The 70,002-nt window shown below is 52.3% G+C and overlaps 8 non-coding genes across 8 annotated transcripts; 5 read left to right on the forward strand and 3 right to left on the reverse strand.

Moving 5' to 3' along the window:
• The first annotated feature begins 6,067 nt into the window (after positions 1-6,067).
• TRNAS-UGA lies at positions 6,068-6,149 on the forward strand. Its single transcript has one exon. It is a non-coding gene; the product is annotated as a tRNA-Ser (tRNA).
• Positions 6,150-11,758: 5,609 nt separating this feature from the next.
• TRNAI-UAU lies at positions 11,759-11,852 on the forward strand. Its single transcript has 2 exons — positions 11,759-11,796; positions 11,817-11,852. It is a non-coding gene; the product is annotated as a tRNA-Ile (tRNA).
• A 1,697-nt stretch (positions 11,853-13,549) lies between these two features.
• Positions 13,550-13,631, reverse strand: TRNAF-AAA. Its single transcript has one exon. It is a non-coding gene; the product is annotated as a tRNA-Phe (tRNA).
• A 1,510-nt stretch (positions 13,632-15,141) lies between these two features.
• TRNAD-GUC lies at positions 15,142-15,213 on the forward strand. Its single transcript has one exon. It is a non-coding gene; the product is annotated as a tRNA-Asp (tRNA).
• An 8,093-nt stretch (positions 15,214-23,306) lies between these two features.
• On the forward strand, positions 23,307-23,378 carry TRNAD-GUC. The gene has a single exon. It is a non-coding gene; the product is annotated as a tRNA-Asp (tRNA).
• A 9,196-nt stretch (positions 23,379-32,574) lies between these two features.
• On the reverse strand, positions 32,575-32,648 carry TRNAI-AAU. Its single transcript has one exon. It is a non-coding gene; the product is annotated as a tRNA-Ile (tRNA).
• Positions 32,649-50,732: 18,084 nt separating this feature from the next.
• Positions 50,733-50,805, forward strand: TRNAG-UCC. Its single transcript has one exon. It is a non-coding gene; the product is annotated as a tRNA-Gly (tRNA).
• Positions 50,806-58,061: 7,256 nt separating this feature from the next.
• Positions 58,062-58,134, reverse strand: TRNAK-UUU. The gene has a single exon. It is a non-coding gene; the product is annotated as a tRNA-Lys (tRNA).
• Between the last annotated feature and the right edge of the window lie 11,868 nt (positions 58,135-70,002).

Consider the following 70,002-nt stretch of genomic DNA (forward strand, 5'->3'; position numbering starts at 1 on the left):
TTATCATGTGAGAGTTGGATTTATCCCAGGGATAGGCCAATAGGAGAAGGAGGAGCGCCTTCCTGAACAGCAAGGGGATCTGAGAAAAGGAAGGCAGCATGTTTCTGCCTGGTTTTGAAGCAGTGACCTTTTGCGTGTTAGACAAATGTGCTAACCACGACACTACAGAAACTCCATCTACTTGGTTGGTGCTTGCCCTGGCACACACCGATGGGGAAACAGAGCGAATGGTGTTAGCCCTTCGATAGGTCAGCTGGTAGAGCAGAGGACTGGAGCCAGTGCTCAGGAAGTCATCCTTACGCCCCCCTCTGAACCTTGCTTGAAAGAGAGCTTCTTTTTCTTCCCCTTGCTGACAAAGAGCAGGAGAAGAATGAAAGGTCAGGTGGGCCAACTCAGTGCAGAAGCCCATGCTGCCTTTTCCTGCTGCATAGCCTGAAATGAGGGACGTGTGGCAGTTAAAGGAACTGCCGCACTTTTAAAAAACAGCCCAGCCCTGCACAAAGGGGGAAAGAAGAGCCAGCCAAAGCTTGGGATTGAGCCACAGACCTTTAGTCTCACCCAGCTAAACTACTTGAATAGCTGCTAGGTTTCTTTTTAGCCTGTTGCTTTTCTGTTTGGGATGTCTTTGTCAGCAGCCCATTAAGGCAAGATTCACTTTTGCTTTTCTTAGCTGGCTAAAGCCCTTGCTTAATAAAACAGGAGATCATGGGTTCAACTCCCAGTGGTGCCTTGTTGAGATGCTTTTGGTGCACCTGGCATTGGCTACTGTCAGAAAACAAGATTCAGAGCTAGATGGACCTTTGGTCTGGCCCAGTGTGGTTTTTCTTGTGGTTTAAATTACACTCACAGGCACTGATAATAGAGTTACTGAAAGTTTGGGTGTTAGGGGCCGATAGGTCAGTGGTCCAGTCCCCTCGCAGATGACCCCCCTCCCTCTGGGACAGGGGCAGGTCTGGGCTCTCAAACCAAATGGCTCATTGCAGCTGCCAGAATCTGTGGGCAGCTCATTTAGTTTATGCCGAGGGTTGAGTCCTGCTTTGTGCCCAGTGTCTGAGAACAAAAATCCTAAACCACCCTTTGAAATAACAAATGCAGCAGGACGTGTAATTGTCCCTGCCCCAGAGCAGACAGACCAATGGAGAAATGCTATTGAGTCCAGGGTAATACTTCCCTGTGGTTTTACCATTTCCACTCGCTAAACTCCCAACCTTCTGGGCTCCTAGAGCAGGGGACTGAGCCTGAGCCCAGACACGGACACTGCAACTTTACTCCAGACAAAGCTGCATGACCCTGATTAATGTGACATAGGCCAGCCGAGGGTGTTTCATTGCACTGGAGACGTAGCCTAACGTTATGTCTATACTGTGATTAAAACACCCAGGGCACCTGCCTCAAAGCCCAGGTCAGCTGAGTCAGGGTAATGGGGCTTGGGCTGCAAGACTATAAAATTACAATGCAGACATATGGTCTTGAGCCCAACCTCTAAGACCCGCCCGAGGGGTGAGGGTTTCTGAACCCAGGCTTCAGCATGAACACAAATATCTGCACCACAGTTTTTAGCCCCTCAGCTTTAGCTCCATGAGCCCAAGTCAGATGACCCAGGCCAGCCCTGCTGCCATCTTTATCCCAGGAGAGATGGACTCTAAGGGTACGTCTCCACTGCAATGAAAGCCCAGGTGTGGCACGCTGTGCTCAAAGCAGCACCCTGGAAGGCCCATATTCACCACTCTCATATAACGATGACATGGTTTGTACAAAATCTGCCTGGTGAGGTGTCATTTCAAAAGGCTTGATCTGTTGAACATTAATATCTTGTTGGATTGTGTGTGCTCGCATTGGTTGGGAAGTTATGAAGTTTTGCTCTGTGTGCGTTACTGAGATATGTTATGAGGTTGGGAAATGCCCCCCACCAGCCTTTCAGGTGTGACAATGGAGGAGCCAGACTCGCTGCTGGCCCATTGAAGGTATCCACACTCCCAAGGACTAGCCCAGGAACCGTGTACAATGCAGGCTTCTCCGAGATAGCACAGAGACAATGGACACTGCTTGACTCACATCGTAGCAAAGGAGCTTCCTAGCAAGTTGGAAGAAACTATGAAAGAGGGGAAGAGACATCATGACTTTGCCTCTCTCCCCCACAACTCAGTAGCTGGAAACACATCTGGAGGACAAAGACTGAACTGAAATGACTCAGAAAACAGAAGAGAATAATAACAATAATACTTTCAAACCAAAGTCCCCAAACAGACTAGTATTGGTTTTCAGCAGAAAATTTTCAGTCTGGGGGATTTTGTTTTCTCAGTCAGACCTTGCCAAGGGAAGCAGGGAGAAAATGTTGGAGTTGCCTCCTTCAGAACAGCTTGGCCTAGACACTAGCTCTGGTTCACTGTTCTGGCCTTGCTCGGGTTGAGGGTATTTTAATAATTTGGGCAGGTCCCAGGGTGTTTGGGGGAGATGATGAGGATGTACCTTTTGAGATAAAAACTAAGAAATACAGGACTAGGGAATTTTTTTTTAAAGAAATATGGGATTTAGACATTTTATTTAAAGCAAGGGAGTTCTGAGTTTCTGAGACGGTTTTTGTTTGCAAGAAGCAACATTGTTTGATCTGTCATTGTACCAAAGGGGGAGATGGTTGTCTATAAAGGAGGAGTGAAAACTAAATGAATCTAATGATGATGGGATTCGACCCCATGTGCGCAGGAAACAATGGATTAATAGTTTGTCACCTTAACCACTCGGCCACCTCACCAGAACTATCAAGTAAAAGGCAGGAGGAGAAATCTAAGGCTGGCAGTGATAAGGCCAATTTGGAGTTTTTAAATACTAAGCGGAAGCAGGGGCTGAATGAGCTCCCCCCTCACATCTAGTGAGGAGCTGGGGGAAAGACTTCAGGAACAGACCGTGTTAGCACAGACACACCTACTCTGCCTAGCTATGCAGCATGATGGGGCCACTTTCCCAAAATGACCAGTTTTGGCTGGTGGCGGGTTACAAATCACTTTAGGATTGAGTGGAATGAAATGTTATTATCCTTCCTGCATGAGTGAAGGGCAGGAGAACATACCTAGTCGGTCCTGATGGAGGGGTAGGTGGGTGAGGAATAGCTTTTATTGGACTGCATAGATGTGATTGAGAACGTCATCCTAAACCAGTGGTTCCCAAACATTTCACACTGTGCCCTCTTAGCCAGTTAGGGGAGGGCAAAACCAGAACTTGAGGGATTCAGCCCTGGGTGGTGGGGCTCAGACTTTTGGCTTCAGCCCCAGGCCCCAACAAGTCTAACACCAGCCCTGGTGACCCCATTAAAACAGGGTTATGACCCACTTTGGGGTCCTGACTCACAGTTTGAGAACCACTGCTCTATGCTAAAGGGAGAGTTTTCCTGTGGGTGTAGTTAATCCACTTCCCAAGAGGTGGCAGCTATGTCAGTGGGAGAAGCTATATCGGTGGGTGTGCAAGCTGTGGTGTTTACTACATTTAAGAAGTTTAATCAAACCCCATTTTTAAAACCACCTGTGGTCTGGGAATGGCAAAGGACCTCGATGAAGCAGGATCTGTCCTTCAAAGTCCTGGAGCTCATGAGTCCATTCTCCTGCGGTCATGGGGGTAGAGCTTAGTGGTAGAGAGTTTGATTGCAGATTAAGTGATCCTTGATTCAAACCCCTGTGTTCTCTTATAACCGTCTTTCTTTTTTTAAAAAAAAAGAAAAACATTTTCATTTCCATTCTCCATTATGTTCAGGAGCTCCACTATACGGGGGTGCTTGATATGAATGTAAACACTCAACATTTCACTGTCCAAATGCATAAAAACCTAGCAAAGCTGTCCATCCGCTGAAATCAGTTCCAATCCTCTAAGTGTCTAGTTTATGTTTTCATCAATTAAATAAAGGTATCATATGAATGTACATTTGCAGATCCCTCTTCTCCAGGAGCTGTGTTGTGCAGAAGAACAAGAGCCACATCCAGCTGCAGTTCAGGAGTCTGATGACCAAAGAGCCAATGAATGTTCTGAGGGCTGGAGAAAAATGCCTTCTAGTGAGCTATTGAACGAGCTCAACCTGTTTAGCTTATCAAAAGAAGATTGAAAGGTGACTTCATTGAAGTGTTGAAGGGCCTTAATGGAGAGAAAAGATTCGGTATGAAAGGGCACTTGAATGTAGCAGAGAAAGGCATAACAAGACCCAGTGGCTGGAAGGTGAAAAAAGACAAATTCATATTACAAATAAGACTCAAATATTCAACAGCGAGGATGATTCACCACAGGAACAAGCTACCAAGGAAAGTGGTGGATTCACCATCTCCTGATGTCATTTAATGAAGACTAGATGCCTTTATGGAATGTGTTTGCCACAAAAGTAGCTACTGAGTCATACAGGAGGCCTGTGATATGCAGGGGGTCAGATTAGATGCTCTAATACTCTCTTCTGGCCATAAAGTCGACTAATTTCTGAAAAACTGAGTGTAGCATTGGGAGCAGCGTCTGATGTTTTCCTGTCTATCCGGCTTGCTTCCTAGAACGAACGCTCCTTGAGTGGGGTGAGCCACAGGGAGTAGCTCAAACCTCCAAAGTGCCTGGCCAGGAGCAGGACATTAGCATAGCAAGGGAGGGGTGTGGCAGTGACATCACAAAGGCTTTTTGCAGGACCTCAGACTATTGGTCAAAGGTGGTGGGGAGGTGGTGACCTCACAGAGAGATGCTGACATCAGGCAGGCAGGACAGGGGCGAGGGACCAGGGAAACCTCAGAGGCCCCTGTGGCTTTGCTTCAGCAAGTCTCCTTCTCCAGGTCTCTCTTTGAGGACTGAGAGAGTATTCGGGTTCACGTACGTGAGTGCCAGGAGGAACCTCTTTTGAGTTTTCTCCTTCCCTTTTCCTGATTTTACTAGAAAACAGCCGTCCCTGTTTAGAAGGTAAGAGCCTCCTCGAGGTTTGAAACCTGTTCAGTCTGATCCATCTGGTGACAGTTGAATTCTAGGCATGGAAAACACGAATTTAAGGAGCCAGAATTTTATTTCACACCTGGGATTTTTCGCTTAGAATCACTGGGGTCATTAGGGTTTGTTCTTTTTGTTTCACCTTTTCCTCCATCCATCTCTTCCTCCTTTCTCTTTTTCTCTTGCTTCTTTTGTCCTTTCTCCTGTTCCCCTCCCAACACCAGGAGCAGGATGTGTGTGTGTGTGTGTGTGTGTGTGTGTGTTGCGGGGGAGCGCTGTGCAGCTCCCACTCTGGGAGGTCCACCCAAAAATGTGGGGCTGAAATAGTGCTCGGGCAGTGATCCCCACCGGTGACCTGGTCCATCCTTTGGGCTCTCTGGTGAGAACCCTCAGCCTCCCGTCCTCAGTCTCTACCCTGATTGGCTGAGCAGGGGGTTATTGACAGGGAGGAGACTCAGGTCCTTGTTGTTCTCTTTTAAGACCAAGGAAATAAGTCATAACCTGTTATATGTTTGACAGATTTTCCTGCTTTGCTGCATTAATGGTCTCTGAGGAGTTCATGATTCTCTCTAACATTGCAGTTCTCCTCAAATACTTGCTGAATAATTACTGTGCACTGTTGTTGGTCTGGAGCTCATCCGAGAGCACTTTATTCAGGTCATTCAATGTGTGAAATTCAAGATCTGACAGTCAGTTTGAAAATCAGGGCTCTTGGGTCCTATTCCCAACTCTGCCACTAACTGGCTGTGTGACCTAAGACAAGTCAATTCTCCTTTCTCAGCCTTAGCTTCTCCCTCTTTCAAGTAGGGATAATAATGATCCGCTCCTACCTAGCTCACGGTGGGTGGAGGATGGGGATCCATTGGAGAGTGTCACTAGGCGTATCAGAGGGGCCGTGTTAGTCTGGATCTGTAAAAGCAGCAAAGAGTCCTCTGGCACCTTATAGACTAACAGACGTATTGGAGCATGAACTACTGCACGTGGCTAAGCAAAGAGAACAAACCCCCAATCCCCCCTGTGCTTTGGGAGCCAGGTTTGCGGTGGGAATTCTGTAGTTCAGATGACTTCACGCCTGGGCATTGTGATTCTTTACCAGTTTCTCTGGCATTGGAGCAGTTTTGTGCTCACAGCTGTGATGGCCGAGTGGTTAAGGCGTTGGACTTGAAATCCAATAGGGTTCCCCTGCGAAGGTTCAAATCCTGCTCACAGCGAGGCCTGTGTTTTAGCCAGTCTCTCACCCAGGCAACATCTCTGTACAACCCCCTGAGACACTCTCAATTCTCTCCCCACCCCAAGTAAATCCTGTTCTGCTCCTTTCATAGAGATCCCAGAGACACCCCCTCACACTGTGTCCCTGAAGGGTCAGGCAAACTCTCAGCCCCTGAAGCCTCTGCCACTCACCTGGTGCCCCAAAGATCAGCCATAGCCCTGGTTCTGCTCCTCTCTCTAGAGTGTGAAAGGAGCCAAGTCAGCGACTCCATGGGAGCTACGGGGCTGCAGAACCAACAGAGGAAAAATAGGTGCTCAGCACCCACTGGCAGCCAACTCCCCGCTCCCCCACTACAGGCCTTGCCGACAAGCTCCTCCTCTTCCCCTTCAGCACCTCCCACCTGCCAGTGATCAGCTGTTCAGTGGGGTGCAGGAGGCGCTGGGTGCAGAGGGGGAGGAGAAGGGACAGTAAGTGGTGGGGGAGGGAGAGGAATGGGGCAGGAAGGTGAAGGCCAGGAAGAGATTGGACAGGGGTGGGGGATTGGGGAAACGGGTGGAGTGGGTGCGGGGCCTGGTACAGAAAGAGGGGGGATTTGTCCTGGGCCCTGCACCCCTCTAGGGCCGGCCCTGAAGGGAAGCACCGACTCTCACAGTGACAATACAACTGACCAGCATTGCGGGGGAGGCTGAGGGAGAGCCGCACTCACCAGGTCTCTTCTCTCCCCCACGGTGAGCCAGACACTGCTCTCTCCTGGCTCTCACTCTAGCAGCTGGACGCCAAGGAGCCATTTCCCCACAGGAAGTGCATTGAGTGCCCCTGTGGTGCTGGGGGGGCTGGCGCTGCTGCTGCCTCTGGGGCTGGCAGGGGGGCCGATGTCTGCACAGACTCTCAGCTGCCAGGCAGGAGGGGACACTTGGGACCTTACCAGACTGGCTCAGTGAAGACGGGGGGTTGACAGAGCAATACAGACGCTCTCCAGAGCACGGAGCAGCAGCCGCCCATGCAGCCAGGCAATGAGCATTTCCCACAGCCTGGAGCCGAGGGGGAGGCGGCAGCTGCTGTTCCAGCTCCTCGGGGACAGGCCCTGTCAGCCAACAGCCACTTCTTACTCCCCACATCTAAGGGCGCCGGGTTCCTCCGGTGGGGGTGTGGAGCAGCCCTTCGTTTTCCTGTTCACACTCCTCTGCGGTGTGAAAATCGGGGAGGGGAGGCAGAAGCCCCACTTCCCTCCCGAAATGACGCCCAGTGGGGGAAGCCAGGACAACAGGGTGGGGCGGCAAGTGGTGGCCAGACTCTCACCGCCAGGGTCTAGTCTAGCTCAGGGTCCAGCTCAACTTCCTCCCCGCACCACTGGCCCCCGTCCCCTTCCACCACCAGGTCAACCCGGGCACTAGGGCAGGAACGGGGTGAGGCAGCAAGTCAAGCTGAGCAAGGCAGGCAAAAGCGAGTCTTGTCTTCATGGGCCGCTCCCAATGACGTCCTTTTTGTGTGCAACTGCTGCAAAAACATCCCGGGCAGAGAAGCAACATGCCAAAATATTACCACATGACTGCCAAAGTAGCTCAGTTGGGAGCGTGTTAGACTGAAAATCTAAAAGTTCTTGGTTCAATCCCAGGCTTTGGCAGGCCCTGTCATTTCTCTTTGTGCAGTGGTGGCTTGTTTTCTGGGAAGACAGGGGTGCCTGCACCCAAGGTGGCTCCCTGAGCTTGGGCTCTGCAATAGGAAAAGATACTGTGGGCTTCTGCCCCTAGTTGGCTGGCCTGACCTTTAACAATGAGGGATGGGAGCTGTCTCTCCTACATGAATTATTGGTGCACCCAATATGGCAGGAAGAGAGTGAGGCAGGGTGGCCCTCAGGAATGGTGCCAGAGGGGGTGCTGGGCAGTGACAGGCAGGGATTGGGGATGAAAACTCCTCTGTGCAGCTGAGCAAGGGCAGTGCCCTGGAAGGGGCATCTGTGAAAGTGGCTGTGTGGAAGGTGGCAGGGATTTGGAGGCCCAGGAGGAGATGCTTGATGTTCATTGCCTTGGAGCAGCTGGGCTTGGACATGGTGGGTGTTGAGGAAATGCACATTAATAACTCTAGGGTAGCTTGGTGGGCAGAGGCTGATGGGTGGAAGGGCCCATCTCTCTGGTCCTCCAGGCCAGTGAAGAATGATGGGTTTGGAGTCTTGTTCTTCACATTCACGGTGCGAGGACAGAAGGGGCTGGAGCTCCCACCAGGGAAGGCATTACTGGTGGCTTTGTGCTCCATGGCACTAGTTACTGCTGTGTTAGTGTGTATGGTCCCCACTTAAGGCATGAAAGGAAAGTTCTATGGAAGGAACTGGCTCCCTTCCTCTGGACTGCACCGTGTTTGGTGTAAGGGCGGGATTTCAATTGTTGCACCGGCCTGAGGACCGCTGGTCCTGTTTTCCCGACCGTCAGAGGAAACTCTTCTATGATGAGCACTACCTGGCGCAGGTCTGTAGTGAGGTCGGCTTAGAGGACGTGTTTCTCCATAGTGGAACCAGTGGCGGCTGGGCAGTAGCCTCCTATTCCTCTGACCCGAGCTCACACCAGCCGCAGAGGGGGTACACCTTTCTGCGGGGACAGGCCAGGAGTCGCACTGACCGGATTTCCGTGAAGGAGAGCACGTTGACAGCCCAGTGCAGGGTGGAGCCAATGGACTGTTCGGATCACACAGCTCTCACCGTGTGCTCAATGTGGGCAATTCCCTGACCCAGGGCAGAGGATATTGGAAGATGAACATCCAGAGCTAGCAAGATAAAGGAGCAGGGGGAGAGGCCTGGCGGTGTTGCAGAACAGGAAAGCATCAGAGGGTTCTATGGCAACCAGGGGGATTGATGGGAGTCGGTGAGGGAGGAGATGGCGGCTTTGTTCCGGTGGCTGGGGAAACACCACAACATTAAAGAAACCAACGGTGCCAAGTCCTGCAGCGTCGCCTGTGGGATTTCCACAAGAGCATCCAGGCAGGGGAGCCAGTCAGCGTGTGACTGTACGACCGGATCAAGCGACAGCTGCCCAAGTTCCAGGAGATGAGGCTGCAGCTGGCCGATATGAGCGGGAGCACCGAGTGAAGGGAGGAGCAGCCTCCCCTGACATTGTTGCAGCCTGCAGGGAATGGAGACAAAGCAGGGGGATGCAGGGACTCAGGGCAGGACCTGCGGATCCGGTAGTGCAGGACCACAATCGCTGGAGGAGGAGAGAGAGTCCTGCGAGAGGAAGCCGCTGGTGGGAAGCAATAAGTGCAGAGTGGAAGCCACCCAGCTGAGAGTCACAGGAGCCTAAAAAAAGGTAAATGGCAGCAGATCCCATGGTGTAATGGGCAGTGCTCAGGACTCTGAATCCTCGAACCTGAGTTCAAATCTCAGTGGGACCTCCTGGAGCTCTGTGATTTTGCTGCAAAGCCCTGGAGCTCAGTGTGTTTGGCTACCTTCTCTCAGGGTGAACTAGAGTGAGTTCTTTTTCCCTCCTGCTGGGTGACTGATCTCCACTGGAGATAGGTCTTTGGTCTGGCTGGTTCAATGGGCTGGCGGCTATAGGTTGGGGTCCTAGAACTTAACAGTCTGGCTAGAGATTCCTGTGGATTGATCATATGGTTGCTTCTCGCTGCTTCACCTGATGTCCACAACTTTGGTCCCTGCAGCTGCCACACTCTTCCTCTTGCCCACATGGCATTTAAAGGAAGGAGGGGCAGGGCCAGGCTTCATAGTCAGGGCTAGGCAGGAGGGCGGAAGAGTCCCAGGCTGGAGCCCAACACACCTCTCCTCCTCTGGGCACCTGGAGCAGAGGGGGCTGGTGCTGACAGCTCCAAGGGAAGGCTTAAAAGCCACAGAGCAACCAAGGGCAGGGCAAGAGGAGGGGAGAACCATGCCTATGCGTGGCCAGCAGACAGCCACAGAGACACCCGGCCAGCCTGCTCCCTGCAATGCCGAACCCCCACTGAAGGCCACCCACAGACCAGCACTCGTTCTGCGGCCAGCCAGCATCACAAGGTGGTTGGAAGGCAGGTGGGGCCTCTGACTGGTCCCACTCAAGGGGCTCCTTTTGGCGGTGGGGCAGGAGATATTTTCCCCAAGAGGCTTTTTCCCAGCTGCTGAGAAGCACAGAAGTACCCGGTGTTTGCTCTTGAGGTGAAAGGGGTTAATACGTTTAGGCGGCCTGGCTAGCTCAGCTGGCAGCACCTCTGGCTCTTACTCTGAAGGCTGAAGTTACAATTCCATGTTTGGGTGCTCGGGGCTCCTCTTCAACATTACAACACACAATCTGCTTAAGCCCCCACCCAGTAACCTGGGGAAACTAACCCTGGCCACTGGGTGCCTCTAAGAGGCGATACTTTCCCCACCCACAACCACGGAGTGTAGAAAAGAAACTAAAGGAGGAAAATCACCTTGTATTAACTTGGGAAAACACCACAATCAGGATTCATAACACAACACTATGAGCAAAACACCCCCCCACAGTGCGCTGGGCAGTGGCCTTTTGCCTCAGGCTCCTAAATCCAGACACCAGAAGCTCTGTGGATGTGCCCCTCCCTTCACTGCACCTCACCCACAGCTGCTGTCCTGGGTCAATGAAAACCCAGAGTTCACCTCTCACCTCCTGGGGGGAAAGCCCCTTTCTCCCTCTGCTGTCTGGCCACATTGCCGGCCACTTGCCGTTCCCCCCTGTCACCGCTCTGCTGGCCACCATCTATGCTCTGGGACGTCTTGTGGTCCCACCAGGAGTGGAACAGGCTCCCTAAAAGCAGGGCCGCCCAGAGGACTTTTGCCTGGGGCAAAGTAGGGGAGTGGACATAAAAAAGGAGCCACCCGCTGCGGCGCTTGTACTCACTGGGCGGCGTCCGAGTCTTCAGTGGCGGCGGGTCCTTCACCCGCTCTGCGTCTTCGGCAGCACTGAAGGAACCGCCGCTGAAGTGTCGCCGAAGACCCAGACCGCTGCCGGATGAATACAAATTAAAAAGGTGCCTCTAGCCAGGGAAGGGATTCTTGGCCAGGGCTGGCGGGGCCCCTGTGGGGCCCGGGGTTTGGGGCAAATTGCCCCACTTGCCCCCCCCCCCAGGGCAGCCCTGCCTAAAATTAGTGGCCACCCGAGCCCGAACAGTAGCCCCACCCCTTCCACTCGAGGCAACGCCCCTGCCCCCCCTTCTCCCCAAGGCCCCCCTCCTACGCTGCCTCTTCCCCCAAGACCCCTCCTCCCGCTCACTGCTCTCCATCCCCTCCCCACCCTCACTCGCCCTTACGGTCATTCCAAAGTGGCAAGGCAGAGCCCTCCCATTTTTTAAAGTCCTGGGGTGTTGTTCCCCCCTGTTCAGACACCCCTGGGGCCCTGCACTTCACTGTCCCAAAGCAGGACTAATGCTTAGAGCTGGTTATCAGTGATTTCAGCTCTGTTGGTCTGCAGCAAGACTCTCCATTGAGTCTTAACCAGCTCTGTTATTACACAGGGAAGAACAAAAGGGTCAAATGGTGCCTGGAACCCTTAAGAAGAATCCACCCCACCAAGTACAACACTTGTCGCTACCTGCTCTCAGCTCCACTGAGAATGTTTTGGGGTCACTCCTCGCCTGTATCAACCTAGGGGACTGAGAAAACAACAATTAACAGGTGCTCCAGTGGCGCAATTGGTTCGCGCACAGTACTTATAGAGCAGTGCTGAGAGGAGCTATGCTGAGGTTGTGAGTTCAAGCCTCACCTAGAGCAATGATTTTCATTAACCAAGTGGAGTCACCCCCTTATTTGGCCCTGTGGAATGTAGAATTCCAGCCCAGGGGACCATGAGGAGGGAATGCCCCTTTCACTTATTACCGCCTCTCCAGAGCACAGGTCAGAATCTACAATCCTTTCTCTCCCCCAGCCCCTGTGCCAGGATCCCTCAAGCAGAGCCTGGAGTCCTGCCCAGGACGTCTGTACTATTGACAAAGACTACGTGACAGGGACAAAACACTCAAATCCCGCCTGGTGCGGGGAGCCAGGTTTGCTCTTCAAATTCTGTCGTTGGTACATTTCCAGGCCTGGGAATGTCCCACAACAGCATTTAATGGGAAGCTGCCTGCAGAACAGTTACACTGCACAGAGCTCCTGTGGAGGAGGGGAGGGAATTAGTAACATTTGGAGGATTGTTTGGGAAATGAGCCTTTGCTGACAAGGTTTGTCTCTGTTCATATTTCGCCTTCAGGTGTTATGTTGAGGGATCTTTAGTATATTTTTGGGAGGTTAATAACTATCTCCTTAACTTTATTTACTCAACTTAAAAATTGGTGTCACTTGATTTTTGCATCTCCCTGTGACAATACAACTGACACGTGTGGCTTTCTACAGGGGGTCGTGATGTTAAAGTTGGGGAATTCAGTCTCTGTACTTGTAGGGGGGGGGGTTTCGAAGAAAAACTAAGTTCTCGCTTTTTGTTTGGGTGCAGCAAAATCAAATCATGAGAGACACTGTCCCAAAGCAGGACTAAAATTTGGGAATAGATTCACAGACTTAAGGTCAGAAGGGACCATTATGATCATCTAGTCTGACCTCCTGCAGAATGCAGGCCACAGAATCTCAGCCACCCACTCCTGTAACAAACCCCTGACCTATGTCTGAGTTATTGAAGTCCTCAAATTGTGGCTTAAAGACCTCAAGGTGCAGGGAATCCTCCAGCAAGGGACCCGTGCCCCACGCTGCAGAGGAAGGCGAATGTCCGAGAACAATTCTAAGGGGAAGGTGAATGCAGAGCAATGACACTGCAGGTGCCCAGACCTCCAATGGGGGCAGCATGGAAATTAATAATGGGAAGATCATTTGTGAAATTAGTCGTCACTGACAAGATTTGTCTCTGTTCCTATTTCACGCTGTGGTGTTAGTTAGAGGAATCAGGACAGATTTTTACTATATTAATTAAACACTTAATTTTATTTACCCAAGCCAAAAACTTAGTGTCACTTATTTTTTCTCTCTCCTAGCAAGAATGAATTGAATTTTGTGACTTTCTGGAAAGTGCAGCGAGACTAAATGTGGGGAATTCAGTCTCTGTGGTTGTGAGCTGATGTTTTCCTCTCACAGGTCAGTGCCTGCATTGAAATACCACGAGGGATCTAAGGGCTGGTGTACGCTGGGCACTGAACTGGCAGAGTGACGTCTCTCAGGGTGCGACACCCCCCCACACAACCCATAGAGTTAAGGTGACCTAAGCCCGGGTTAGATAATGCTAAAGGAAAGGAAGAATTGTTCTGCCAATGCAGCTATTACATGGATGGGAAAATCCCTCCAGTCAGTGTCTATTCCAAAGTGCTAAAGCAGTGCCACAGCAGCGTTTTAAGTGTCGACAGAGTGAAAATAGATCTGGCTCCAGTTTGCACTCTGGATGCTCAGGCACTACGTCTACAGTAATAATAACTACAGCACAGTGCTTGCATAGTTGGCAGGATTTGAACCTGCACGGGGAAACGCCAATGGATTTTTAGTCCATCACCTTAACCACTCGGACACAACTACTTGATATAACATTATATGATGATTCTGTTCTCACTGAATTGTCACTTCAAATTGTTTGCCCAGACCAGCTTCCCCAGCACACTCAGTGTAAGTGTGTCCTTGGGTGAACAGTAAGAATTCCTGCCCATTTCCCTTTCGGCTGGAGCAGGATGAGAGTGTGTCTGTGTGAATGACATTGCTGTAGATTGCTGTTCATTCCCCACGGTGACAATTCAGACAGTCCCTTTCCCATTCAAATCTCCAGCACATCGTTCCAATAGCAGGGGGCAGGATTTCTCTGGGGCACTGAGGGCTGGTGTGTGAATTCAGTCTTGCATTCCACCCTTGATGTTTCCTGGACTAAGAACAGCAGCAGAAAGAAAGAGCCGAGTCAATATCTCCCTGGCAGGGATGCAGGTGCCATGTCCCCTCTGTCTGACCGTCGCCATTGCAGGAGAGAAGGGTTCACTGGAATCGAATGCCCTGGCTCAGACCAGAGACACAGGGAGGTTTTGCTGTTCATGGATCTGTGCAAAGGAAATTGTGTCTCTGTGTGAAATTGAGGCAGGCAATGAAACACTCACCCCATAGCTTCGGGATGCATAGACAGCAATACTGGTGTGGAAGAAACGAACTCCACTCTCAGGTTTCAAGATCCTTAAGATCACTGACTTGACCATGCAAATGTCAGAGGGTATAGCTCAGTGGTAGAGTGTTTGACTGCAAATCAAGTAGTCCTTGGTTCAAACTCAAGTATCCCCTTGAAAACCTGGTCCTTCAACAAAAATAATTATATCCATTTCCATTATGTTCAGGAGCTCCACTGACTAGGGATGCCTGAAATGAATGGAAACACTCAACATTTTCCTGTGCAAATGCATAAAAATCTAGCAAACATGTCCCTCCACTGAAATCAGTTCCAATCCTCTAAGTGTCTAGTTTGTGTTTTCATCAATGAAACAAAGGCACATGAAGAGACATTTGAGTTTCTGCTTGGTAAAGGCAAGTCAGTGGGGTCGATCGGTCAGAAAAAGAGTACCAGGACTTCTTGCTGGGCGCCAGGGTCCAAAAGCAGCGCATTCCCTCCTGGAAAGGGCTGTGTTTGGAATGTCCGTCCAGTGCGCGTTGAAGGGAAGGATCCGCGTGCCTGGGAAGCTGCGTCCCTCCAGAGGCGCTTGAGAAGCCAAAGGGGCCGTGGGTGAGTTTGTGATGAGGTGAGTGTGAAGTGTGGAAGTGGGAGGGTGTCAAGAGGAGGTTTTGAGAGGAAAAAAGGTTCTGCTGAGCTGGTAGGTGAGGGCAAGGTCCCAGGCAGGTGTTGAGTGAGGAGCTGTGTAGTCCCGAAAAGGCGTCCTGCTGGGCAAGGGCAGGTGAGGAGGGCCAGGGCTTTTCCCAGGGCTGTTGCTGCGGCCAAAGCCTTTGGGAAGCAGAAGAGGGCCAGGGGTGTTGTTGCTTGCTGGGGCCCTTGCGATGGTGTAGGTGTATGCTGACCGTAGCTGGTTTGTGGGAGCTGGGGCCAATCACCGCGCCCATTTCCTCGTTAGTATAGTGGTGAGTATCCCCGCCTGTCACGCGGGAGACCGGGGTTCGATTCCCCGACGGGGAGAGTGACCCCTTTTGAAGGGGGGACAAAGAAATCCCAGCCTGCCCACCACATGCCGTGCATTCTCCTTCTACGGCCACTTCCCTTCGCACCCCGCACTGATGACTTTCACCTCCTGAGAGACAATTACCTCGCAAGGACACGCTCGCCCTAGCCAAAGCCTCCCCCGGGCCCAGCTTCGGGGCCTGCACGTGGGGGCACGTTTCAGAGCGGCAAAGGGAAATAGGCTGGCCAGGGTGTCAGAGTCCTACCCTCACTTGAAACTGGGGGGTTCCAAAGTGAGGACCCTAAAATCCTAGGGTGGGTCTCCCCTTTTGCTGCCACCACCGCGGTCAATTACGTGGGCCGGGACACCCCTGTTTTCCCCCCTGCCTCTTTCCAAAGGCGTTCCCTGGGGAAACACAGATCCACTCACAGGAGGGAAACCTCCCCCCTCCCTCTCTCCTAGCCACTGGAAAGAGATACCTGATTCAAACTGCTTGAATCAAACCCAGGGAGACTGATCTCTTCCCCCTGCCTTCTCTGCTCGGAGATAAGCTGGTCTCACTACCGAGAGAGAAACAGTTCCTTAGCTCCCTCCCCCTGTATCCACAGTAGAAGGGATTTAATCAAATCTTTATAGAAAGAATTTATTAAAAGAAAAACAAGAAAATACAGAATCTCTATGAGTCCAAGCTGGACACTCATAGGGTATAACCTTGCTAAGTTCTGGAGAGAATCCTCTCTCTTTCTCAGTATAACAAAACAGGCAGAATTAAGAATAATCAATAACAAACACACAGAATTGCAAACATAGGATTATTAGATGCATACACAAAGTATCTTTCTAATACTCACTATCTTGACTAGAAGAAATTAGCTCAGAAAGGTGGAACTTGTAGAGACTTGATTAAATCTTCTGGACCCTTGTAATTCCAGATGGCTAAGAACAATACACACACAGAGAGAGGGAAAAAGTTCCCTCCTAGGAATTTCAAACTCTCTTCCCTGATTGGTCCTCAGGTCAGGTGCCCACCAGGAACTATGTTTTAACCCTTTACTAACTATTCATGACACGCCCCCCAAATCGCCACAGTGGGATCCACTGGCGGCGATTTCCTCCTAGAACTGTAAAACAAACAGAGCAATAAAACACATGCACTATTACATAGACTAGAAAGCATGAAAACATGTCAATAACACTTTTTAGCCACTCGATTCTGGGAAACTTTCACGAGAGAGTGCATCAGCAACTTTGTTGGAAGCTCCTGAAATGTGTTGAATGTCAAAGTCAAAGTTTTGGAGCGCTAAGCTCCAGCGGAGAAGTTTCTTGTTGTTTCCCTTGTTGGTGTGAAGCCACTTTAGCGCAGCATGGTCAGTTTGTAGCTGGAAGCGCCGGCCCCAAATGTATGGGCGTAGCTTTTCCAGGGCATATACAATGGCGTAACATTCTTTTTCACTGATGGACCAGCGGCTTTCCCTCTCAGACAGTTTCTTGCTGAGAAACACGACAGGATGGAAGTTGTGATCCGGTCCTTCCTGCATTAGTACCGCTCCTACCCCGCGTTCAGATGCATCGGTGGTAACTAGGAAGGGTTTGTCAAAGTCCGGGGCCCTTAATACAGGGTCAGACATGAGCATCGCCTTAAGCTGGGTAAAGGCTTTCTGACACTCATCAGTCCACTTAACTGCATTTGGCTGGGTTTTCCTGGTCGAATCAGTCAGTGGGGCAGCGATCTGGCTGTAGTGTGGGACAAATCGCCTGTAATATCCGGCCAAACCTAAGAAGGATTGGACCTGTTTCTTTGACCTTGGGACAGGCCACTGTTGGATAGCTTCCACCTTGGCCTGTAGGGGGTTGATGGTTCCTTGACCCACCTGGTGTCCTAGGTAAGTCACTCTGTTTTGGCCTATTTGACACTTATTGGCCTTAACAGTCAGTCCTGCCTGCCTGATGCGCTCAAAAACCATTTTCAAATGTTCTAGGTGATCGGGCCATGAATCAGAAAAAATGGCCACATCATCGAGGTATGCAACTGCACAGTCTCCCAATCCCGCTAGTAGACCATCCACCAGCCTTTGGAAGGTGGCAGGTGCATTCCTCAGTCCGAACGGAAGCACATTAAATTCATACACCCCTGCATGGGTGATGAAGGCAGATTTTTCCTTGGCGGGTTCATCTAGTGGTACTTGCCAGTACCCCTTGGTTAAGTCAATGGTAGAGATGAACTGGGCACGTCCCAACTTTTCCAATAGCTCATCAGTGCGTGGCATTGGATAGTTGTCTGGACGAGTTACAGCATTTAGCTTACGGTAGTCCACGCAAAAGCGTATTTCCCCATCTGGTTTGGGAACCAGAACCACTGGAGATGCCCATGCACTGGTAGAAGGGCGGATGATACCCATCTCCAACATGTTGTCAATCTCCTTTTTAATAGCAACTTTGGCATGAGGTGACACCCGGTAGGGTGGGGTTCTAATCGGGTGAGCATTACCTGTGTCAATGGAGTGGCAGGTTTGCTCAGTCCGTCCTGGTTTGGCTGAGAACAAGGGGTCGAAGTCAGTGCACAGTCCCTTGATCTGTTGCCGCTGTAGACGGTGCAGGGTTGTGGAGAGGGTCACCTCTTCCACACCACCATTCTTTTTACCTTCGTAGTAGACACCGTCAGGCCACGCGGTGTCATCTCCTTCCTGGACTGTAAACTGACAGACCTGTAATTCTCTAGGGTAAAAGGGCTTCAGAGAGTTAATATGAAACACTTTAGGCTTTAAAGAGGAATTAGGAAATGCTATGAGGTAGTTAACAGCTCCCAGGCGCTCCTGGACCACGTATGGTCCTTCCCAGGACGCTTCCATCTTATGGGCCTGTTGCGCCTTCAAGACCATAACCTGGTCTCCAACCTTGAAGGAACGCTCTCTAGTGTGTCTATCATACCAGACCTTTTGCTCCGCTTGAGCATCCTTTAAGTTCTCTTGAGCAAGGGCCCAAGAGTCTCGGAGGGTGTTTTGAAGGTTGCTTACAAAGTCCAGAATGTTAGTTCCTGGAGGAGGTGTAAACCCCTCCCATTGCTGCTTAACCAGCTGTAATGGCCCCTTAACCTCATGGCCATACACCAGCTCGAAGGGTGAGAAACCTAAACTGGGATGTGGAACAGCCCTGTAGGCAAACAGCAACTGCTGTAACACTAGATCCCAATTATTGGAATGTTCATTTACGAATTTACGGATCATGGCCCCCAAAGTTCCATTAAACTGTTCCACTAGGCCATTAGTTTGGTGATGGTACGGGGTGGCCACCAAGTGATGCACCCCATGAGTTTCCCACAGGTCTTTCATGGTCCCTGATAGGAAATTTGATCCCGAATCTGTAAGAATGTCAGAGGGCCAACCTACCCTGGCAAAAATGTCAGTTAAGGCCTGGCACACAGTTTTAGCCCTGGTGTTGCCTAGAGCTACTGCTTCTGGCCATCTGGTAGCAAAGTCCACAAAAGTCAGTATGTACTGCTTTCCTCTGGGGGTCTTCTTTGGGAAAGGACCCATAATATCCACAGCTACTATCTGAAATGGGACCTCAATTATGGGAAGTGGTTGGAGAGGGGCCTTGACCTGGGCTTGGGGTTTTCCTACCGTTTGGCATACCTTACAAGACCGGACGTAAGTGGCTACCACCTTGCTCATCCCCTCCCAGTCAAAAGACCTTCCCAACCTGTCCTTGCTTCGCTTCACCCCAGAATGGCCACTAGGGTGATCATGGGCTAAGCTTAAGAGCTTTTCCCGGTACTTGGTCGGAACTAGCAACCGTTTTTGAGGATGCCAGCCCTCCTGGTGTCCACCAGAAAGAAATTCCTTGTATAACAGTCCTTGGTCCACAACGAACCGGGATCGGTTAGTAGAGCTGAGAGGCGGTGGGTTGCTGCGTGCCGCCGCCCATGCTTTCGTGAGGCTGTCATTGGCTTCCTGCTCGGTCTGGAACTGTTCTCTTGAGGCGGGAGACACCAGTTCCTCTGGAAGCGATGTAGGTGATGAGGTTGTTTCCGTTGACTGTGAACCGCTCTCCGCAGGTGCACAAGGTGATATTTCAGGCTCTGGCTGAGCCTCTTGGGTTGGGTTGTTTGCTTCCTCTGCCAGTTCCGTCTCGCTGGCGCCCTCTGGCGATGGTGTTGTAATCGCTGGCGCCGGTGCTGGCGCTGGTTGCTCTTCCAGTTCCGGTCCTGGGACTGGATGTGTTATGGCTGCTGTAGCTGTAGGTATGGGAGCCGGTTCCACCCTCTCTGGTAACACAGACGGGGTCTCGGTGGATGGCTCAGGAACAGGTATGGGTCCGGCAGCTCGTCTGGCTTGGCTGCGTGTAACCACTCCCTCTGTTTTTTGCTGTTCAGCGTGTCGGGCCAAGTTGTTCCCCAGTAGCATGGGAATCGCATGGTTGTCATAGACAGCAAAAGTCCACGTCCCTGACCAGCCCTTGCACTGGACAGGTAAACGCACTGTAGGTAACGTTACAGGTTTTGACATGAAGGGGCAAATTGTCACTTTGGTTTTCTGGTTGATGAATTTGGGGTCCACGAAGGATCGGTGGATAGCTGACACATGTGCTGCAGTGTCTCTCCATGCGATGATCTCCTTTCCGTCCACTCTCAAAGTTTCCCTATGTTCCAAGGGTATTTGAGATACATCTATGTCCGGCTTTCCTTGGTGTGAAGGTGCAAGGAGTTGCACTCGGTTTAGGTTCTTTGGACATCTGGCTTTGATATGCCCCAATTCATTGCATCGAAAACATCGCCCACTTGATGGGTCACCGGTTTGTGTTGGTCTACTGGAGACTGGTGTGGTAGAAGAAGAAGTAGGGTGTGACTGTCCTTGGGTTGTAGGTGTGGGCTTGATTGGCCCTCGATGGTAGGGTTTAGTCTCGGTGGGTACCTTGTGGGATTCGCTCCCCTTGGCAGCAGTTTTCTTGTTCGGTGAAACTGCCATCCATTTGGCTCCAATCTCCCCTGCCTCAGTGATATTTTTTGGATTTCCATCTCGTATGTAGCGTGTAATGTCCTCAGGAACACCATCCAAGAACTGCTCCATCATTATCAGGAGGTTTAGTTCGTCCATGGTTTTAACATTGGCTCCTGATAACCAGGAAGAATAATGCTTTTCAATGTAGGAGGCGTGTTTTGGAAATGACTCCTCTGGTTTCCATTTCTGCTCTCTGAAACGCTGACGGGCGTGATCAGGGGTAATGCCCATTCTGTACTTGGCCTTGATTAGAAACAGTTTATAGTCGTTCATGTTGTCCCTAGGCATTTCAGTTGCCACCTGTAATAAGTCTCCGCAGAGCTGTGACCTCAGCTCCACCATGTATTGGCCTTCAGGAACCTTGTACCCAAGGCAGACCCTTTCAAAGTTTTCTAAGAAGGCCTCAACATCTTCACCTGCCCTGTAGGCGGGAAATTTTCTCCGAGAAGGTTGATCAGTAGGTTGAAGAGGGGTTGGATTGGTTGGCTCCTGCTGCTTAGCCTTTGCCAATTCCAGGTCTTTGTCTTTTAACTCCATTTGTCTCTTGTAGTCAGCCTCTCTGGCTTGTAGTATCTCCATCTCCCTGTTGTGGTTAGCTTTCCTGGCTTGAAGTATCTCCAGCTCCCTCTGGTGGCTAGCTTCCTCCCTCCGGTGGGTAGCTTCCTCCCTCTCCTTTTGTGCCTCAATTAATTGTATTTGCAATCTAGCAAGGTCCATTTGTTCCTGTGTATCACTCATGTCTGTGCCCTCTGGTGCTGGCCACACCCCTATGCAGGCAGTGAACTGTTTGTGGTGCTTGACAGTCCCTACCCCTGCCTATGATAACTTGAGTAAAGAAAGGTAAATCAATCCTCTGTATAGCAAATTGTGGTTTGTGTAATGTTACTGTTTTGTACTGAGAAAGAGGGAAAGATTAAAAAAAAATTCTCTGTCTCCCTCTCCTTCTGAGCTGTGGTACTAATAAGTCCAGCTGACAGGCTGGTGCTATTTAGTACCTGCGAGAAAAGTCTAGTGCATCCTCTCAGGGGTTTGTATTCCCTGGCTCCAGAGGATTGCAAAAGACACAGGGAAAAAAAAACCTGGCTGGAGGGTTTATTTCCCCCCCCCAAAACCTGTTTTTCCTGCTGGATGGGAATGTACTTTGAGGAGCACTTCCCCCCACCTCAGGAATCCTGAGTGGTACCTCGTATCACAATGGACGAAGACACCGCTCCGCAGGTGGGCTTTGTAACAAGAAAGCCCTGTAATCCTGAAACTGCCTTAGAGTGCCTCTGGTAGAAAAGCCTTGCCTCTCCCTCTGGGTCCGAAACACCGCTGCCACCATGTCAGAGTCCTACCCTCACTTGAAACTGGGGGGTTCCAAAGTGAGGACCCGCATGTACTCCCCACCCTAAAATCCTAGGGTGGGTCTCCCCTTTTGCTGCCACCACCGCGGTCAATTACATGGGCCGGGACACCCCTGTTTTCCTCCCTGCCTCTTTCCAAAGGCGTTCCCTGGGGAAACACAGATCCACTCACAGGAGGGAAACCTCCCCCCTCCCTCTCTCCTAGCCACTGGAAAGAGATACCTGATTCAAACTGCTTGAATCAAACCCAGGGAGACTGATCTCTTCCCCCTGCCTTCTCTGCTCGGAGATAAGCTGGTCTCACTACCGAGAGAGAAACAGTTCCTTAGCTCCCTCCCCCTGTATCCACAGTAGAAGGGATTTAATCAAATCTTTATAGAAAGAATTTATTAAAAGAAAAACAAGAAAATACAGAATCTCTATGAGTCCAAGCTGGACACTCATAGGGTATAACCTTGCTAAGTTCTGGAGAGAATCCTCTCTCTTTCTCAGTATAACAAAACAGGCAGAATTAAGAATAATCAATAACAAACACACAGAATTGCAAACATAGGATTATTAGATGCATACACAAAGTATCTTTCTAATACTCACTATCTTGACTAGAAGAAATTAGCTCAGAAAGGTGGAACTTGTAGAGACTTGATTAAATCTTCTGGACCCTTGTAATTCCAGATGGCTAAGAACAATACACACACAGAGAGAGGGAAAAAGTTCCCTCCTAGGAATTTCAAACTCTCTTCCCTGATTGGTCCTCAGGTCAGGTGCCCACCAGGAACTATGTTTTAACCCTTTACTAACTATTCATGACACAGGGGCATGAGGACAATGGCCCAGACAAACGGGGCGGGACTTGGTCCAGGGGTGGAGGAAGACAGAAAAAGGGACAGGCGTGGGATTGGCTTCCTGTCTTTTTTCCTTTGCTCAGCATTTGACCTGTGACTGTAATGGGGAGACTTGAGAAATACCTGTGGCCGCCGGCGAGGTAGGTGGCCGCCCCGAGAGCGCAGAGCTGAGCATTTTGCGCTGGGCTGCTGCCTGCGCCCCCAGCGCCTGGCCGTGATCGTATAGTGGTTAGTACTCTGCGCCGTGGCCGCAGCAACCTCAGTTCAAATCCAGGTCACGGCATTGCTTTTTGGTGGGGAGGGGCTATCCTGCAGCACGCCTCGTGGATCAGTCTGATGGCGTCCGTTTGCAAAGAGAGCCATCAGCCAGTCCTCAGTTTCTGCTTGGTAAAGGCAAGTCAGTGGGGTCCATCGGTCAGAAAAAGAGTCCCAGGACTTCTTGCTGGGCCCCAGGGTCCAAAAGCGGCGCATTCCCTCCTGGAAAGGGCTGTGTTTGGAATGTCCGTCCAGTGCGCGTTGAAGGGAAGGATCTGCGTGCCTGGGAAGCTGCGTCCCTCCAGAGGCGCTTGAGAAGCCAAAGGGGCCGTGGGTGAGTTTGTGATGAGGTGAGTGTGAAGTGTGGAAGGGGGAGGGTGGCAAGAGGAGGTTTTGAGAGGAAAAAAGGTGCTGCTGAGCTGGTAGGGGAGGGCAAGGTCCCAGGCGGGTGTTGTGTGAGGAGCTGTGTAGTCCCGAAAAGGCGTCCTGCTGGGCAAGGGCAGGTGAGGAGGGCCAGGGCTTTTCCCAGGGCTGTTGCTGCGGCCAAAGCCTTTGGGAAGCAGATGAGGGCCAGGGGTGTTGTTGCCTGCTGGGGCCCATGCGACGGTGTAGGTGTACGCTGACCATAGATGGTTTGTGGGAGCTGGGGCCACTCACCATGCCCCCTTCCTCGTTAGTATAGCGGTGAGTATCCCCGCCTGTCACGCGGGAGACCGGGGTTCGATTCCCCGACGGGGAGGGTCATAAACCGATAGTTAAGGGTTAAGGTTTCTTTTACCTGTAAAGGGTTAACATTCAATACCTGTGACCACCTGACCAGAGGACCAATCAGGGAGAAGAGATTTTTCAAATCTCTGTGGAGGGAAGCCTTTGTGTTCTTTGTTAGAGAGTTCTCTCTTTGAATCTCAGAGAGGCAGTCATGTCTCCAAGTTCTCCTGGAGTAGTTTCTACTATCTAATAGTGAGTATTAATTAGAAAGGCGAATTAGTCTTATAATTTGATTTCTACATTTGCAATTGTGTGGTTGCTGAAGGAAATGCTTTATTCCTGTTTGCTGTTACTTTGCTTTTACTGAGAAGGAAAGGGGGAGGGGAAATTCTCTCCAGGTTTACAGGTTAAACTTTGTGTATTGTTCTGTCTTGGTTACAGAGACAGTTACTTTGCTTTTTATTCTTTAATAAATTCTTTTCTTTTCTATTAAGGATTTGGTTGGTCTTTCCTTGGGTGGATTCTCAGAGAAAGAGGAGGAGGGAGGTATCCCTCTGTAGTTAAATCCTGGTGTCTCTCCTAGGAAAAGGGAGGGGGGAGGAAGCAGGGGGGAATAGTTTATTTCTCCTGGGTGTAAGAACTCCATGGATTTGGGGCTCTTGTAATCTCTCCAGAGCAGGCTGGAGAGAGGTAAGGGGGGAGGGGAACTGGCTGTTTCTCTCTCTCTCTGGTGAGATTCAAGGTGTTTGGATCTGTGTTCCCCAGGGGAAGTTTTTGGGGAAGGATTGTGTCTCAATCCACATATCTGATTGAGTGGTGGCAGCTTTTACTAGATCTAAACTAGGATTTTTAGTTAAGAGGGAAACCATTGCAGGTCCCCATTTTGGAGCCCAACAGCTCTAAGTGGGGGTGAGACCTATGACATACTTTCACTGTTTCTTTCCTTTAACCCCTAGGAATGTACCTGTTGGACAATCAAAGGAGTTGCTCCATTCCTGTGGACCTCAAATCAGAATTCAACATATATATTTTATACTACTAACATTTTATCAAAGTATTCATTAAATGTTAACTTGCTAACTTGAGATCATGGGTGGAGACATTATGTAACCTGTTAACCATTGGCTACTGTGCTATCTTGTCTTGGTGCAAAACCTATCCCAGGGTGTGGAACTGCCATCCCCATCACTTTCCCCCACCTATGGAAAACCTATATATTCTATTGTAATCAATTGATTGGCAGTGTCTCTGAGCTTAATAAGCCAGGTGACACTCCACCAGCGCTGTGTGTAATAAACTCCTCTGCTTGACCTCTACACGGTCTAGATTTCTGTCCTTCACAGACACCTGCTGAATAAAGAGGAGATTCAGCATCCAGCACCCAGTGGTGCCTGGCTGAATACGTCTCCTCTCCCCGCAGCTTGGTGATCTTTTGAGAAAATGGAGAAGACTGCCTTTGCCTAGCTGTACATTGCTTGCAAAAGAAACCGGTCTTTTTGTTGACAATGTTGAAAGGAGCCATTAGACGAATGTGGAGACAAGAAAACATCCCCTAACTGAACTTGCATCTGTGGATGCTGAAGCCACAACACAGAGCGCTAAACGCTATATGACCACAGCTGGTGTCAGAAGAGTCTCTGCCAAAGCCTTTTTCCACCAGCAGGGGCCTCTCTGTGCACAGAACTCCTGGTAGCGTGATGGCAGCAGGCAGTGGAGAGCTCTATTTTGGCATCTCTTTGTCTCTTTTGTGGTGAACATCTGCAGTGACTGTTAAAAGGTCTCTGGATAGTGATCTTTGGGAAGAGCTGGCTGAAGAGCCTTCCTAGTAACCAGGAAATCCTGGCTTGGCCTTACAGTTCTTCCTTGCTGAACCTAATGTCTCTGTTGGCTCCTTTTTTGTATCTCTTTTCATAAAAAGAAAAGACCTGTCAGCAGAATCCTTCTAAGTGGTGGTTCAAGACAGAGAGAGCCTTCCTTGCGGCTGAGTCTTGGTGCCATGGGGCATGTCTCACCACTGCAGTGCCTCCTGTTGGCCATCCTGGCAATTATCTCTGGTCCCCCGGTGCGCCTTCATCTAGTGGCGTCTGGCTGCCATCTGTTCTATCATTAGGACCCATGTCGCTCTCAGGACTTCAATGTCCTATTATGGACAAAGCCCTCTGGCTGTGCCCCACTCAGTTCTCTCCCCACCTTCCAGGGGGCAACTGTCCTCTACCCAGATGCTTCCCTCAGTGGCCAGCTTCAGTCCAGGGTGTAGCCACCTGTGTCAGTGGTGACTGAGGCAAAAGGGGTGCACCTCCAACCCCCGCCATCTGTTTCCCTGGACCACTTCCCCACAGACCTAGCACCTTCCTCCGCCTTTGTATCAGGGCCTCAGTCTGGCAGCAGTCAGCCAGGAGGTCACTCATGCTCCCCATACCCACCCAGCACTACTCTGATCATGGTGCCCTCCCTTCTCCTTCCTTCAGGGAAGCCAATCCTCCCTCCTCAAACTCCAAGGAGTGACTGACTCTTGTTGTGCTGAGCAGCCCTTTATATATGGGCTGCTCCAGCAAGCCTTCTCCTGATTGGCTCTCCCAATAAGCCCTTTCCTGACTGGCTGGGTTCTGTGCAGCCTCTGCAAGGCTGCGTTAATCTTTCTCCTGCTTGTCTGGGGGCAGACACCCCACCACACTTGGAAAGCGGCAAATGAGAAGTCTAGAGCTGAAGGAAAGGTTACCATGACTCAGAACTGAGCTGAGGTTGCCGCGACTGAAACACAGATCACTAACCACTATATGATCACAGTGGCTGGTGGGAGAAGCACATGTTAGAAGCCCTCTGTCAACTCAGCTGTGGCTTTCTGTGCACGGAGAGCCAGGCACCTCAAGGTCTGCAAGTCTTGAGGGAAATGGGGAACGTCTGTACTTTGGAATGTGCAGGTGTTATCCTGGGCCATCAAATGGAACAGTTGTAAACACTTTTGTGAGGCAGGCAACATGGATTAGCTGGCTAAAGCACCTGTCTAGTAAACAGGAGATCCTGGGTTCAACTCCCAGTGGTGCCTTGTTGCATGGCTTTTGTCTCCTCTGCTCACATTTTCCAGTGTCTTTCTAGGAAACAGAAGAGACCTCCCTTGGTATGCAAGTAATTGCTTGCTAAGGAAAAGGCTTCTTTGGAGAGAAGCATTGGAAAGAATCAAATCACAAGCCTGGAGCTGATGAAAAGGCTGCTGTGACTGGCATTGGCATGGCGGTTGCTTCAACTGCAATTGCTGCAACACAAGAGCCTGCGCCACACGTCCTTGTGATTCGCTGGGGATGTCCACACACAGAGGCCATGTCACCTTCCTTTTGATTGTCAGGGATGAGAAATGGAGCAGCTGGGAGAAAAGTCCCAGAGAGCGGCACCGTGGCTAAGCTGGCCAAGGCACCTGCCAGGTAAAGTGGAGGTTAGGGATGCAGCACCCAGTGGTGCCTTGTCAAATGTGTCTGCTCCTCCCACCTTTTGGTCAGTCTTTCGAGGAAACAGAGAAGATGCCTCTGCCTTGCAGTGCAAATGCTTCCAAAAGAAACCGGTCGTTTTTTCTGACAAGTGTCGGCAGGAGGCACCTAAGAAAGGTGGGGACAAGGAAAAGGTCATTGTAATTCAACTTGCATCCATGGCTCTTGAGGCCACAATGCAGAGCACTGAGCACTGTACGACCACAGCTGGTGACAGAAGGGGCTTTTCCAAAGGCATTTTCCACTAGCAGGGTCCTCTCTGTGCGCAGAATTACTCATCGTTCGATGTCTGCAGACCCTGGAGATCACTATTTGGCATCTCGCTCTCTGTCTCTGTGAACATCCGCTGTGGCTGTTGAAAGTCTGTGATGGGATCTGTGGGATGCAACCTGAACAGTGGGATCCCTGAGCCCTGTGTCCCACCGCCTGGGCTCCCTCTCACACTGTGATGCTGTGACAGGCTGCGAATCTCTGGCACATATTGCACTTACACAGACATCCACAGGTAGGGGCACATCTAACTGAGTTACATGAATGCTTCTCCCAGCCACTCACAAAACTAACGATAGATAGAGAGCCTCCCACCAATTCCCCCAGCTCTGCAGCCTGGCACCCCTGGATCATACCGCAGGAAGGGCCAACCACAGCGGCTGCCTCCCCCACATGCGGGAAAATGGCTTGACCTGCTGGCCCCGCGGACTAAGTCACCAGGCCTCCAGCTTGCCCCATTCGACCCAAGGGGTTGGTCTTGTGGCCAGAATTATTTGCAGTTGTGATTTCCCCCAGCAGTGCCCCACAGGGGTCCAGGGTCAGCTCCAGCACCGGCCCCACAGGAAGGCTTAATTCTTGAGCTGCAGCACGTGCTGGGCAGGCTTAAGGCTGGGCTCCCCATGGCAAGAGAGAAGAAGAAGACAGCTCCTGGAGGGGCAGGCTGGGGCTTCCTGGATCCCATTTGCTCACAGCCAGCCCCCCGCCCCTATTCCCAAGTTGTCAGTGGTGCCCCCAGGTCGGCCAGAATGGAGCAGCGGTTTTCACTGCACCAAGTCCACTTATGGCTTACAGGCAACTCCAGACCCCCCACAGCCCACCATCTTGGCCAGAAAGGAGCCCACTCAGCCTCCCCATTGCTTCTTTTCCTTCCACCCAGGACCCCGCTTCTCCTGGCCTGCAAGTAGCCATCCCTGGGATGCCAACAGGCAGGCACCGGGGTCTATCTCCCAGAAGCCAACTGCACCTCCATGGGTTCAGCCCTCAGAAGGGCTGATGGGGGCTTCCTTGATCCCAGTTGCTCACAGCCAGCCCAACCCCTGCCTCTAAAGCCATCAATCTATAGGCCAACCTGCACGGGCAGAGGAGGCCAAGCCACAAGCCTCCAAAAGGTGACACGCTGCACTGCTCTAGGTTCTCCCGACTGATGCCAAGGTGCTTTCTCCACTGACGTCAGCACCCTCTGCCATGTGAGAGTTGGAGTTATCCCAGGGACAGGCCAATAGCAGAAGGAGAAGTGTCTTCCTGAACAGCAAGGGGATCTGAGAAAAGGAAGCCACCATGTTTCTGAACCAGAAATCTTTTGCATGTTAGACAAATGTGATAACCACTACACTACAGAAACTCTTTTTACTTGGCTGATGCTTGTCCTGACACACACGAATGGGGAAACAGAGCGAATGGTGGCAGCCCTTCAATAGGTCAGCTGGCAGAGCAGAGGACTGGAGCCGGTGCTCAGGAAGTCATCCTTACGTCCCCCTTCTGAACCTTGCTTGAAGGGGAGCTTCTTTTTCTTCCCCTTGCTGACAAAGAGCAAGAGAAGAATGAAAGGTCAGGTGGGCCAACTCGGTGCAGAAGCCCATGCTGCCTTTTCCTTCTGCATGGCCTGAAATGAGGGACGTGTGGCAGTTAAAGGAACTGCCACACTTTTAAAAAACAGCCCAGCCCTGCACAAAGGGGGAAAGAAGAGCCAGCCAAAGCTTGGGATTGAACCACAGATCTTTAATCTCACCCAGCTAAACTACTTCAACAGCTGCTAGGTTTCTTTTTAGCCTGTTGCTTTTCGGTCTGGGAGGCTTTTGTCAGCGGCCCATTAAGGCAAGATTCACTTTTTCTTTTCTTAGCTGGCTAAAGCCCCTGTTTAATAAACCAGGAGATCCTGGGTTCAACTCCCAGTGATGCCTTCTTGAGATGTTTTTGGGGCACCTGGCATTGGCTACTGTCAGAAAACAAGATTCAGAGTGAGATGGACCTTTGGTCTGGCCCAGTGTGGTTTTTCTTATGGTTTAAATTACACTCACAGGCACTGATAATAGAGTTACTGAACGTTTGGGAGTTAGGGGCTGATAGGTCAGTGGTCCAGCCCATCACAGATGACCCCCTCCCTCTGGGACAGGGGCAGGTCTGAGCTATCCCACCAAATGGCTCATTGCAGCTGCCAGAATCTGTGGGCAGCTCATTTAGTTTATGCCGAGGGTTGAGTCCTGCTTTGTGCCCAGTGTCTGAGAATGAAAATCCTAAACCGCCCTTTGAAATAACGAATGCAGCAGGACGTGTTATTGTCCCTGCCTCAGAGCAGACAGAACAAAGGACAAATGCCATTGAGTCCAGGGTAATACTTCCCTGCAGTTTTACCATTTCCACTCGCTAAAATCCCTCCCAACCTTCTGGGCTCCTAGAGCAGGGGACTGAGCCTGAGCCCAGACACGGACACTGCAACTTTACTCCAGACCAAGCCACATGGCCCTGATTAATCCAACACGGCCCAGCCGAAGGTGTTTCATTGCACTGGAGACGTAGCCTAATGTTATGTCTACACTGTGATTAACACACCCAGGGCACCTGTCACAAAGCCCTGGTCAGCTGACTCATGGTAATGGGGCTTGGGCTGCAAGAATATAAAATTACAGTGCAGACATATGGGCTTGAACCCAACCTCTGAGGCCCCATGAGGAGTGAGGGTTTCTGAACCCAGGCTTCAGTGTGAGCACAAATATCTGCACCACAGTTTTTAGCCCCTCAGCTTTAGCTCCATGAGCCCAAGTCAGATGACCCAGGCCAGCCCTGCTGCCATCTTTATTCCAGGAGAGATGGACTCTAAGGGTATGTCTCCATTGCAGTGTAAACCCAGGTGTGGTACTCTGTGCTCAAAGCAGCACCCTGGAAGCCCCATGTTCACCACTCTCATATAATGATATTACGGTTTGTACAAAGTCTGCCTGGTGAGGTATCATTTCAAAAGTCTTGATCTGTTGAACATCAATATCGGGTTGGATTGTGTGTGCTCACATTGGTTGGGAAGTTATGAAGTTTTGCTCTGTGTGCATTACTGAAATATGAGGTTTCGAAATGCCCACAACCAGCCTTTCAGGTGTGACAAGGGAGGAGCCAGACTCACTGCTGGCCCATTAAAGGGATCCACACTCCCAAGGACTATCCCAGGAACCGTGTACAATGCAGCTTCTCCGAGATAGCACAGCGACAATGGACACTGATTGACTCACATGGTAGCAAAAGAGCTTCCTAGCAAGTCAGAAGAAACTATGAAAGAGGGGAAGGGACATCATGACTTGGCCTCTCTCCCCCACAACTCAACATCTGGAAACACACCTGGAGGACAAAGACTGGACTGAACTGACTCAGAAATCAGAAGAGATTAATATTAATATATTCAAACCAAAGTCCCCAAACAGACTAGTATTGGTTTCTCAGCAGAAAATTTTCAGTTTGGGGAATTTTGTTTTCTCAGTCAGACCTTGCCAAGGGAAGCAGGGAGAAAATGTTGGAGTTGCCTCCTTCAGAATAGCTTGGCCTAGACACTAGCTCTGGTTCACTGCTCTGGCCTTGCTCGGTTTGAGGGTATTTTAATAATTTGGGGAGGTCCTGGGGTGTTTGGGGGAGATGATGAGGATGTTACCTTTTGAGATAAAAACTAAGAAATATGGGACTAGAGAATTTCTTTAAAAATCTGGGATTTAGACATTTTATTTAAAGCAAGGAGGGTCTGAGTTTCTGAGAAGGTTTTTGTTTGATCTGTCATTTTACCAAAGGGGTAGATGGTTGTCTATAAAGAAGGTCTGAAGACTAAACACATCCCCTGAGAAAGGGATTTGAACCCATGCATGCAAAGCACAAAAGCTTAATAGTCCATCACCTTAACCACGCAGCCACCTCAACTGAGCTAGCAAAAAAAGGGACAGGAGGAGAAATCTAAGGCCGGCAGTGATAGGGCCAATATGGAGTTGTTAAATACTAAGCATAAGCAGGGGCTGAATGAACTTCCCCACCCCCGCACATCTAGTGAGGAGCTGGGGGAAAGACTTCAGGAACAGACCGTGTTTGCACAGACACACCTACTCTGCCTAGGTATGCAGCATGATGGGGACGCTTCCCCAAAATGACCAGTTTTGGCTGGTGGTGGGTTACAAATCACTTTAGCATTGAGTGGAATGAAATGTTATTATCCTTCCTGCATGAGTGAAGGGCAGCAGAACATACCTAGTCCGTCCTGATGGAGGAGTAGGTGGGTGAGGAATAGCTTTTATTGCACCGCTGACAAAGCGGGGAAGGGCTGCATTGCCACGGGAAGCTTCTCAAGGTCTTCCCTTGGTGTGGGCTTGGATGCGAAAAGCACCTGGCCGTTCATCAGCTGTTGCAAGAAGTGTGCAGAGTAGGAGTAGCGATGGGGCTGTAGCTTTCCACAGCATCTCAATTTGGGCAGCTTTCCATTCCCCTTTTCTGTGTAATGTCCCTCCCACGGCTTTCACTTGCGGAGCTGTACGACTCTGGCAGGGTGGCCATTTAGAAATCTTTTCCTTGCTTTTCTTTTTCGCCTGGCCCCAGCGTTAGGACCGTTTGGGTGTTTCAGTGGGTGTGTTTTCCCATTGGGAGGCATTTGGAAGTTTGGAAGGGGAGCCGAAAGAGGAGTCTTTTTCACAAGCAAGTTGGCTTTCTGCACAGGTAGGGCCCTTGGCCGTAAAGCTTAGCTCCGTCAGTGCGTCTGCATGGGGTTCCTCCAGTGCCTCAGGAGCCCGTGCTAAACTCTCGGTGTGGGCGTTTGGCTTGCGCCAGTCAGAGTGCGGTGCCTGCGTCTTCCCAGGGCCGGCTCCCGTGAGGCGCGCATAACTTGGGAGGAAAGGGGTAGAAGAGGAAGCAAGTGAAGCTGACTTCGAGTGGTGGTGCCCCTGGGCGGAGTGGTCCTCCTGCTCCTTCCTGTCGGAGGGGTGGGCTCGAGTGTGGGCTTGGGGGGTCTGGCTGTGGGCGGTGGGAGGATGGTGTCCAGGGAAGTCAAAAAGGTCACCCTGCGCCGGCGGAGTGTGAAGCCTCTCCCCTAGGTTGGGGTGCCGAGGATTAAGCCTTCCTCTGTGGCTTGGGCTGGGGAGCGTCATCCGGCGTCGGGTCCATTTGGGTGTAGCTGGCGGCCGGCAAGAATTCGGGCCATCAGGTCAACCCTCTGTGGACAATGGGGGCGAGCCGGCAGGCCTGCGATTTTGGCTTCGCGGGCGGGCAGCTCAAGCCTGGCCTCCTATGAGCCTGGAAGGCAGCCGGCCAGGCTCACCCGTCTCCTCCCCGGGCCCAAGTTCCTTTCAGGCAGCAGGTGGAGCGAGGAGCCCAGGGAGGTGTCCAGAGCCTCGTCCTGCCCAGCGCCTGCGCCCAGCAGGGCTCTTGCTCGCTCCCGGCCCACCTGGTTTTGGCCTCTGCCACCCCTAGCAGTCAGCCAAAAGAGCAGAAGCCACCCTCTCCCTCCCACACTGGGAGTGGCCAGCATGGGGCTCGAACCCATGACCTTGGCTTTATTAGCACCACGCTCTAACCAGCTGAGCTAGCCAGCCTACCGGAAGCTGCAGGACCTTCTCTTGCCCTTCTTTTAGCAGCCATGGAAAGTCAGCCGGCTCAGCTCCTCCAGTGGCCTCCATATGATTGCTCTCTTTAAATATATCAGAGGGATAAATACCAGGGTGGGAGAGGAATTATTTCAGCTCAGTACTAATGTGGACACGAGAACAAATGGATATAAATTGGCAGTCGGGAAGTTTAGGCTTGAAATTAGATGAAGGTTTCTAACCATTAGGGGAGTGAAATTCTGGAACAGCCTACCGAGGGAAACAGTGGGGGCAAAGGACCTCTCTGGCTTTAAGATTAAGCTTGATAAGTTTATGGAGGGAATGGTTTGATAGGATAACGTGATTTAGTCAATAGGTCAATAACATACCACCACTGGTAATTAGTACCGAGGGTCAATGTTGGAATATTGAAAGTCTTTTTCCTGAGTGTTTGGCTCGAGAGTCTTGCCCGCATGCTCGGGGTTCAGCTGATCGCCATATTTGGGGTCGGGAAGGAATTTTCCTCCAGGGTAGATTGGCAGTGGCAATGGAGGTTTTTCGCCTTCCTCCGCAGCATGGGGCAGGGGTCGCTTGCTGGAGGATTATCTGCTACTTGAAGTCTTTAAATCAGGATTTGGGGACTTCAACATCTGAGTCAAGGGAGAGAATTATTTCAGGAGTGGGTGGGTCAGCTTTTGTAGCCTGCATCTTGCGGGAGGTCAGACTAGATGATCATAATGGTCCCTTCTGATCGTAAATTCTATGATTCTATGAATGGATGGAACAAGACACAGGTTGCTAAGGTAGGGGAATTAGCTCAAGTGGTAGAGTGCTCGCTTTGCATGCGAGAGGCAGTGGGATCGATGCCGCATTCTCCAGCGGCAAAGCAGCCGCGGGACCTTCTCTTGCCCTTCTTTTAGAAGCCATGGACAGTCAGCCGGCTCAGCTCCTCCAGTGGCCTCCATCCCTCTCCCCGCTTGGACTCCCAGAAAGCCAGCCCTTGCGGAGCACAAAGCTCTTCCACCCCGGCCCTTCTCCCCCTTGCGCTGACTGGGAGGCTGGAGACAGCTGGGGGAAGTTAGCTCAAATGGAAGAGCATGGGAGAAGTAGTCAGACCCATACACACATTCTCCAGCCTGCTCTGCTCTGCTGTGCTCTGCTGGGCTGGGCTCTAGTGGGGGACCTGCACCTTTCTTTCCGAGCTCTCACTGGAGCACAATCCCTTTCCTCCTCCCTCCCTGCTAGTCTACGCCAAGCTCATTGGCCGGGAGGGAGAGCCACTCAAATACAGAATTACTCACATCCCAGGGGTCCATGAAGGGAATGAGGAGATGGGCGGGGTGGCACGCGATACCAGCTCAGCTGAGACCGTGAGACCTCGCAGCCTCCTGATCTCAGGCAGCATGGCAGCCATGGAGCAGAGCAGAGCACGCAGACAGCTTGGAGACAGCCAAAGCGGGGAAGGGCTGCGTTGGTCTGGAAGAGGGAGTCGGTGGCTGTTTATCCTGGTGGAGGCAGGGTCGTTTTGCTGTATGCTGGGCCAGGGGCCAAGGAGTCTGCTAGAGTTGCTGAGCTGGGCCTGCTCCGGGCTTTGCTTGGGTTAGAGGAAAGTGGTGAAGATAGGAACGGCCCTCCTGGGTGAGACTGATGGTCCATCTAGGCCACTATCCCGTCTTCTGACAGTAACCGATGCCAGGCGCTTCAGAGGCAATGGCCAGAGCCGGCAATCGTCAAGTGATCTATCCCTGCGTTGTCTTCTGAAGTTTGGTGCTTGTTTCAGGGGCTAACTCTCAGCCCAGACACACTCCAGGGAGGGAGCGTTGGTGTTTGTGCCGAGGAGCGTGGCTGGGACTCGGACCCCCTTCCCCAGCTCTGGGTAGCGCCCCCCCTCCCCATTTCAGGCTGTGTTCTGCTTAAGGCCACAGAGCCCTTGCCTTTTTTTGCCCGGTGCCTGAGAGTCAGGCCAGCTGCAGGGAATTAGCTCAAGCGGCAGAGCGCTCGCTTTGCATGCGAGAGGTAGTGGGGGGCGATGCCCGCATTCTCCGAGCCTGTCAACTAAGGGCTCCTGATGAGCGTGGTGGAGGGGAGAGCCGGCCATCTGACTTTTGGCCTTGCTGCCCGTAGCGGTCAGGCCGAAAAATCAAAAGCCTCCCCAGGCCCACAGCCACCCAGGGGCTCCTCTGCACCATCTTGCCTGAGCGGGTGGAAGTGGAGCCTGGAACTGAGCTGATGCGCTGAGGGTTATTTGCACTGTGCGCTTCACATGGAGGTGAAAACACGGGGCACAGATCTTTGAGCACAACCCTTGTCCTGAGGAATGGGGGGAGGGCTGCATAAAGAGAGACCGGCTCCCCCTTGTGGGGCTGCAGTGGCTCTTCACAGGGTCAGTCCCACTGCCAATTGGTACCAGAGTTTTGAAAGCCTCCTTTCCTGGCCGGACTGCCCTCTCTCTAGGGGGAACTGGGGGCCCCAAACTTCCCAGATACCGTCATAGGGAGGCCAACCTGAGCACAGACACCTGCTCAGCACCCCGGGGTGCAGCCCTGAACTCGGGCAATCAGCTACGCTCAGCTGCCCACCCAACAAGCGTTACACGCAGGAGCCTTCGTGCCCCGCGTGTTCAGGTCCCTCCCAGCGCCAGCTTTAAACTCCGCTGCTCAGTTCTAAGCTTTGGCCACACGGGGGCAGCCTGGAGCTCAGCCAATGCCTCCCGGTGCTGGTTGCGTTTCCCGCTCCTCATGGCAGGTTCACACCCCGCAGGCAGCTCTCTGAATCGGAGCCAAACCGTTCCCCAAATCCGGCGCTTTAGCAGCAGCTTTGCTAGGAAAGCGCTAACGTCCCCAAGTAACGTAAGAGCCAGAGCGCTGTGTCCAGGATCTTCCCTTGGGCCCCTCACCGTGGTGTCTGACAGGCGCAAGGAGAAACCAGGGAAATGTTTTCATGGCGTTTAAGGGCAGAAGGGGCCATTAGCTCAGCTAGTCTGACCCCCGAATAACACAGAATTACACCATGACACGTATTGATCCCACAGACCTTAGATAGATCAAAGTGTTTCTGCCCTCAGAATGGAGGCTAAACTGGGTGCCAGAGGCAGCGAACAAGGGGCCGCAAGGCAATGGCAGGGAGCTGACGAGGTGAAATATGCCCAGATGATCCCAGCAGGTGACCCACCCCCATGCCACAGAGGTGGGAGTCCCTGTTCCTCCTGCTCTTAAGAATCTCTGGTGGTAAGTGGGTCCCCCCAGTTCCCCAGATAAGAATCCTCCATGTGGTTTCCCTGGCTTCACCTCCAGATAAGAACCTTGTGTGGAGGGATTGGGAGGAAGGTTGTCTGGCAGATCTGTAAAGGGGGACTGTGTCTCCCTGTCTGGCCCAGGCTCCTGGGAGGAAGTGATCTCAGTGTGTCTGGCTGTCTCCATTCCTCCCACCCATAAGAATCCCTGGTGTGTGGGTGCACCCTAGACCATTAAGGATCTCTGGTGGGTGGGTGTCTCTCTCCCCCTAGTCAGGATCTCTGGGGCATGGCTGTATAAAAAGAGACTTTGACTCACCCAGGCTGGGCTGCCATCATGGAACAGACCAGGTCCTTCTGTGGAGGGTTTGTGTTCCTCCAATGATGTGATCTCAGTGTGTGTGGGTGTCCTGTCCATTCAACCCTTAACAATCCCTGGTGCGTGGGTGCGCTGGGCCCCATTACAATCCCCTCTGTCTTACCCCCCATGAGGGATCCGGGGGATGTGGGTGTTCTCCATGCTACTGGGGGTGTCTGGTGCCCCTGTCCCTGCTGGTTAACAGTGGAGTGTGTGGGTTTCCCCCCGCCCGTTAAGGATCCGTGTTGTGCGGATGCCCCCGTTCTTCTCATTAAGAATGGTGCAACGGAGCATATGGGGGTGTCCCCCACCCCATGAACTAGCTCCCGTGTGTGGTTCCCCTGCCCCCATCCAGGCTCTGTGGTGTGTGGGTGTCTCTGTTCCCCTTTTCAAGATCCGTGTGCAGGGGGGCGTCCCTCCCCCCAAGTCAGAATCCCCAGCGTGTGGGTGCTCCCATCCCCCCTCCAGGCTCTGCGGGGGGGAGGGGGGGTCTTAAAAGAGACCGTGTCTCACTGTCTTGCCCAGGCTACACTGCAGGGGCTACTCACAGGCACAACCCCACTACTGATCGGCACAGGAGTTTTGACCTGCTCTGTTTCCGACCTGGGCTGGTTCACCCCTCCTTAGGCAACCTGGAGACCCTGAGCTTCCCAGGGATCACCCTATTGATGCCGAGCTTAGTGCGGACACTCAATCGGCACAACCCCCTGCAGCCCAGAACTCCTGAGCTCAAGCGATCCGCCGGCCTCAGCCTCCCCAGGAGCTGGGATCAAAGGCACCAGCCAGGGAGCCCGGCTTATTTTGCTGCCTGGCAGCTGGAGCTTTAAACTCTGCTTGTGAGCTCTGTGCCTGGGCCAGACGGGGACAGCCTGGAACTGGGAAATGCTCCTGGTTCCCCCGCCCCCGTCTCATGTCGAGCTGCAGGCGCTGCTGTCCTCCAAGGTAAGATCCCGGATGTTTCGGTGCCCCCCATCCCCCATCCAGGAGCCCAGGTGTCCGGGTACCTCTGCCCCCCATACAGAATCCTGGATGTGTGGGTGTCTGTCCCTCTGCAGAGGATCCCAGAGTGTGGATGCCCTTGTCCCTCTCTAGAAGATCCTGTGTGTGTGGGTGCCACTCTCCCCCCCCAGTAGATCTCTGGTGGGTGGGTCCCCAGGGTGTGAGTGCTCCCAGCCCCCGATACAGGCTCGGGGGGAGGTATAACTGGCTCCCCCTGTCCTGCCCAGGCGGTGCTACAGCAGCTGTTCACAGGGGCAGCAACCCCACTGTCACCCTGCAGCTTTAACCTGCTCCAGGGGTGACCTGCTTCACCCTCCTTTGGGAGCCTGGCGACCCCGAACTGCCCAGAATCACCTGATTGATGCCGAGCTTAGCACAGACACCGGCTCAGCATGGCAGGGTGCAGCCCTGACCCCTGACAACCAGCTTCCCTCCGCCTCCTGCTGCACAGCAAGGATCCCACGTGAGAGCCTTTGTGCCCCACGTGTCCAGCCAGGTCCCTCCCAGCTCCAGCTTTCAACTCTGCTTGTGAGCTCCCATCTCCGGCCACACGGGGGCAGCACTAACGGCCTCATCTAAATTTGACCCTTCAGACCGCAGATTATAACCCAGCGGGCAGATTATAGCCCAGGAAGCCAAATCCTTCCCCAAACTGACAGCTGAAGCAGAAGATCCCCTTGGAAAGATCAGGAATTTTGCCTTTAAAAACAAGGAAAATGTGCATTGGTCTCTTCTGTCTACAGCGAGAGATTGAAGAAACTCAATTGATTTCATTGACTGGAGGTTAAGAGGGGATTTAGTCACTGATTTTAAATACACAGTTTTAAAAATTCCCAGAGGGGGGAATATCTGATTTTAAAGGTTTCTTTAATTCACCAGACAAAGGTTGAACACGACGCCATTGGTTTGCTGTCAATGTCACAAAATGACAACTGGAAATGACCATTTTTTAACCGTGAGGCTAATTATCTAGTGGAACAAGCTCCGCAAGGGACGTGGTTAATTCCCCATCACTGCCTGGTGTAAATCAAGACCGCAGCTCTTGCTGCAAGACACCTGGTGTGTGGGTGTCCCTGTTCCCCCTTCAGAACCTCTGGTACATGGTGTTTCCCGCCTCCCAGTTCAAGATCCCCATCATGTGGGTGCTCCCATCCAGGATCTCTGGTGGGTGTCTCTGTCCCCCACCCCATGAACTAGCTCCCGTGTGTGGTTTCCCTGCCTGCCCCCAGCCGGGAACTGTGGGTGTCTCTGTTCCCCTTTTCAAGATCCATGTTGCTTGGGTGCGTCCCTCCCCCCAAGTCAGAATCCCCAGCGTGCGGGTGCTCCCATCCCCCTCTGCAGGCTCTGCGGGGGGTGTCTGTATAAAAAGAGACCATGTCTCACTGTCTTGCCCAGGCTACGCTACAGGGGCTATTCACAGGCACGATCTCACTACTGATCGGCCCAGGAGTTTTGACCTGCTCTGTTTCTGACCGGGCCTGGTTCACCTTTCCTTAGGCAACCTGGGGACCCCAAGCTTCCCCGGGATCACCATATTGATGCTGAACTTAGTGCGGACACCTGATCGGCACAACCCCCTGCCGCCCAGAACTCCTGAGCTCAAGCGATCCGCCGGCCTCAGCCTCCCCAGGAGCTGGGATCACAGGCACCAGCCATGGGGCCCAGCTTGTTTTGTGGCCTGGCAGCTGGAGCTTTAAACTCTGCTTGTGAGCTCTGTGCCTTGGCCAGACGGGGACAGCCTGGGACTGGGAAATGCTCCTGCTCCCCCCGCCAACGTCTCATGTCAGGGTGCAGGCACCGCTGTCCTCCCAGGTAAGATCCCGGATGTTTTGGTGCCCCCTTCCCCCACCCAGGTGTCCGGGAACCTCTGCCCCCCATACAGAATCCTGGATGTGTGGGTGTCCGTCCCTCTGCAGAGGATCCCGGAGTGTGGATGCCCTTGTAACCCCCTACAAGATCCTGAGTGTGTGGGTGCCACTCTCCCCCCCCTAGAAGATCTCGGGTGCATGGGTTGGTGCCCCTGTTGGCCCTTACAGCATCCCTGGTGCACGGGGGCCTCCCTCCGTCCCAACTCAGGGGCCCCAGGGTGTGAGCGCTCCCATCCCCCGATACAGACTGGGGGGGGGGGTATAACTGGCTCTCCCTGTCCTGCCCAGTCGGTGCTACAGCAGCTGTTCGCAGGGGCAGCAACCCCACTGTCACCCTGCAGCTTTAACCTGCTCCAGGGGTGACCCATGCGGGTCGGGAGTGAGGGGCACTGGCAGCGCAGTAACTGGGGAGCTCAGCGGGAAATCCAGGGGGCTGCGGGTCGGGAGTGAGGGGCACCAGCAGAGCTCTGGGTGTGGAGATCAGGATTGGGATAGGAGGGGCTGCGGGTCGGGAGTGAGGGGCAGCAGCAGAACTGTGAGTCTGGAGGTCATGACTGGGATAGTAGGGGCTGCGGGTCGGGAGTGAGGGGCACCACTAGAGCTGGGGGGAACCCAGGGGGCTGCGGGACGGGAGTGAGGGGCACCGGTAGAGCTGAAGGAAGCCCAGGGGTCTGTGGGTCAGGAGTGAGGGGCACCAGCAGAGCTGTGAGTCTGGAGGTCAGGACTGGGATAGTAGGGGCTGCGGGTCGGGAGTGAGGGGCACCGGCAGCACAGTGACTGGGGAGCTCTGCGGGAAGCCCAGTCGCTGCAAGTCGGGAGTGAGGGGCACCGGCAGAGCTGGAGGGAGACCAGGGGGCTGCGGGTCAGAAGTGAGGGGCACCGTCAGAGCTGGTGGATGCCTAAGGGGCTGCGGGTCGGGAGTGAGGGGCACCAGCAGAGCTGTGAGGCTGGAGGTCAGGACTGGGATAGTAGGGGCTGCGGGTCGGGAGTGAGGGGCACCGGCAGCGCAGTAACTGGGTAGCTCAGCGGGGAATCCAGGGGCATGCGGGTCGGGAGGGAGGGGCACCAGCAGAGCTGTGGGTGTAGAGATCAGGATTGGGATAGGAGGGGCTGTGGGTCGGAAGTGAGGGGCACCAGCAGAGCTGTGAGTCTGGAGGTCAGGACTGGGATAGTAGGGGCTGCGGGTCGGGAGTGAGGGGCACCAGCAGAGCTGTGGGTGTGGAGATCAGGATTGGGATAGGAGGGGCTGCGGGTCGGGAGTGAGGGGCACTGGCAGCACAGTGACTGGGGAGCTCCACGGGAAGCCCAGTCGCTGCAGGTCGGGAGTGAGGGGCATCAGCAGAGCTGTGGGTCTGGAGATCAGGATTGGGATAGGAGGGGCTGTGGGTCGGGAGTGAGGGGCAGCAGCAGAACTGTGAGTCTGGAGGTCAGGACTGGGATAGTAGGGGCTGCGGGTCGGGAGTGAGGGGCACCGGCAGAGCTGTGAGTCTGGAGGTCAGGACTGGGATAACAGGGGCTGCAGGTCGGGAGTGAGGGGCACCGGCAGAGCTGGTGGGGGAATAGAGGGCTGCGGGTCGGAAGTGAGGGGCACCAGCAGAGCTGTGAGTCTGGAGGTCAGGACTGGGATAGCAGGGGCTGCGTGTCGGGAGTGAGGGGCACCGGCAGAGCTGGAGGGAGACCAGGGGGCTGTGGGTCAGGAGTGAGGGGCACTGTCAGAGCTGGTGGACGCCTAAGGGGCTGCGGGTCGGGAGTGAGGGGCACCAGCAGAGCTGTGGGTCTGGAGATCAGGATTGGGATAGGAGGAGCTGCGGGTCGGGAGTGAGGGGCAGCAGCAGAGCTGTGAGTCTGGAGGTCAGGACTGGGATAGCAGGGGCTGCGGGTCAGGAGTGAGGGGCACCGTCAGAACTGGTGGACGCCTAAGGGCCTGCGGGTCGGGAGTGAGGAGCACCAGCAGAGCTGTGGGTGTGGAGATCAGGATTGGGATAGGAGGGGCTGCGGGTCGGGAGTGAGGGGCACCGGTAGCACAGTGACTGGGGAGCTCCGCGGGAAGCCCAGTCGCTGCAGGTCGGGAGTGAGGGGCACCAGCAGAACTGTGGGTCTGGAGATCAGGATTGGGATAGCAGGGGCTGCGGGTCGGGAGTGAGGGGCACCGTCAGTGCTGGGGGGAACCAAGGGGCTGCGGGTCGGGAGTGAGGGGCACGGGCAGAGCTGTGGGTCTGGAGGTCAGCACTGGGATACTATCCAGCCTAATGGTAAGTGATGCCCAGCTGAGCCCATGGCCAGTACGTCCTGCTCCACCCACGACCGGGCTGGGAGCCAGGACTCCTGGTTCTTCTCCCCAGCTGTGGCAGGGCAGTGCAGGCTAGTGGTTAGAGTGGGGGTTGGGAGCCAGGGTATCCGGGTCCCACCGCTGGCTCTGGGAAGGGAGTGGGGGCCAGTCTTGTGCACCCCCTGGCTTGAAGTGGTTTCCATCCTGTGCAGGGTTTACAGTTTTGTTCACTGGCTCTCAGCACCTCCCACTATACAAATTGTCCCAGTGCCGCTGGGTCTAGTGGTTAGAGCCGGGGAGGCCGGGAGCCAGGCAGGGGCGGTGGGTATAAGGGGCCCGGGGAGGCACCTGGCCTGTGCTCCACCCAGAGGCCCTGCTCCCACTCGTCCTCTCCCCCGCAAGGCCCCATCCTCACTTCACCCTTTCCCAAGCTCCATCCGGCCACATGGGGCCGTGGGGGGAGAGGCCGGGGCTGCAAACGGCAGAGAGGCAGGTGGGGGGGGCCTTGGGGTGGGGGCGAAGAGGCACAAGTGGCAGGGCCTCGGGGGAAGAGACGTGAGAGGTGGGCGGGGGGGGGGTCAGGGGAGTGGAACAAAGGGGTCCTGAGGGGGGCGTGTGGGCGGGGCTGAAGGGGCGTGTGGGCGGGGCTGAAGGGGCGTGTGGGCGGGGTGGAGGGGGCGTGTGGGCGGGGCTGGAGGGGGCGTGTGGGCGGGGTGGAGGGGGCGTGTGGGCGGGGCTGAAGGGGCGTTTGGGCGGGGCTGAAGGGGCGTGTGGGCGGGGCTGAAGGGGGAGTGTGGGCGGGGTGGAGGGGGCGTGTGGGCGGGGCTGAAGGGGCAGTGTGGGCGGGGTGGAGGGGGCATGTGGGCGGGGCGGAAGGGGCGTGTGGGCGGGGCTGGAGGGGCAGTGTGGGCGGGGTGGAGGGGGCGTGTGGGCGGGGCTGAAGGGGCGTGTGGGCGGGGCTGAAGGGGCGTGTGGGCGGGGCTGAAGGGGCGTGTGGGCGGGGCTGAAGGGGGAGTGTGGGCGGGGCTGAAGGAGGAGTGTGGGCGGGGCTGGAGGGGCAGTGTGGGCGGGGCTGGAGGGGCAGTGTGGGCGGGGCTGGAGGGGCAGTGTGGGCGGGGCTTCGGCAGGAGGAGGCTGAGTGGCAGCAGGCCTGGGGGCAGGGCCGCAGTCCGGGCCCGCCCAGCCTCCCCAAGTGGAGGAGTCCCAAGCTGCCCATGGAGCCAGGACTCCTGGGTTCTGTTCCTGGCTCTCCCACAGACTCCCAATCGGAGCTGGCGCAGCCCATCTCGTCCTCCCTGGTGCCTCAGTTTCCCCCGTGTGAGGCGGGTCCCAGTGTGAACGGCTGCAGCGCCGTGGAGAATCTCCTCCCTTCTCCTGGCGGCTCCTTGGTAGCCCTGGGGAAGCAGCCAAGTGCTCCCGCCCCTGGCTCCCGTCTGGGCAGCCCGGGGTGGGGGTGGGATCTGGGCAATGGGAAGCAGGAATCCCCCCTTCCCCCACCCCACCCCGGGGACATGGGGGGAGGCTGGTGCTGCGGGGGCAGGGAGTCCTGCAGCCCTCGCAGGGGAGAAGGGGCAGGTTCCCGGCTTGGCTGCTGATGGGGGCGGGGTGGGGGGCACTGCTGGACTGGGGGCTCCCCCCTGCGGGGTGGAGATGGAGCACGGCCTGCTGGGAGCGGACATCTCCTCTGGATGTGGGAGGGTGACACTGGCCAAATTGTGGGAGCCCCTGTCCCCCCCCCCAGACAAGGGAGGGGCCTCTCAGCCTTGCCGGCTCGTCTCTCTTTCACCAGGATCGGCCCAGCACCTGGCCTGGCCCAGACCCCCCTTCGTCAGCGCCAGCAGCTGCCCATTGTGGGGAGTGGAGCGGCCGGGGGGTGGGGGCCTCTCAAGCCCCCCCCGGGGAGCAGGGCCGGGGCACTGGGGGGCAGAGGCTGCGATGGGGGGAGGTGGGGTTGGAGAGATGTCGGGGGGTGAAGCTGGGACTCAGGGGGGGAATGGTGCAGGCTGCAGGGAGGAAGTGGGGGGGCCACCGGAGGGGAGCTGGGGGGCTGGGAAGCTGCGGGGGGGACACAGCCGGGGGGGGGTAGTGGTGACACCGCAGGGGGGGCTGCTCAAGAGGCAGTGGGCTGGGGGGCAGGGCGGGAGCTCGCACAGGGGTGGGGGGGTCAGGCTATTGCGGGTCTCCCTGTGAATGGCACCAGACTGCAGGGAACCCCACGGCCGGCAGCCCCCCTGCTGGGGGGTCTGGTCAGTGCAGACCCCCCCCTGCACCCTGCTGGGGGGTCTGGTCAGTGCAGCCCCCCCCCCCTGCACACTGCTGGGGGCTCTGGTCACTGCAGCCCCCCCCCGATGCACACTGCTGGGGGGTCTAGTCACTGCAGCCCCCCCCCCGCTGCACCCTGCTGGGGGCTCTGGTCACTGCAGCCCCCAACCTCACATTGGTCAGGGCTCTGCCTCCTCTTCCTATTGGCTGTCTCAGGAGAGGCGGAGTTTCCGAGAGGGCGTCACGTGGCCTTGAGGCATTCGCGAGGCGGCTCCTGAGCAGCCCCAACACCCCCCCGAGCTCCCCCTCCCCCACTGCCCCGCCCCCAAACACCCCCCCGAGCTCCCCCTCCCCCAGTGCCGCCACTCCCCCTCTCTGCCCCGCCCCCAAACCCCCCCGAGCGCCCCCTCCCCCAGTGCCGCCCCACCCCCTCCCTGCCCCGCCCCCAACCCCCCCCGAGCTCCCCCTCCCCCAGTGCCGCCCCTCCCCCTCCTCAGCCCCCGCCCCCATCACACCCCCGAGCTCCCCCTCCCCCAGTGCCGCCCATCCCCCTCTCTGCCCCCACCCCAAACACCCCCCGAGCTCCCCCTCCCCCAGTGCCGCCCCTCACCCTCTCGGACGCCGCCCCAAACACAGCCCCGAGCTCCCCCTCCCCCAGTGCCGCCCCTCCCCCTCTTCTGCCCCCGCCCCCAACACCCCCCGAGCTCCCCCTCCCCCAGTGCCGCCCATCCCCCTCTTCTGCCCCCACCCACAACACCCCCCCGTGGTCCCCCTCCCCCAGCGCCGCCCATCCCCCTCTTCTACCCCCGCCCCAACACCCCCCCGAGCTCCCCCTCCCCCAGTGCCGCCCATCCCCCTCTCTACCCACGCCCCCAAACACCCCCCCCGAGCTCCCAATCCCCCAGTGCCGCCCATCCCCCTCTTCTGCCCCCGCCCCAAACACACCCCGACACTGCTCCTGGTGTTGGGAGGGGAACAGGAGAAAGGACAAAAGAAGCAAGAGACGAAGAGAAAGGAGGGAGGGATGGATGGAGGAAAAGGTGAAACAAAAAGAACAAACCCTAATGTCCCCAGTGATTCTATGGGACAAAATCCCAGGTGCGGAATAAAATTCTACCTCCTTAAGCTTGTGTTTTCCATGCCTAGAATTCAACTGTCACCAGATGGATCAGACTGAACAGGTTTCAAACCTGAAGGAGGCTCTTACCTTCTAAACAGGGACGGCTGTTTTCTAGTAAAATCAGGAAAAGGGAAGGAGAAAACTCGAATGAGGTTCCTCCTGGCGCTCACGTACATGAACCCGAATACTCTCTCAGTCCTCAAAGAGAGACCTGGAGAAGGAGACTTGCTGAAGCAAAGCCACAGGGGTCTCTGAGGTTTCCCTGGCCCCTCGCCCCTGTCCTGCCTGGCTGATGTCAGCATCTCTCTGTGAGGTCACCACCTCCCCACCACCTTTGACCAATAGTCTGAGGTCCTGCAAAAGGCCTTTGTGATGTCACTGCCACACCCCTCCCTTGCTGTGCTAATGTCCTGCCCCTGGCCAGGCACTTTGGAGGTTAGAGCTACTCCCTGTGGATCACCCCACTCAAGGAGCGTTCGTTCTAGGCAGCAAGCCGGCTAGACAGGAAAATATCAGATGCTGCTCCCAATGCTACACTCAGTTTTTCAGAAATTAGTCGACTTTATGACCAGAAGAGACCATTAGAGCATCTAAACTGACCCCCGTGCATATCACAGGCCTCCTGTATGACACAAGAGCTACTTTTGGGGCAAACACATTCCAGAAAGGCATCTAGTCTTCATGAAATGACATCAGGAGATGGTGAATCCACCACTTTCCTTGGTAGATTGTTCCTGTGGTGAATCATCCTCGCTGTTGAATATTTGTGCCTTAGTTGTAATATGAATGTGTCTCTTTTCACCTTCCAGACACTGGGTCTTGTTATGCCTTTCTCTCCTAGATTCAAGAGCCCTTTAATACGCAATCTATTCTCTCCATGAAGGCCCTTCAACACTTCAGTGAAGTCACCTTTCAATCTTCTTTTGATAAGCGAAACAGGTTGAGCTCACTAGAAGGCATTTTTCTCCATCCCTCAGAACATTTATTGGCTCTTTGGTCATCAGACTCCTGAACTGTAGCTGGATGTGGCTCTTGTTCTTCTGCACAACATAGCTCCTGGAGAAGAGGGATCTTCAAATGTACATTCCTATGATACCTTTGTTTAATTGATGAAAACATAAACTAGACAGTTAGAGGATTGGAACTGATTTCAGCTGATGGACAGCTTTGCTAGGTTTTTGTGCATTTGGACAGTGAAATGTTGAGTGTTTACATTCATATCAAGCACCCCCATATAGCGGAGCTCCTGAACATAATGGAGAATGAAAATGAAAATGTTTTCCTTTTTAAAAAAAAAAGAAAGAAGGTTATAAGAGAACACTGGGGCTTGAATCAAGGATCACTTGATCTACCATCAAGCACTGTACCACTAAGCTATACCCCCATGACCATGGACTCATGATCTCCAAGACTTTGAAGGACAGACCCTGCTTCCTCGAGATCCTTTGCCATTCCCAGACCAGAAGTGGTTTTAAAAATGGGGTTTGATTAAACTTCTTAAATGTGGCAAACACCACAGCTTGCACACCCACCGATATGGCTTCTCCCACTGACATAGCTGCCACCTCTTGGGGAAGTGGATTAACTGCACCCACAGGAAAACTCTCTCCCCTCAGCATAGAGCAGTGGTTCTCAAGCTGTGCGTCAGGACCCCAAAGTGGGTCATAACCCTGTTTAATGGGGTCGTCAGGGCTGGCATTAGACTTGTTGGGGCCTGGGGCTGAAGCCAAAAGTCTGAGCCCCACCACCCAGGGCTGAATCCCTCAAGCTCTGGTTTTGCCCTCCCCCAACTGGATAAGAGGGCACAGTGTGAAATGTTTGGGGACCACTGTTTTAGGATGACGTTCTCAATCACTTCTATGAAGTCCAATGAAAGCTATTCCTCACCCACCTACCCCTCCATCAGGACGGACTAGGTATGTTCTGCTGCCCTTCACTCATGCAGGAAGGATAACAACATTTCATTCCACTCAATCCTAAAGTGATTTGTAACCCACCACCAGCCAAAACGGGTCATTTTGGGAAAGTGGCCCCATCATGCTGCATAGCTAGGCAGAGTAGGTGTGTCTGTGGAAACACAGTCTGTTCCTGAAGTCTTTCCCCCAGCTCCTCACTAGATGTGAGGGGGGAGTTCATTCAGCCCCTGCTTCCGCTTAGTGTTTAAAAACTCCTTATTGTCCCTATCTCTGCTGACATTAGATTTCTCCTCCTGTCTTTTCCTTGATAGTTCTGATGAGGTGGCTGAGTGGTTAAGGTGATGGACTGCTAGTCCATTGTGCTCTGCATGCATGGGTACAAATCGCATCCTCATCGGATGCATTTAGTCATTACTCCTCCTTTGTAGACAACCATGTCCCCGTTTGGTATGATGTTGCTTCTTGCAAACAAAAACCTTCTCAGAAACTCAGAACTCTCTTGCTTTAAATGAAATGTCTAAATCCCAGATTTCTTAAAAAAAGAAAAATTCTCTAGTCCTGTATTTCTTAATTTATATCTCAAAAGGTAACATCCTCGTCATCTCCTCCAATCACCCTGGGACCTGCCCAAATTATTAAAATACCCTCAACCCGAGCAAGGCCAGAGCAGTGAACCAGAGCTAGTGTCTAGGCCAAGCTGTTCTGAAGGAGGAAACTCCAACATTTTCTCCCTGCTTCCCTTGGCAAGGTCTGACTGGGAAAAAAAAATTCCCCAAACTGAAAAACCAGTACTAATCTGTTTGGGGACTTTGGTTTGAAAGTATTATTGTTATTATTCTCTTCTGAATCAGTTCAGTTGAGTCTTTGTCCTCCAGGTGTGTTTCCAGCTAAAACCACATTGAGGGTACTGGATCACTGACCTATCAGCTCTTAACACCCAAACTTTCAGTAACTCTATTATCAGTGCCTGCGAGTGTAATTTAAACCATAGGTTCATCTAGCTCTGAATCTTGTCTTCTGACAGTAGCCAATACCAGGTGCTCCAAAAGCCAGTCTTTAAGGTACCACCGGGAGTTGAACCCAGGATCTCTTGTTTACAAAACAGGTGCTTTAACCAGCCAAGCCATGGTACCTGCTGTTACTTAAAGCAGCGTGTTTGCTCACACCTCACTCTCTGCCAATCCCCACTGGGCCCTGACAAGTATTGCTCGTGTTTGGCTTCTGTAAAGCAGAGGAGCAGGTGAAGTTTTGCTCCCAAGGTGTGTGTGTGATTCTTTGGACAGGTCTACACTATGAAATTAGGTTGGTGTAATTACATTACTTAGGCTGGCAATGCAGTTCTATCAACCTAATCCCGGTGTAGATAGCAGCTCAGCTGTCAGAACTTTCTGGAGCTATGAAAGGAGAGCGGTCCGGCCTCTGTAGCAGGAATGCAGGGCAGGCGAGTTCATGGTGGGATACTGGTGGAGACCAGTTATGGTGATATAATGACCAGCAGCATTTACACTGACAATTTGGCACAAAGCTCTAGGCCTCTTGTCGAGGTGGTTTTATTTTGTTGCCAGACGTGGCATTGCAGTGTGTGCACCAGCCAAAAGCTGCTGACCGAGGGAGCATTGTGTGTTTTTCACACACCTGAGCAATATAATGATGCTGAAATAACTTTGTAGTGCAGACCTGGCCAAAGATTCACACACACACACACAGAGAGCTTGCAAGGAAAACCTCACCTGCTCCTCTGCTTTGCAGAATCCAACACAAGCAAAGCTTTTCAGGCCCCAGTGGGGATGGCAGGGAGTCAGGTGTGGGCAGAGAGTGTCCCTGAGCCACAAGCAGGCACTATGGCTTAGCTGGCTAAAGCACCTGCCTTATAAACAAGAGATCCTGGGTTCAACTCCAAGTGGTGCCTTGTTGAGTACCTCTTGGAGCACCTGGTATTGGCAGCTGTCAGAGAACTAAATGGGCCATTGGTCCAGCCCAGTATGGCTGTTTCAATTACACTCACAGGCACTGATAATGGAATTACTGAGAGTTAAGAGCTGATAGGTCAGTGTTCCAGCCTGTCACAGATGACCCCCCTCCCTCTGGGACAGGGGCAGGTCTGGGCTCTCACACTAAATGCTCATTGTGGCTGCCAGAACCTGTGGGCAGCTCATTTAGTTTGCACTGAGGGTTGAGTCCTGCTTCATGCACCATGTGTGAGAATGAAAATCCTAAACTGCCCATTGAAATAACAGATGCAGCAGGATGTGTTATTGTCCCTGCCCCAAAGCAGACAGACCAATGGAGAAATGCCATTGAGTCCAGGGTAATACTCCACTGCCAGTTTATCTTTTTTGCTTGCTAAACTCCCTTCCAACCTTGAGGGCTCCCAGAGCCCAATATTGAGCTTGAGCTGAGATGTCTACAGTGCAAATTTACCACCCCATGGCCCTAGCCTGGGAGCCTGCACTGGCACAGAAAAGCCATGAGTGTTTCATTGCAGTATGGACATAGCCCCAACCCACTCAGCTTTGGAACCCCTGTCCCCTGCCTAGCAAGTGCTATTGAACTGAGGATGAGTCCCTCAATCAGGGTCTGCCAAGCACAGTTGTGCTGCCCTTGGTTCACACAACAAGGATAACAACCCTTTATTTCTCCTGCCCCTATAACATGGAGACTGGGAATCCAAAACCAGCCAAAAGTGATCATTTCGGCAAGCAACCCAAAGTATTTCCAACATACTGTAAAATCCGCATGCAGACTCATACACGAAACCTTGCAAGAAAATCTTCCTGAGGGGGTCTGAAGCACCTGCTGCTGGAGGGAAGGAGGGAGCCGTGGGTTGGGATTGAGGAGCAGCGTGAGGAGGGGGGGCCTGTGGATTGGGATTGAGGGGCACCGGGAATACGAGGGGGCTGTGGGTTGGGACAGAGGAGAAGGGTGAAGAGGAGCAGGCTCTGGTTGGGAGTGAGGAGCAGTGAGCATAGGAGGGACTGAGGGTTGGGACTGAGGGGCACTGGGAAAAGAGGGGACATGGGTTTAGGCTGAAGAGCATCCTCATTTGGGGATCCAGCAGGACAGGGGAAGGCAGCAGGTGATTCTAATTCCTTAGGGATATTCTGTGTGTTTGTGTGTCTGTGTGTGTGTGCAAGGGAGGAACATGCTCTATGCCCAGAGGCCTTTATTCCTCCAGGCTGCAAGGACAGAGGGGCTGTCAGGAAGTTGCCCCTTCAAACCCACACACAAAAAGGCCCTTCTGAGGAAAGGGAAAATCCTGAAGAGAAAAAGTAACATCAAAGAGGACATGGGAAAGACAGTGTAAGATCTTGGTGAGTAGTTTATCACCTGACCAGGGACTTGAACCCTGGACCTTCAGATTAAAAGTCTGATGCTCTGCCAACTGAAAGCAGCAAAGAGTCCTGTGGCACCTTATAAACTAACAGATGTTTTGAAGTATGAGCTTTCATGGGTGAATACCCACTTCAGATAGCCAGGCTCATGAAGAAAAAGAGCAAGTTGGTGCAGAGGAGAAACTAGTAAAGAAAACAAGAGCGGGAAACAATATGGGAAACCTGCTGCTCTCTCTGGCCCGGTCAACACTGTGAGTTTATATCGAATTTAGCAGCGTTAAAGGGCATTAATCCTGCACCCGTCCACACAACGAAGCCGTTTATATCGATATAAAGGGCTCTTAATACCAATATCTGTACTCCTCCCCGACGAGGGGAGTAGCGCTGAAATCGGTATTGCCATGTCGGATTAGGGTTAGTGTGGCCGCAATTCGATGGTATTGGCCTCCAGGCGCCGTCCCACAGTGCACCATTGTGACTGCTCTGGACAGCAATCTGAACTCGGATGCTCTGTAAAATCGGAATAATCCCGTAGTGTAGACATACCCTGTGATTAACAACATTGGTGGCTAATTGAAAGGCTGATGGTTGAAACCCAAGTGAAGATGGAGGTGGTTTTTTTTAGTCATGAGGGTTTTTTTTAGTGATGAGAATCCAGTACATTTTAACAGGCAGAAAAAGCTCTTCAACGCTGGTCTAACCTCATTAGGCAAGCATAAGTGACACTTTTGCCAGATGCATTGGTGGTATAGTGGTGAGCATAGCTACCTTCCAAGCTAGTTGACCTGGGTTCAATTCCCAGCTAATGCAATGATGTGATGTTCTCTCTGCTGGGAAGTGATTTAATTTCAGTCACATCGTATCAGTTTATCAATGGAATGAGAGAATCCATGTGCTGCAGGTCATTCAACGCACAATGGAGGAAGAAAGGGGCAGGACTATACAATGAGCTGTTGGAGTTATCCTGGTATTACAATGTTTGGTTTATTTTTTAAAAAACTTCCTTTACGTCCATCTCCCTTTTAGACTCAGAGGCTTTAAGGTTAGAAGGGACCAGTGTGATCATCTAGTCCGACCTGCTGCACCTTGCAGGCCAAAAGACACCACCCACCCACGCCTGTAATAGACCCGGGAGGGGAGGCAGCTCTGTGCTCTGCCCCTACCCCAGGCAGCACATGGAGGCCCTCTGCTCCCCTCCCGCCATGGGTGTGCAGAAATATGCCAGCAGCACTGAGATGGCTCCCTGCCCACTCTGCCTCCGTCCCTCCGTGCCACTCTCAGAAATGGCCGGCATGTCCCAGCATCCCCTGGGGTGGGCGGAGTGTCTCCATTCACTGCCCCTGCCCCAAGTACCAACTCCGCAGCTCCCATTGGCCAGGAACTGTAGCCAATGGGAGCTCTGGGGGCAGCGCCTGCAGGCAGCGGCGCACGGAGACTCCCTGTGTACGGGTCAATTTGGGAGCTGCAGTGCCCGAGGTAAGTGCCACCCCTCCTGCACCCCAACCCCCTCCCCCAGCGCAGAGCCCGCACCCCACACCCAAATTTCCTCCCAGAGCTTTGCTTGTCTTCCTTTCACCCAGAACCGTCTTTCTTCTCCTGGGCTGCAAGTAGCCACTCCTGGGAAGCCAAGAGGCAGGCACAAGATTCTGCCTCCCAGCAGCCAAGCGCACCTCCCCAGGCTTTGCAGAACGACTGGTGGTGCTCTACTAACCCCACTTAGCCGCACTAAGGCGCTGAGCTTCTGCCCTGCCTTCCTCAGCTCGACTTTCCTCTTTTTTCCCATTCCTGCCTCACTCCCTCCTTTGGCAAGTCACACAAAGGAAGCCAGCAGCAAAAGCCGGCCGCCATAGGCCAACCTCCAAGGGCAGAGGAGACCAAGCCACAAGGCTTCAAAAGGTGACAGGCCAAGATCCTCTAGCTGTCCCCTGCTGATGCTAAGGCTTTTTCTCAGCTCATTTCACCACCCTCTGTCCTGCAGGGGTTGAGTTTATCGCAGGTGTTACCCAAAATTGGGCCAACTAGTAAGTGTAAGGAGGACAAATGACCCACCAGAGTTTGGCAGAAAGCAGCACATTTGTTATACTGACAGCTAAGCTCAAAATAAGCGGGGGCAGGGGGTGTCACACTCGCACTCGCATACTCACACTCCCAGGACGGGCACAGCACTGGAGATGTTAGGATTCTGCAAGGTAAGTGTCCCACAGCGCAGCTATGGATGGTGCGATGAAGGTAAGTCTCCCTGAGGCACAATGAAATACAATGCTGTGAACCACTGGCCAGCCGGTCCGGGCAAAGGGCATTCACTGGAGGTACAAGCTTGTGAGTGCTCTCCTGAGAACAGGGTCCCTTCCCCTTTTAAGGGCCTGCACCTCATGGCCTGCGACCAGAGATGACTTGGTTGCATCTGGTTGGTCACACTCCACCTTGGGCAGTTTCCATGCTCTGGGTGTGCGAGTGCTGCATAATTAGAGTCCCAGACACCTTGTCTACCTGGAAGCTCTTCTGCTCTTCAACCAGCCCATTCATCCCACGAGCATTCCAGGGGGGAGCGGGAGGGGAAAAGCCACTTCACAGGGATTCAGAGAGGGAGAGGAGACAAAAGTGGGAGCAGGGGAAGTATAACAGACCTTTTGAGCATAGACATCACTGCTGCTCCTACAACAGCAGGGACAGGCCAGTAGGAGCTGGGAAAGTTAAACCATCATGTTTCTGCCTGGTTTCAAACTAGGGACCTTTTGCATGTTAGGCAAACATGATAACCACTACACTACAGAAATTCTGTTGTGGGGCTCTGCCCCTCCCTTCATAAGAACATAAGAATGGCCATACTGGGTCAGACCAAAGGTCCATCCAACCCCGCATCCTATCTGCCAACAGTGGCCAATGCCAGGTGCCCCAGAGGGACCGAACCTAACAGGTAATGACCAAATGATCTCTCTCCTGTCATCCATCTCCACCCTCTGACAAACAGAGGCTAGGGACACCATTCCTTACCCAGCCTGGCTAATAGCCATTCATGGACTTAACCTCCATTAATTTATCTGCAAAAAGAACAGGAGTACTTGCGGCACCTTAGGGACTAACAAATTTATTTGAGCATAAGCTTTCGTGGGCTAAAACCCACTTCATCGGATGCATGCAGTGGAAAATACAGCAGGAAGATACATATATATATATATATATATATATACACATACACACACACACAGAGAACACGAAAAAATGGGTGTTGCCATACACACTATAATGAGAGTGGGCAGTTAAGGTGAGCTATTATCAACAGGAGAAAAAAACCTTTTGTAGTGATAATCGGGACGGCCATTTCCAACAGTTGACAGGAAGGTGTGAGTAACAGTAGGGGGACAAATAAACACGGAGAAATAGTTTGACTTTGTGTAATGACCCATCCACTCCCAGTCTTTATTCAGGCCTAATTTAATGGTGTCCAGTTTGCAAATTAATTCCAATTCAGCATCTCTCGTGGGAGTCTGTTATTGAAGGTTTTTTGTTGTAATATTGCGAATTTAGGTCTGTTATCAAGTGACCAGGGAGATTGAAGTGTTCTCCAACTGGTTTTTGAATGTTATAATTCTTGATGTCTGATTTGTGTCCATTTATTCTTTTATGTAGAGACTGTCTGGTTTGGCCAATGTACATGGCAGAGGGGCATTGCTGGCACATGATGGCATATATCACATTGGTAGATGTGCAGGTGAACGAGCCTCTGATAGTGTGGCTGATGTGATTAGGTCCTATGATGGTGTCCCCTGAATAGATATGTGGACAGAGTTGGCAACGGGCTTTGTTGCAAGGATAGGTTCCTGGGTTAGTGTTTTTGTTGTGTGGTTGCTGGTAAGTATTTGCTTCAGGTTGGGGGCTGTCTGTAAGCAAGGACTGGCCTGTCTCCCAAGATCTGGGAGAGTGAGGGATTGTCCTTCAGGATAGGTAGTAGATCCTTGATGATGCGCTGGAGAGGTTTTCGTTGGGTGCTGAAGGTGACGGCTAGTGGGTTCTGTTACTTTCTTTGTTGGGCCTGTCCTGTAGTAGGTGACTTCTGGGTACTCTTCTGGCTCTGTCAATCTGTTTCTTCACTTCAGCAGGTGGGTATTGTAGTTAAGAACACTTGATAGAGATCTTGTAGGTGTTTGTCTCTGTTTGAGGGGTTGGAGTAAATGCGGTTGTATCTTAGAGCTTGGCTGTAGGCAATGGATCGTGTGGAGTGGTCTGGATGGAAGCTGGAGGCATGTAGGTAAGTATAGCGGTCAGTAGGTTTCCAGTATAGGGTGGTGTTTATGTGACCATCGCTTACTAGCACTGTAGTGTCCAGGAAGTGGATCTCTGGTGTGGACTGGTCCAGGCTGAGGTTGATGGTGGGATGGAAATTGTTGAAATCATAGTGGAATTCCTCAAGGGCTTCTTTTCCATGGGTCCAGATGATGAAGATGTCATCAGTGTAGGGCAAGTAGAGTAGGGGCGTTAGGGGACGAGAGCTGAGGAAGCGTTGTTCTAAGTCAGCCATAAAAAGGTTTGGCATACTGTGGGGCCATGTGAGTACCCATAGCAGTGCCGCTGACTTGAAAGTATACATTGTCCCCAAATGTGAAATAGTTGTGGGTGAGGACAAAGTCACAAAGGTCAGCCACCAAGTTTGCCGTGACATTATTGGGGATACTGTTCCTGACGGCTTGTAGTCCATCTTTGTGTGGAATGTTGGTGTAGAGGGCTTCTCCCTCCATAGGGGCCAGGATGGTGTTTTCTGGAAGATCACCAATGGATTGTAGTTTCCTCAGGAAGTCAGTGGTGTCTCAAAGATAGCTGGGAGTGCTGGTAGAGTAGGGCCTGAGGAGGGAGTCTTCATAGCCAAACAATCCTGCTGTCAGTGTGCCAATGCCTGAGATGATGGGGCATCCAGGATTTCCAGGTTTATGGATTTTGGGTAGCAGATAGAATAACCCTGGTCGAGGTTCTAGGGGTGTGTCTGTGCAGATTTGTTCCTGTGCTTTTTCAGGGAGTTTCTTGAGCAGATGGTGTCATTTCTTTTGGTAACTCTCAGTGGGATCAGAGGGTAATGGCTTGTAGAATGTGGTGTTTGAGAGGTGCCTAGGAACCTCTCGCTCATATTCCGACCTATTCATGATGACGACAGCACCTCCTTTGTCAGCCTTTTTTATTATGATGTCAGAGCTGTTTCTCAAATACATTTGTTAGTCTGTTAGGTGCCACAAGTACTCCTCATTCTTTTTGCTTATAAAGACTAACATGGCTTCCATTCTGAAACTTACTAATTTATCTAGTTCTCTTTTAAACCCCCTTATAGCACCAGCCTTCACAACCCCATCAGGCAAGGAGTTCCACATGTTGACTGTGTCTGTGTGAAGAAGAATTTCCTTGTATTTGTTTTAAACCTGCTGCCTATTAATTTCATTTGGTGGCCCCTAGATCTTATATTATGGGATCAAGTAAATAACTTTTCCTTATTCATTTTCTCCACACCACTCATGATTTTATAGACCTCTATCATATCCCCCCTTAGTCTTCTCTTTGCCAAGCTGAAAAGGTCTAGTCTCATTAATCTCTCCTCATATGGGACCCGTTCCAAACCCCTAACCATTTTAGTTGCCCTTCTCTGAACCTTTTCTAGTGCCAGTATATCTTTTTTGAAATGAGGAGACCACATCTATATGCAGTATTCAAGATGTGGGTCTACCATGGATTTATATAAAGGCAGTAAGATATTCTCTATCTTATTCTCCTTTTTTTAATGATTCCTAAAATCCTGTTTGCTTTTTTGACTGGCACTGCACACTGTGTGGTCGTCTTCAGAGAACTATCCATGATGACTCCAAGATCTCTTTCCTGATTAGTTGTAGCTAAATTAGCCCCCATCATATTGTATGTATAGTTGGGGTTATTTTTTCCAATGTGCATTACTTGACATTTATCCACATTGAATTTCATTTGCCATTTTGTTGCCCAATCACTTAGTTTTGTGAGATCTCTTTGAAGTTCTTCACAGTCTGCTTTGGTCTTAACTATCTTGAGCAGTTTAGTATCATCTGCAAACTTTGCCACCTCACTGTTTACCCCTTTCTCTAGATCATTTATGAATAAGTTGAATAGGATTGGTCCTAGGACTGACCATTGGGGAACACCACTAGTTACCCCTCTCCATTCTGAACACACAGATGGGCCAACCTGGAGAAAGTGGTGGCAGTCCCTCGATAGATCAGCTGGTAGAGCAAAGGACTGGAGCTGGCACTCAGGAAGTCATCCTTATGTCACCCTTCTGACTCCAGCTTGAGGCAGAGCTTCTTTTTCTTCCCCTTGCTGAGAAAGAGCAAGAGAAGAAAGGTCAGGTGGGCCAGCTCGGTGCACAAGTCCATGCTGTCTTTTCTTGCTTGGGAGCCCAAAATGAGGAACTCATGGTGGGTAAAGGCACTGCTGTGCTTCCAGAAAACATCCCACCACAGCACACAAAGGGACCAAAAGAGCATGCCAAAGCCTGGGATTGAACTAGGGAACCTCTAGCTCTCCAATGCTGAGCTACTTCAGCATGTAAATGGCACTTTTTTGGTCTGCTGTTTCTCTGTCTGGGAGGTTTTTGTCAGCCCTGGCACACAAAAAGGGCATCACTGCGAGCACCCACAAAGGCAAGATGAATTTTTGCCTGCTTTGCTCAGCTTGACTTGCTTCCTCACCCCATTCCTGCCTTAGATCCTGGGTCACCTGGTGGCTGAAGATGGTCCATTGTCTCAAGCGGTGCCAGAGCCTGACACAGTGCCCCGGGCAGCCTTTGCTGTGCACATGCCAGCCGTGCAGATTTGAAAATACTTTAAAGCTCCTGTCAGTAAGTTCTGGGGACAGTTGCTCACCTTCAGAGGAAGCTCCCTAAAATTGGCCTGTCTCACCCAGTGGTACATTGACCTCTGTTCAGACTGAGCCGAAGGGGGCGGGGGCGGGGCTCGCTGCTGTGGCCGCCGCTGCTGTGAGAGCGGCCGCTGTTGCGGATGAAGCCATCCTGCAAGCACCTTCCACCTAGCCACCCACTGAAAATCCTGTAGGATGTAAGGTGGGAATAGAAGAACACCGGGAGAGGAGGGGCTTCCTAATCTCCTCCCCCTTCTGCCACCATCAGCCATCCCATACCCGGTGCTGCACCCAGTGGGGTAAAAAAAATACGGCCATATCGGAAGAGTCAGTTGCGTTCTTTGCGGTTGCCCCGCCAGTCCCCTCAGGCCTGACCTGCCCTCCAGCTCAGCCACCCACTGAAAATTGAAACACAAAACAGTAGAGCCGTACAAGGCTTCAAGGCCCACCAGGCCCAACCCCCCTTCTCATACGGCAGAAAAGCCACATTTCACCTAACAAGGTAGGGACGTCCTATTGCCCCGCAAGAGGTGGAAGGCCATCGTGTTCGGTCTCAGCAGTACTCGTGGAGCAGGGGGAAACACCTGGCTGAGGAAATTCCCCACAGATGGATCTTGAGCATCACAACCTTGTAGGTAACGACAAGGTCCACTTACGGCACCGGCTGAGCCATTCCTCACAGGCCAGCAACCATTTCTCCCAGTTCGCGTTCCTCACCTCGTCCCCAACCGAACGCTAGAAGGCCCAGCCATCAACCTGCCCACTCTTGCAGCCCTTCTCTTCCGCCCTGACTGATGGGGGGAGTATTGAGCCTCCCTCCCTTAGGCCCTTCAGCATCCCTGGGGAACACCAACGCCACCCAAGTGACTTTGGGCCAGTAGGTCAACCAATAGGGCTGCCTCCTAGGCCAGGCTGCAGCCCAGCTTCAGGACTCAGAGGAAATGCAGCTCACATCCCTCCCTACAGGACTCCAGGCACGGCCAGGCTTCTGGATCAAATGTCCCCTCTTGTGCTCAAGTCACAACAAGCTAGCGGGCAAAAGACAGGCTTTCATGGCCTTTGAGAAAGCAAGATAGAGTCCCAGGCAGTACATGGCCCTTCCTAGTGAAAAGCCAAGTCCTGGGGGGGAAAAAAAGGTGATATCAGATAACATCCTGGAGAGATGCCTTCTTTTGTTTTGAGGGGAACAGCTCCTTTTTCACCTGACCAGGGACTTGAGCCCTGGACCCTCAGATTAAAAGTCTGATGCTCTACCAACTGAGCTAGCCAGGCTCACACATAAAGGAAACAAATTTCATGCAGAAGAGAAACTAGTCATGTAAATGAAGGCCAGAAACAATACAGAAAACCTGCTACTGTCGCTCTCTTAGCAGTCCTAGCCTCAGCCTGCTCCTCCATCCGGCGCCCTGAGGCATTATTCTTTTTTTCATTAACTATCAAATATAGGAGAAAACACAGTTATACAAAGCAAAACAAAATCACAAACAGAAATGTCATTGGAAATACAAAAATAAAAAAGGAAAATGCAATCCCCATCACTTTATTGTTTCTGGGCCATTCCTGCATTGAGAGCACCCGCTAAGGGCCCTGCGTGCTTACAAGAAACCTGGAGGAACTCATACCACAGCCTGAACATGAAACTCAACTGCTCCCAGGTGCTGCAGTAAAACCCTTTCCCTGCTGTGATGTTGCACTCCATAGGATTTTATGAAAATATGCTAATGAGTGTGAATATAATGTAACTGGACTATGCTTCATACAAAAGGTGTCTTGTAAGGTATCATTACAAAGTTTATAATCTACTGTGTGTGTTTATCCTATTTGTATGAACCGATCATTCTTGGATCTGAAACTAGAAATATGGACTATAACTCTGAGGTCCTGTTGTAATGATGCAAAGTGTGGGCCATTAATAGTGGTTTGGACTCTTGATGGCTCCCATTAACCAGGACAATAGACTGGAGATGGCTCCATCCTGCACCATCTGTGAGTCAGGCCAGGAAGAATGAAGGCTTGGGGTCTCACAGGACATGTGACCATGTCACCTGGTACAGGAATCCATCTTAAACCTGGGGCTTTTCCCCAGGAGAGAGACAAAAGATTCCTGCCTTGTACCAAAGCTGTATAAGGGGGTGGAACAGAAGAAAGGTGGCTGCAGTCATGAGACATCCCCTAGCTACCACCTGAGCTGGAACACGGACTATACCAGGTGAAAAGATTGGGCCCAGACTCCTGCCACCACTGCCAGCAGCACCAGGGGACTAAGGCACTTTCCTGCCCGCCCTCGCTCCATGTGGCACACCACTCCCGGAAACGGCTGGCACATCCCTGCAGCCCCTGGCGTGGGGTGGGGTCTCTACGTGCTGCTCCCTCCCTGAGTGCCAACTCTGTCAACTGTGGCAATGGGAGTTGCGGGGTTGGAGTCTGTGGGCAGCGGTGCACAGAGACACCCGCGGCCCTCCCGCTTAGGGGCTGCTGCCAGAGGGGGATGGGGTGCGGGTTGCTTTTGGTTGTGGCAAATAGTAAATGTGATTATTGGTAAACACAGTACTTACATTACATGTACATTTGTCTACTGATGGGTTGCTAACACTTCTATCCTTTTAAAACACTTCTTTCCAAGAATTAACACACACATTGCCCGTTATACAATACTTTGGTCTAATTATTAATTTTATCCCACATAGAGGATCCTAGTGAGATGTCTTTACTACAGGGCTTTGGAGCAACAGGCATGGATAAGCACACCCACTTTTGAGGAGCTCACTTGGTACAACCTCTAGTGTCCAATAGTTTCCCTTCCTCCCCAGCCCACTGGCTTGAGGTTTGAGGTAGCCAGAAGGATCCCAGGTGCAATCTGTGGAGTGGGTTAACTTTCCATATCTTTGCTTCCAGAGCCTGTTGGGGTGTGCAATTTTAACAACAATTTCTTCACTTAACAAATTTTGTCTTACCGTACTGGAGTCATACTGCGTCCAGTTATATTGATATGTATTAAACAATTATATTTTTCTTTGCTTTAACAGATGTATTAAAACCTTAATATTCTCTGATATTACCCAAAACATCTTATGTTCTAAATATCTGCATTTTATTACATTCCATAGCTATTGCAATATGTTTTTTTTAAAACTTTTATTTGTTTTTGTAATAGGTTGTTCTGTAGCTGGTATTAGCTTTTTCTGATTTTCTGAAAGACAAAAATAACATTTTTCTACCCCTTTCAGGGTGGCATTGATTGTGCTTAAAAGATTCCTTTCTTTTACAAATACCCTTGCTGATTGCAGGCAAAACAGAGGAATTACCCCCATATTTTCCTCTGTGTGTGTGTGTTTTTTAATAGGCAGGCCAGGTTTTAATGGCTTCTACTTTTTAAGGGTTATAGGGAAATTATTCCACTGTTTAGTTATTAAATTCATGAGGTGGTGTACCTCAAGTTTTTCCTCTTATATAGCAGACCAAGTTTGTAATGTTTTTCCTGCTGTGTTAAGCTTTAAGTTTATTCACAGGTAATAGCTGAGAAGCATCATTACCATATTACCTTCAAGGATTTTTCCAAAAGTCATACACACTATACGTTGTTACAGGGGTACTTACTAACATTAAATTTATTTCAATGTTTAATATTAACAATAACATTTAGCATGAAATCTCTTAAAGGGATCTTGTTATACCATGTCTTTTATTTAGGCAATTTCTTTTGTGCTGGCTGTTTTCACCTTCCTTTATCAGTTAGGTAATTTGCATCAACACAGGCTTGGCTTTTGGATTCAAAGCCATCAGCAGAGGTCAGAGACTCTGTCTTAAAAGGGACACAATCAACTTCCACCAGAGTTTTGATTTCTTTCCACTTTCAACTCCTGCTTACAAAACACACAGAGATCTGAAAAAGAAAACTGTCTATTGCGGGTCTTTTTGGAGCCCTAATAGGATTTTAATTCAGTAGCATATTTCATTTGTATTTCTTTTACCCCTTTTTACAATATACACTGCACATGTCCTAGGGAAAAGCACATTCTTTCTATACTACAACTTTTTTTTTTAAACATGAGCCATATCAATTTTTACATACGATGTAACTGTTTATTTTTTTTTTAGAGTTTTCATGTACCCTTATCAAAAGTGACAGTCTGATGACACAGAGCCATTTTAAGGCTCAGTGTTTTTAACATTGCTTCTTTTTGTTTTGTGCACCTCACCTCTGCTGTTGCTTCAGAGGGGCACTGTTAAATTTTTTTTTTTATTCTTTCACTACAGCTCTTATCTGCTATTGTTACCAAAAAAAAAAAAAAAAACCAACCAACCAAACAAAAAGACTCCAGAATCTCTCCCTATTCTCCTGATTTTGACTGCCATATTGCAGCCATGACTTGGTTTTTATTTAAAAAACATTTTAAATTTTATAAAGAATCAAATTACCCCTTAAGGGTTAAATGCTAAATCCCAAAGCCAAACAACAGTAATTACCTGTGTCTTGCAAAAAGATCTGTCAGTTTTGCAACTTTGAATTAAGAGTCAAATGAATTTTTAGTGGCATTAAAAAAACAAACCAATTTATCTTACACCTACAAAACAGGAGTTTTACAAACCAGATGTGCTGGTTTAGTTTCTTAGAACTTTACATATTTTCACAGACAAATAGATACATACACATTTTCTTTTCCTTAACATTCCTTTACACTGCTTTGTTTTTACATCACTCTACATATATTTGGATTATTTACAGGCATTCTTTGGGAAAAAGGGCCCATTTTCCCTTCAGAATGGCTGCAAAGAAACCAAGAATTCTCTCTTTAACATGGTCCTTTTTAACATTTTCACAAAGTTTAACTGCTTAATTCTCTCCAGCCTTTGTAGAGTTAACTTTTCACTCTCTTTCCTTAAATCACTTGTTTATCCCTCGAAATAACACCTTTTTCATCTCAGATTTCACCATTTTAAGTATTGTTCCAGGGGTTCATGCCTGCACTTACTGCTTTTCTTACTCCTTACACTATGCCCTTAGGGCTTCCAACCTGTTTTTCAGTTTCTTTATCTGTTGCTTGCCTGCTTTTCTGGGCCCGATCCTGCTTTTTTTTCTTTTTCTTGAATGAACTGTTTGAGTGATATTGTGGTCACGTCACAATTTTGAAATAAATGTTCAAGGAAAGGGACCAGGAAGGGTGAGGGCTAGTTGAGGAGCCCCTCCCCTTGCTGAATTGGTAGTGGAACACTAAAGAATCAGTTTTTGAGGCAGACAACAAAGGGGAACAGAACAAGGGGCTTGTTGTCCTTTTTACAATGAGATGGGAGTATTAAGGGGGTTGGATCGATCCGGGGTGGGTTTTTGAGAACGGGGTAAAGGGGAGTGCTCGGTCTGGTGGTGGGAGAGGAGGCTTTTAATAAAGCTTTTAACTTATTATTTGAATATTTTAGAGAGGCAAGTTTTGATTTTGTCCAGCTACGATTTGCCTCTTCCCACCACTGAATGAAACAATTAACCTCTTCTTTAGCCAATTTAGTTTTAGGTTGGCCGAGTTTGTCCTTTAAGACGTCCACTCGGTCTTTGTTCCAAGATTTTAACAGTGGCCACTGAGTTTTGGGATCCCCCTGAGTTAGCCTAGACCATTTTTCCAGAAATTTACAGGAGTCCGGACCCTTCTTACAGGAGTCTGGACCCATCCCAAATATATAAAATGAGCCGGCGTTCGTTTAGGGAACTGTCCCTACTTAGACGTCTGGTTACCCATACAGGAGGACTTCACACACCAATCGCACAAGAAGGAAATTCGGGTTCGTCAGAGCGATGCCCGGTGCAACATACAAAAGGAGCCCACAGGCTACTGCCTTAATCACCCTTGCTTTCACACCCAGGGTTTTACCCAAAGTGCGGTGCGGCTGCGATTGTGCAGATTCCACTCACTCAGACCGCGGGGACAGGAACCCCTTGGTTGGCCGATCCCCGGACGGAGATGGCACCCAGACTCAAACACTCCACAGGAGGACGGATAGACACAGAGACAGGACAGTCCTCAGTCCGGACAAAACACAGAAATAATTACCTGACCAGATTTCTGATGTCAGATCCCGGGATCCCTACCAGAACAGAGTGGGAACCAACAGGTTCGATGGCGTAGACTTCACTGTGGTCGTGCGCCTTTCCGTTTTGGTGGAGGACCGTTCGGGCCAAATGCCCAGGTGCCGGCTGCCACGGTCATCCTACAAAAACGGTCAGGAATCACACAGCCCCAGTGAAGATGGTTGCCATCTCGGTGGAACCTCCAAATTGTCAAAGTTAGACTCAGGACTCACAGTTTGTCAGACCACTCTGTTTTATTAGCACAGCGCTCTGCTAATGACACCCAGATAATGTGAGCACCATGCAAGACACAAACTATCTTATTTATACAGATAAAAGGGTGAGAACTTAACAAAATAACAAAGGAAGCAGAATCAGATAAGTTTACCTGGGCTAGGCATGCATATCTTATTTCCTTACTAACTATTACCCATCTTCTGTTAATGTTTCACCATTAGCACCATTGTTTATGCCTAATGTTTCTTTTCCTGGCACCTGTATTTCAACATATCTTATCTCTGCTTAAAGGTACATACAACATTTCTTTAATCCATTCTTATTTTTACAATATAATTCATTCTACTTTCACACCTGCCAGGTAAGTATAAGCTCCTACTGCCCGGCCGTCACCCGCCCTCGCTCGCCCCACACTCTCCGCCCAGGGTGGGGAACTCCACGCCCACGCCTGCCGGCCCCACCCACACCAGCCCCCACTGTCCGAGCTGCCCCCACGTGGCCACGGGGCCCCCCTCTTCTCCACGCCGAGTCCCAGATGCCAAACTCAGGCCCTGCTTGGCAGCCCGCTGCCTCTCCCATGATGCTCTGCTCGCACACATGCTCCTGCGGCTCCGGCCCTCCAGTTGGGCCCCTCCCCCTGCCTGCCCGGCCCGGCGCACTCCCCTGGCTAGGAGCCCGGCCGCCAGCCCCACCAGGGGCCCTTGCCGAAGTGCCGCCCGGTCCCCGCCGGGGCCTCTGCTGGGCCCGCTCTCCGCAGCGGCTGCGTCAGGGGCTGCAGCCCAGCTCAGAACAGGAGGGGGCCCGACAAAGCTGGAACCTGATTTCAAGAACACTTCAGTGATGCCCGAGAGTCCTAGCCGGGCCCAGTCCCAGGAATCCAGGCCAGCCGAGAGACAAGGGACTAGCTTGTCTTGTGGCCCAACTACTGCTGGGAAAGAGAGAAGCTGCATTTTGCTTCTCTCTCTCCCCACCAGAACCTGGGCCAATACAAGAATGACCTCCCCTGCCTTGGCTCACCTCAGTTTCTTGTCATTGCAGAAGGTCAGCTGGTGTCATCCACTCCGGCCACTTGATGCCTTTTCCTACCTGCCAAGTGAGGGCGGGTGAGTGCACAGGCAGCCAGCGCTGTTTGAAGCTGTTCCCGCGGATCGGGTGAGCTGCAGCTCAGTGAACCCCGAGGATCTGAGGGGAGCTACTTTTGCAGCAGAGGGAGACCAAGCAGCAGGTCCAATGCCGGGGGCTGGCAGATAGAATCTCAATGGCGTGTGTTGGTCGAGATCCTGGCTCCTGTTCCTCTGCGAGGGGTGTGTGTGTTTGCTCCGGGTTTTAGTCTGCTAACACAGCGAGGGAGCTGATTGAGCCAGACGGATCCAAGTCTGAACCTCGTCCCCCACAAGCTGAAGGCTTAACTGAAAACTGTTTAAGAAGTGCTCCCGTCTGCGGCACTCAGCTCCCCAGCTCCCAATGGGTCCAAACCCCAAATAGATCCCTTTTACCCTGTATAAGCTGTAAACTCCTGTGACCAGGGCAGCTGCCCAGCAGCCTGCGCATCTGTCTGCCAGAGCGAGGGCGTGTAAGGCACTAATCCGGATAGTGGCGGCTAGGTGGCAGGGGGAGGGTGTGAAGAAGTAGCAGAGTGGCGCAGCGGGAGCGTGCTGGGCCCATAACCCAGAGGTCGATTGATCGAAACCATCCTCTGCTACGCGTGTGCTTGTTTCTTTTCCCTCTGGGCCTTCCAGCGAGGCGGTGACCAGCAGAGCCCCAAGAACCTAGGCCATGGGGCAAGAGGTGGCTGAGGCAAAGCGGCCTGCCAGGGAGCTACCCGGCACCTCTGGCTGCCTGGGCTGAAGGCAAGAGACAGGCCTGGGCATGGCGAGGGCCTCCTGTCCCGGAATGAGGCTGCAGTGCTTCCTAGTCCCTTTTCCCACCCACAGCGGCAGGCAACTGCTGCGGGAGAACACGAGGGAGGCTCTCGGGGCGCTAGGCAGCGCTGTGTGGCTGTCAGGGGAAAGAGCCGAGGCTCCCCTCTCGACCTGCCATTGACTCGCATGGCTCTGCGCGCCGTCAGCCGGGGCGGGCCAGGCTGCGGACGTGACTCAGGCTTGGGCCGCATGGCCGTGCTTTCCTGACGAGGCATGAGGCAGGCCAAGAGCTTTGCACAGCGTACAGGGAAGTGGGAGGGAGGCGTCTTTGAGCCGACATGTCTCGTCCGCTTCTCCATTGCCGCTTGGGCGGAGGCGGGAAGGGAACGAAATGTTCCCGGATGAAAGTTTTTGTGGTCGGCCTTGAGGATTAAGCCTCAGCCTCCGGCATGGCTGCTGGGAGACGGGTTTCTGAACGGCATCCAGCCCGCTCTTTAGACCACCAGCTGAAAGCACTGAGGCCAAGAGGCAGCAAAATGGGACCTCTGAGGCTCCCTGCAGGCCTCGAGGAACGCAAGGAAGTAACACAGGCTTATCGCCATCCCTGGGCAGGCTCAAACCACCATTCTTTCAGTTAACAGCCAAACACGCTGACCCATTACACCACAGAGACACAGACAGGCAAGGGTTACATACTTTTGGAGCACAAAAGCCAGGAATCAGCTCAGGGTACAGTATAGCACATGCATGCAGTGGCTAGACAAGCAACAGTAAGGCACTGGACTGGTATGGAGTGAAAGTTCTGTGGGAAGGAAGCGAAAAGAGCACCGGGGCTGCGGTACAGCGCTTGAATACACTTTCTTTGGCCTGTTTTGCTGGAAGAGTTAGCAGGGCAAGATTGTTAGTCACAAATCAGTCGGTGGGTTTATGCAAATCCTGGACTCTGGGACCCGAGCAGCGGAAGGGAGGGGGGAACGACTTTTGGGGCACACGCTCTATCTCTGCAACCAACCTTCGCTACCTCACTCCATAACCCCACACACAGAGCAGCCTTTTACCTCTCAGGACCAAAACATACCGAGAAAGAGATCTAATGGCATAAGCTTAGAGCGAGTATATGTGTGCAGCGCTTAGACAAGAAACAGCAAGGAACTGGACTGGTATGGAGGGGGCAGAGAGTCACCAGCAGAAGGCACGAAGGGCCTTGGGGAAGGGGTGTCAAGGCATGAGCAGCAGGTGCCTCACGGGAGGGGGCAGAGATGAGCGGGCGGCAGCCAAGGGGAAGGGATAGAGAGGTGTGGATAGTAGGGTGGGTCTCAGGGGAGGGGCAGAGAGGTGTGGGCAGGGGGGTCTCAGGGAAGGGGGCAGAGAGGTGGGGGCAGGGTGGGTCTCAGGGAAGGGGGCAGAGGGGTGGGGGCAGGGTGGGTCTCAGGGGAGGGGCAGAGAGGTGTGTGCGGTGGGCAGGGCAGGTCTCAGGGGAGGGGGCAGAGAGGTGGGGGCAGGGCAGGTCTCAGGGGAGGGGGCAGAGAGGTGGGGGCAGTGAGCAGGGTGGGTCTCAGGGGAGGGGGCAGAGAGGTGGGGGCAGGGTGGGTCTCAGGGGAGGGCTCAGAGAGGTGTGTGTGCGGTGGGCAGGGCAGGTCTCAGGGGAGGGGGCAGAGAGGTGGGGGCAGTGAGCAGGGTGGGTCTCAGGGGAGGGGGCAGAGAGGTGGGGGCAGGGTGGGTCTCAGGGGAGGGGCAGAGAGGTGGGGGCAGTGGGCAGGGCAGGTCTCAGGGGACGGGGAAGAGAGGTGGGGGCAGTGAGCAGGGTGGGTCTCAGGGGAGGGGGCAGAGAGGTGGGGGCAGGGTCGGTATCAGGGGAGGGGCAGAGAGGTGGGGGCAGTGGGCAGGGCAGGTCTCAGGGGAGGGGGCAGAGAGGTGGGGGCAGTGAGCAGGGTGGGTCTCAGGGGAGGGGGCAGAGAGGTGGGGCAGTGAGCAGGGTGGGTCTCAGGGAAGGGGGCAGAGAGGTGGGGGCAGGGTAGGTCTCAGGGGAGGGGGCAGAGAGATGGGGGCAGGGTCGGTATCAGGGGAGGGGCAGAGAGGTGGGGGCAGTGGGCAGGGCAGGTCTCAGGGGAGGGGGCAGAGAGGTGGGGGCAGTGAGCAGGGTGGGTCTCAGGGGAGGGGGCAGAGAGGTGGGGGCAGTGGGCAGGGTGAGTCTCAGGGGAGGGGCAGAGAGGTGGGGGCAGGGCGGGTCTCAGGGGAGGGGGCAGAGAGGTGGGGGCAGCAGGCAGACCTTGGGGTAAGGGGTGGATTACTTGTTTACCTTAGAGACTAACAAATTTATTTGAACATAAGCTTTCGTGGGCTACAGACCACTTCTTCGGATGCATGGATGGAACATATATTGAGGAGATATATATGTAAGCGGGGGAATGGTCCCGCTATTGTGGGGAACTTTCCTGGCTTCTGCACTACCCCGGTGAAGTGGGCTAGCGAAAGGATCTGAGTCCTCGCTCCCACTTCCTTTACCCAGAGGCCTCCCTGCCCTTGAGGACTCCCCTTCCACTCTCCTGTCTGGCAGAGTCCTCGTAACCCCAACAAGGCTGGGCCCAGGATTCCTAGGGGGCTCGACCCCCAACCCTGCTGTGGTCACCTAGGACAGGGGTTAGGGTGTCCCCACTCCGGGGTACTCTCTCTGCACTGTGCACATCCCTGACCCACTGATCACATCATACAATTTAAAGCAAATACAAGTTATTTAATTAACACTTAATTTTAAAAAAAGAATAAGGAAAAATGGGAAAGGTTACAGGAAACACATCACCCTGCTCTGTGGCAGGGAACATCACAAACAGTGTCTCTGAAAGGTCAGGGCAGTTCACAGCCTGCTCCTTGTAGGTCCCAGGCCTCCTTCTCAGGCCCTGGCTGTGCTGCAGGGACGCTGCAGGTCGGACACTTGTTCCGGCGGTGGCCACACAGTCTCAGGCTCTGGGTGGCAGGACCCTTCTCTCCAGCGTCACCCCCGCCCTGGCAGGGTTACGATCCCCCTCCCAGTCTGGCCTGCAGGGCCTCTTGGCTGAGGTATCTCCCTGCGCTGGGCCCACTGCCCGGGGTCCCCCTCGCTCTGCCCAGCTGCTCACCGCACTCAGCTCCAGACTGCCCCTGCTCCAGCTCCAGCTCCACTCTGCCTCAGCATGGCGGCTGCTGCTGCTCTGACTTCAGCTCCCTGGGCTGCTTCTCTGGCCTCTCTGGCTCCAGTTGCTACCACTCTGCTCCCAGGGCAGGGCTGCTCTGCAGGCTGCTTCTGTGACTCTGCTCTGAGCTCTCACCTGCTCCCTGGGCTGCTTGTCTGGCCCCTCTGGCTCTGGTTGCTACAGCTCTGCTCCCAGGGCAGGGCTGCTCTCTCTGGGCCGTGCTCTGGCTTTTTGGGCTGCAGCTCCGCTCCCATCAGCTTAGCTTGGGGCCCCGCTCTCTCCTTAGCTCGGCCCCACTCCATCTGACTCCAGGCACATTCCTGCTCACACGGAGGATGGGACCCACCCTGGCCTTCTGTCTCCTTGATTAGCCGGCCTGCCCTGTCAATCAGGCTGACCTGGAGCATTGGCCTCTTGCCATTGTTCCTGGGGACTGTCAGTCTCAGGGTCCTGATTTGCCATCGATCCCTCCCCTTTTAGTGCTGGGAGCTAGCAACCAAAACACCCCCCACTGAATGTTAGTAAGGGGGCAACAGTCCCCTTACATTTATACACATACAGAGAGCATGAAAAGGTGGGAGCTGCCCTACCAACTCTAAGAGGCCGATTAAGTAAGGGGGGGGGAAACTTTTGAATTGATAATCAAGATAGTCCAATACAGACAGTTTGATAAGAAGTGTGAGAATACTTACAAGGGGAGAGAGATTCAATGTTTGTAATGGCTCAGCCATTCCCAGTCCCTATTAAACTAAGGTGATTGTATCTAGTTTGCACATCAATTCCAGTTCAGCAATTTCTCACTGGAGTCTGTTTTTGAAGCTTTTCTGTTGCAAAATTGCCACCCGCAGGTCTGTCACTGAATGACCAGAAAGGTTAAAGTGTTCTCCTACTGGTTTTTGAGTGTTATGATCCTTGATGTCAGACCTGTGTCCATTAATTCTTTTGTGTAGAAACTGTCCAGTTTGACCAATGTACATGGCAGAGGGGCATTGCTGGCTCATGATGGCATATATCACATTGGTAGATGTGCAGGTGAATGAGCCCCTGATGGTATGGCTGATGTGATTAGGTCCTATGATGATGTCACTTGAATAGATATGTGGACAGAGTTGGCATCGGGCTTTGTTGCAAGGGTAGGTTTCTGGGTTAGTGTTTTTGTTCAGTGATGTGTGGTTGCTGGTGAGTATTTGCTTCAGGTTGGGGGGTTGTCTGTAAGCGAGGACAGGTTTCAAGATCTGTGAGAGTGAGGGATCATCTTTCAGGATAGGTTGTAGATCTTTGATGATGCGCTAGAGAGGTTTTAATTGGGGGCTGAAGGTGACAGCTAGTGGTGTTCTGTTATTTTCTTTGTTGGGCCTGTCTTGTAGGAGGTGACTTCTGGGTACTCGTCTGGCTCTGTCAATCTGTTTTTTCACTTATCAGGTGGGTATTGTAGTTTTAAGAATGCTTGATAGAGATGTTGTAGGTGTTTATCTCTGTCTGAGGGATTGGAGCAAATACGGTTGTATCTTAGAGCTTGGCTGTAGACAATGGATCATGTGGTGTGTCCTGGATGGAAGCTGGAGGCATGTAGGTAAGTATAGCGGTCAGTAGGTTTCTGGTATAGGATGGTATTTATGTGACCATCGCTTATTAGCACAGTAGAGTCCAGAAAAATGGACCGCTTGTGTGGATTGATCTAGGCTGAGGTTGATGGTGGGATGGAAATTATTGAAATCATGGTGGAATTCCTCAAGGGCTTCTTTTCCATGGATCCAGATGATGAAGATCAACTTCAGCCGAGATCAACTTAATACTAAGCGGAAGCAGGGGC

This window comes from Mauremys mutica, unplaced genomic scaffold (genome assembly GCF_020497125.1).
Source record: "Mauremys mutica isolate MM-2020 ecotype Southern unplaced genomic scaffold, ASM2049712v1 Super-Scaffold_100312, whole genome shotgun sequence".
Taxonomy (NCBI): Eukaryota; Metazoa; Chordata; order Testudines; family Geoemydidae; genus Mauremys; species Mauremys mutica.